This window comes from Erinaceus europaeus, chromosome 7, assembly GCF_950295315.1.
Source record: "Erinaceus europaeus chromosome 7, mEriEur2.1, whole genome shotgun sequence".
Lineage (NCBI taxonomy): Eukaryota > Metazoa > Chordata > Mammalia > Eulipotyphla > Erinaceidae > Erinaceus > Erinaceus europaeus.
The window spans coordinates 117,280,925-117,353,013 of record NC_080168.1 but is presented as its reverse complement, the minus strand read 5'-3'; positions in this window follow the sequence as shown (position 1 = coordinate 117,353,013).

Below are 72,089 nucleotides of genomic sequence, written 5' to 3'. Positions count from 1 at the left end.
GTCAGTAGATATAGATTGGGGTTCTGGGTTAGGATTTCTTAGAGAATCAAGGTGAGGAAAGTCCCTTATCTTCTTCCTATCAGTTCTGTCCTGAAGAGGCAACCTCTTTTAAAAACACCATTCAAATCATGTCCTGATTTGCTTCAATTTATATGCTCTAGTATAGGAGACTAGGCATTTTGTGTGGCGGCATTTTCTCCCTTTTAGACTTACTGTATATTTTGTTCCTATCTTTCTCAGCATCTCTTCCACATTATATTATAGATGGTGGTCTATCTGACTCTCTCCTCCAGAAGTAATTTCCTGTTGGACACAACCATATCTTACTATCTTCAATATTTAGCATCATTTCTGGTATAAGCTGGATACTATAAACTGCCTTTTGAATCATTAAATAAGTGGAAGACTAAAATGCACATTTCAAAATCCCAGTCAGTTACTGTTGAGACAAAGACTTAAGCATGCTAGTCATAATTCGGCTTTCACAACCCTAGTTATCACTTTTTTTTGTTTTGTGAGATGTATATATATTGCTTCCAGAGTTATTCCTGGACCTTGGTGTGGGCACTACAAATCCACTGCTCCTGGAGGCCATTTTTTTTTTTCCATTTTACTGGATAAAACGGAGAAATTGAGAGGTGAGGGGGAGATAGAGAAAGACACCTGCAGACCTGCTTCATTGCCTGTGAAGCGACCAGCCCTTTCCCCACCCGTTCCTTATCCCACAGGTGGGGAGCCAGGGGCTCGACCCTGGATCCTAGCTCCGGTCTTTGTGCGTTGCGCTATGTGCGTTTAACCCAGTGTGCTACAGCCCGGCCCTCTTAAGTACATTCTTTGATCATGTTATCTAGTCGTACATAGCTATAAACTCTAGTGTCATCTGCCGCTGATTCATAATTCTAAAGGAGCTCACTGAAATAAGCATAGAAAAAAATTTATGAAGTCCTCCTTACAATCCTGTCATCGAACTTCCTTGAGAGATTTCATTTCAGGAAACAGAGGCGACTCTATTTTAAATGTCCTTAATGCTTTTACTGATTTCCTTTCTTAGCCAAGAGGTGGCATCTGGCAAGCAGCAGGCCATCCCACGCCTTCTTTGCCTAAGTAAAATGTCTGACTCTCCTGAGAAGGAAGAAACATTTGGCAAGATATTACTAGTTTTAAACACCAACAGACAGAAGTGGTATGTGACTAAATCATCAGCAATGGCACTCAAAAAAAGAAAAAATCACATCAGCTTAAGGTTCATTGGGATAAACCAAATGGCCTTTATGACTATCACCATTTTTCCCCCATTCAACAATAATTTGATTCCAGCCATAGTGGCACATTAAAACCCAATCACCAGGGCAGGCGAAATAGTTCACTTGGATCCCAAGCTGCTTTGCCACGAGTACAAGGCCATCCCTGAACCACGCCCCCACCTCACTGAAGGTAGCTTTGGTGACATTCCCTTTCTCACGCTCCCTACCACTCTAGCACTCTGTGTCTAAGGAAAAAAAAAAATCCAACCTCCAGCAAATGTTTTCTCTCCCAGGTGCTCATCTTAGCCTCATAAGCACTGTAGAGTGGGGCTGATGGAAGAACACTAGCTTCCAGATTCTGTAGCAAATCAAAACTAGTCTGACGAGATAAATGAAGTTACAAGCAGGTATTTGGTGAAGCTTACATTTAAAATAAGTGCATTGCACTACAAGAGCAGGGGTGTTTAGAGTCCAAGACTAGAAATACTCAGCACATAAACAGATTCTCATGCCCAAGGTTCTGAGGTCCTAGGTTCAATTCCCTGCACCACCATAAGCCAGAGCTGAGCAGTGCTCTGGTAAAAAAAAAAAAAGAAAGAAAGAAAGAAAGAAAGGAGAAAAGAAAATAAATCCCCAGCACAAAGCCTGCAGGAGGGGTGCTTTCTTAAAATAAATATATATTTTTTAATTCTCATAAATAGGAATTAAGTTCATTTTCCCAGTAAATTCATAAAATATTCAACATAATTGCAGATAAAAATAAATACACATTACAACCAAAATGAGATAGACTAATAAAAATGACCATAAAAAATAAATATTATATGTAGCACTTTCCGAAGGGTCTCTGTGTCTGACGTTTTATCAGTATTGATTCAAATATTTTAAAAACCACTTGTCTCCTGACCGAATAACCACACTGGTGGAAGTTCATCCTGAGGGACTGATTAAAAATGTGGGTGAAAGATTAAACTCGATCTAAGAGGGCTCATTGCAGCAGTGTGAGTGGGGGAGAGGAGCTTAAAACCCATCTGCAAAGACAATGATAAGAGAATTGTTGAGTATACCATGCTGCAGTGAGACACCATGAAGCTGGTAGAGAGACACCATTAAAGGATCTCTAAGGACCCTGGGAGATGTGATTGTAAGCTGTAGTCTCTGTGACGAGACAGTTCACAGGAAATGAAGCATGGTAAGAGCATAGAGATAAAAGACAGACTATCAAATACAAACAACGTAGTTCAGAGATAGAATTATAGCTTTTGAAAACCTATTTGTGGGGGTCAGGGGTGGTGCACCCGGTTAAGTGCACATACTACAGTGTGTGAGGACTGAGGTTCAAGTCCCTTGTCCCCACTTTCAGGGGGGAAGCTTCACAATTAGTGAAGTAGAGCTACAGGTGTCACTCTGTCCCTCTCTATCTCTCCCTCCCCTCTCAATTTCTTTCTGTCTCTATCTAATATTATAAATAAATTAACTAAAAAGAAAAGAAAATATCTTTTAAATTTTTTGTTTATTTATTAATGAGAGAGATAGGAGGAGAAAGAGAAAGAGAACCTGAGACACTCTGGTATATGTGCTGCTGGGGATTGAACTCTGGACCACATGCTTGAGATTTCAGTACTTTATCCACTGTACCACCTTCCAGACCACATAAAACCTATTTTTGACTCATCTGATCCAGGACTCTCTACAATGAATATAAGTTCCTTATGTAATAAAGTCATTAAAAACAGAATATATTAGGATGCAGCTCACCTGCGTTAACATATCCCATTAAGTCAAAGCATTTAATAGCCTTTGAAAGCTACATTCCACAAATCCCCTTAAGTTAAGGAGAATGACTTAGCTGGGGCAGTTACGGAAACCATGCAAGTGACTTCTATCCTTACTATCAAAGCAAATTCCTAGGACTAAAACAGTGACTTCTCAGGCAGTCCTTGAGGGTGAGACTTGATGCTCTCTGAAGCTTTGTATTAGTCAATCCTTGCAACTAAACCCCGGAAAGCCTCTCTTAGAAAGCAACATTCCAGGAGCTAGGCGGTAGCACAGTGGGTGAGGCGCAAGGACTGTAGTAAGGCTCCCAGTTTGAGCCCCTGGCTCCCCACCTGCAGGGGGTCACTTCACAAGCAGTGAAGCAGGTCTGCAGGTGTCTATCTTTCTCTCCCCTCTCTGTCTTCCCCTCCTCTCTCCATTTCTCTCTGTCCTATCCAATAACAATGACATCAATAACAACAATAATAGTAACAACCACAACAACAATAAGAAAAACAACAAGGGCAACAAAAGGGAAAAAAAATAGCCTCGAGGAGCAGTGGATTTGTGGTGTTGGGATAGCTACACAAGAGAAAGAGATGACCCAGGAACCAAGCTTGTGGTGGCAAGGCAATTCAAATCTTTATTCATCTGAATGCCCCAGAGTCCGGCAGTAGCATACCTGGGTAAGCCATGTGGCACAAACCACAATGGCCAGTGTCAGCCTCCCGGTCTGCCTGCCTGCTTCTTCAGGCCAGAAAAGGGCAGAGACAAGTTGGAAACAGAAGTGGCTTGACAATACCATACATGGTTAGGAAAGGGGCGGAGAAAGGTGAAAGGGGGCTGGGAATGGTTAGGGACTTCCTTAGCAACTGTTGCTAGGGGTTTAACCGGTAGGATTAATAATACCCTGCGGTGAATTAGGGAGGAGACCTTAAGTCATTTGTAAGACAAAGCAGAAGACTGATATGTAGATAATAAAAGAGCGGCCATAGTATCAAGGAATGCAGGATGGAGCAGGGGGGGCTGGTTTAATGTTTTAAGGAATGCCGGGCTCCTGGAAGCAGAAAATGCAGGGTGCGTTGTGAGGCAGAGAGTCTGATTAGACGAGGCAAACTTTTGGGGTTCTCGTGTCCCTCCTGGCTCAACCTCTCCGTAGAGAGAGAGACTGACAGGATAGACGCACCCCTAAGGTCAAGCCCTGCCAGGCTCTATCACATCCTCACAATTTCCCTACACGTGGTGCAGGCACCGAGCCCCAGCAATAACCCTGGAGGCAAAATAAAATAAAGAAAGCAACATTCCTACCTCCACATTTGAAAGTCTAGAAAATTAGGTGGGGGAAATGATAGTATTTTATGCAGCCAGATGCTATACAAACTATAGCATCATGTGGAGATACAGTTTAGCGAGTACCTGTGTCTAACAGGGCCTGAGTTGACTCCTGGGGAGACCACGAGTGCTTGTTTTTGTTTTTCTTTGTATTTTTTAGCCACCAGGGTTATTGCTGGGGTTTGGTGTCTGAACAAAAGCCCATTGCTCTGGACAGTCTTTTTTTTTTTTTTCCACTTTTTTTTTGTCTTTATTTTTTGAATAGAAACAGAGAGGGAGTGAGAAAGATAGAGATTTTCAGCACTGCCTCACCACTCATGAAGCTTCCCTTATCCCCCACAGGTGGAGAACAGGGGCTTGAACCCCTGTCCTTGTGCATGGTAATATGTGTGCGCTCCTAGATGCACCACTCAACCAGCCCCAAGCCCATTATGGGCTTTGAAGTCAGGTGGAGCCTGGCTTGGATCCCAGCTCTGACTGTGTGAATTTAAACAAGGTATTTGACTTCACTTTTCAGTTTCCTTAATCTTCAAGTGAGTGCTACTTCCAGTGGCTGGAGGATTGCAATGTGTGTAAACTCCTGGTAGCATTATGCTTAGCCTTAAAGGGAAGTTCAACGGAAGGGGTAATTACTATGACAAAGATAAATATTTTGGCCACTAAATGCTGACTTCAGTGCAAAGCTACATAACTTTCACTTGTGAAGATTCAACAGGCCCTCAGTAAGTGCTTAAGCAAATCACACACCCTGAAATTGTTTATAGCTTTTGACTCATTAATCCAACTCTTTCTAATTTATTCTGTGGCAATCACTCAAACAGAGGACAGAATTGAAAGACCTATTTTTCAAAGTAGTATTTCTGATAATAGAGAAAATTCAGAAATTACCCCCCCACCACCACCACCAAGGAATAAGTAAGTAAACCATGACAGGGCAACAATATCTCATGGTCATTAAATGTGATCCTGAAATCTGTGTAACAACATGGCATCCTGATAAATAACTGTCAGCCTCAAAGAAGAAGGACTAAGGGATTATGTTTCACTGTCAAAGCGGTTTTATTAGGAGACAAGAGCAAAGAAGGCATTTAGGAAGAGTAGTCTGATGAGGAAACTCCAGCACTCTTCCACAGGTCACCTTGTAGATCTTAGAAGAACCCTTGTAACTGAAGAGTCTGTGGGTGGAAACTGGAAATTGGATATGGAGTACCTTCTCATTTGCTGGTTACGGCAAAATGGCTGAGCTGTTCTTGTGTAAGGAGTCCCTTCCCTCACTCAGAAAGGCTAAGTCAGTCTCTTCACGGGATTCGGTAGTGTTCTGAATGTGTGTGCATAAGTACTCTCCCCTCGCCTCCTGGCCTCATTTAAATAAGACTTCTGCATATTGTTTTTATATTACAGAGAGCAGAATGATGAATTATGGCTATGTGACACATTACTACCCTGAAAAATATGTAGCATATGGACAAAGACCAGCAGGGAACTTAAGAAATGAAAACAGTTGGCCTGTCAAAGGATGGAATAGTGGTTGGATTTCTTTCCTTTTTTTTTTTTTCATTTACTGTTATCATTACATTGTTTTACAATGAATAGCATTCATAAGAGAGATGTAGAGCTATTTATGTGGAACAGTTAAAACATTAAGCCATCATTTGCAAGGGGCCAGGAGGTGGCGCACCTAGTTAAGCACACACATTACACAGTGCAAGGACCAGAGCTCAAGCTCCTGGTCTCCACCTGGAGGGGGAAAGTTTCAGGAGTGGTGAAGTAGAGTGTCTTTCTGTCTCTCTCCCTCTCTCCCTCCCTCCCACTCTCAATTTCTCTCGGTCTTTATTCAGTTATATGTAAATGAATTTTTAAAAAATTAAAAAAAAAAAAAAAAGCCATCATTCTCTTTTCATGTCTCCGGCAAAAGTTCAAAGGCAATCTTCCCAAGCAAAGTTCTTCAGAAAAGGTGACAAAGATTTAATGTTCGTACAAAGAAAGGGAGCCAGGGAAGGTTTAGATTCACAGGGTTTTTTTTTTTTTTTCTCAAAAGCTGCCTCGGGTATCCATAGTCACATCAAATTATGTTGGGAGTGGATGAAGTAAGGGTCCAGAGCTGTAGCTCAGTGAGAGGGGATGAAGGAAAGTATTCACCAAAATTAGAGGAAAAGCAAAATACTGAGGATGAGGCCTCAAGGACCATCCAGTATGCCTGTGGTCGCCATCTTGCCTGACCTTCTCCTTTCTGACCGCCCTGCATAGTCTCAGACATAAACATCAAGGGGAGAAACAGAACTCAACATTCTGCTCCCCTATGCTAGCAAACACTTCCTCTTCTTAGAAACATCTTAAAGACAACTCTTTTAAGGCAGCTGGGCAGTGGTGCACCTGGTTGAGTGCACAAGGACCTGGGTTCAAGATCCCAGCACCCGCCTGCAGGGGAAAACTTCACAAGCAGTGAGGCAGTGCTGCAGGTTGGTCTCTCTCTCTCTCCTTCTCTCCACCCCTCCCTTCTCAATTTCCCTCTGTAATATCAAGTAAAATAAACACCTTTTTTTTTTCTTAAAAAAAAAAAAAGACAACTCTTGTGTATACTGGTGGTAGCCACAATTGCATTTGAGATGCCCTGCATGTTAATTCTCCCAGGAGAGTGGCCTTAGCTGCGAATGGATCCTACATTACAGATGGAGAGAGAAGAACTGAAGACTGGGTGTCAGAAACCTGAGATGCAGGCCTGGACTCCCTCCTGGCTAGCACTTTGTTCTGAGACCATCAGAGCCTCTTCTGCTTCTTTTCTGAGTGAGAGGATAGAACTAGAGCCTTGATGATCTCCAAGGATTTCTCCAGATTTAAGATTCTGTGGGACTAAATGTCTTCTGAATCCCTAAAATCCTTCTCTGGCATATCTACCTAAAGCCCAGTGACAACTTTTTATGAAGTCATTACCACAGTGACAGGAAATGTGAATCTGAATTTCATTTTCTGTTACCATTGCATTGTTTTACAGTGAACAACATTTGCAAGAGAAAAGAGATACAAAGTCCGTGTGTGGAATAGTCAAGATATTAACTCAGCGTTAATACTAGCTGCCTTGCAAACTAGAAGCATGTGGCCATAAGCATTATTACCCTCTCTTATTCTATGACTCATAAAGACCTGTTTGCTATTAGCCCATTTTCAGTTTGGATTTTTTTTTTTTTAAAGGTGCTGATTTATGACACAGTGAAGGTTCAAGTTCAAAGCCCAGTATTTAACTTCAAAGGTTGAAGCTGGAGGTGCATTTTAAAAAGGAAAAGATTGACACTGTATGATGAACAACTCACAGTCTCAGAAACCAGGACAACAGACAAGTGTTCCTGGAGAGTGAAGCTGTACCGAGTCCAGTACTGAGCAGGAAGACGACAAGTGTGCTGGAAGGGGGACCCCAAGGCAAAGAGAGATTTGGGAAAGACACTGAGGATGTGAAAGTGAGGCCCCATCCCAAAACAGACCTCAGGTGACCTCAAGTCCCCTCCTTCCCAAGGGCTCAGGGTATTTACTGATCTAATAACAGTCTCTACTGAGTTGGGTGATGATTTTAAAGAGGTCTCCCATTAATGGAAAAAAAGGAGCACACATTTGAAAAGCCTCGGTCTTTCCCCCCTTGCATTTGATTTAACAGCAGTGGAACACATTCTGTTCCGAATCAGACACTCCATTGTCCCTTTGTTCAAAGGAGGAAATTAAAGTCTAGAAAAGAAGACAAGCTCTGGTCTGCTGATGTGTTTTTATATTTGATCACAGAAAAGTCATTAAAATGCAGTTCTGTTGCCTGCAGAACTATTTACAGTTGAAGCAAAGTTAATTTACTTCCTTAACCTGGTGGTATGAGTTTATTTTTCATCTATTAAAGAACTATGTACTCTTGTATTCTGGACCAGGACTTCCCTATCAGCAGAGAATTGTGATAAACATACTTTCTATGTATAGACAAAGAAGGTGTCTAGGACAAAATGCTAAAAGAAGAGGGGTTGGTCAGTGTCACACCCAGTAGGGTGCGCATGTTACAGTGGACAAGGACCCAGGTTCAAGCCCCTGGTCCCCACAAGTGGGGGCTTGGGGGAGAGGGAGTTTCAAGAGCACAATGGCTTCCTCTCCCTCCCAATTCTTCCGTTTCTATCAAAACCAAATAAGAACATAAAATAAAGAATGTTAAAAGAAGACTCTAAAGTGCAAAAGCATATGAGTAACACAATCCCATTTACAAGAGGGGTTTCAACTAGTCCCCAGTTTCCTGGGGTCACCTTTTCCTGCAACATCCAAATAGAATGACTCATGTCTTCATTCTCCACGATGAAGTCAGCCTTCCCGTGCTAGTGAATTTCCAGTATTTCTAAGAATTCTTATAGTCCAAGGTTTTATCATTCTCTCCCTACTGAGGACATTATTTGATTTTTATCATGCTCAGCAGGTCAGTACTGTTTCAGTCTCTCTCTTAGGGTTCTGCACCTTATCTCTGCATTTTCAAAAATCCCATGAAATGGTTTTGTTTTCCTAAATAAAGAGCAGGCTCCTCCTTACACAGGGGCACACAGTACCCATAGCTTTTGAAATATGTGTTTCCATGTCTGCTTAAACTACATTCAGACCCAGAAAACAATCATCACATTGAATAGAGAGTTTAGAAAGCTCCAAGGCCATCTTGGAATGGAGGGAGGAAAAGGGAAAGGACAGATAGATACTTATATTTTATTTAGCACTTCTGAATTGTTTTGAATTGTAATCAAAATTAAAAAAGAGTAGGTTGTAAATATATTGTGCCATCTTCCATTCCTTTCCTTTAAAGACAGTTGAGCTAAAAGAATACATTATTTGAAGTGAGAAAAAGGGCCCTAGGTAGGGTTTCAGGAGATTTGGGGGTGGGGCAGGGTATGGGGATGGTATTACTCTGAGATCACAAAGAGCAGGACAGGAGAGAACTGGAGGAGGTAACTTCTATGTGGAGGTGAGGAGGAAGAAGAATACTACGACTGGGATCATGAAGCCATCCTTGTGCTATGTAAATTCTTCCTCTGGAACCTCCAGGGGGTAGGGGGAGGGTTGCTTAATAGAAGATAAATAAGAGGGCTGGTGATACAACTCACATGGCAGGGGCCCTGCCTTGCCAAGCATATGGCCCGGGCTCAAGTCCCTGCCATACCACATGGAAGTCCGATAGCACCGGACACTAGGAGACGCTTCAGTGCTATGGTCTCTCTGCTTATCGTTTCTCAGCCTGAAAACAGTTGGCCAGGAACAGTGAAACCACATGTGCACAAGATCCCTGGGAACCTCATGATGGGTATCTAGCATGTTTATTAGAGTTTCGTTCTATAACCATAAAGTATTCCAGGTGAAGACATGAGCATGAGGGTGCATTCCAAAGTAATAATCCTCTCTACGTGAGAACTGAATAACAGAGAACAGCAAGAACACCTGAGTTAAAGTGGAGCTGCCTATATCAAGTTTACTACAACCCCAAAGCAAGGCTTGAACCAAGTGATTCAGCTCTGAATTCAAAGTTCTGTTCCACTCTGGCTCTCCACATTTACCATTCAGTGACCTAAGAATCCACCCCTTTCCCAGAAAACGCATCTGGAAAGAAAATAAAAAAAGAGCTGCTCATAAATTTAGTGCCTGAAGTTTCCAGAGATAATCAGTGTCTCCTCCATGGGAGGAAGCTATCAACATTTTAGTAGGTGCTTTCACCAACTGAATGTCAAGTCTATTAAGGAGGCCCATATCATGCCATCCAAGCCTCGAGAGGCATCTATAATTAATATCCTCCCATGTGACTTACTGAGAAATAGTCGAGATTAAGTAGCCTGTACATAGTAATCAAGCATTGTTACATCTCAACTTTGAGTATGGAAGAGAAGTTGTATTTAACGATGTGAAAAGTACTTTTTAGTGCCTCAGCTTAAAGACCTGGGCTGTCAAAACAACCATTAATTTGCCCCCACTCCCCATCACTGTTTATAGTGGACCCTGTACAGATGTTTTACAAAAATGCTTCCCCTTTTATACTTTGTTGTCAGTGGCTTACATGATTTGGGCAGCACTTCCAAAGAAAGAAATGAGATGGGAATTGCCCAGAACTGGAGAAGACATCTCCTACTGTTTCCATAGCTTTATGTCCTCTATGTTAAAATATATATCCGCCTTAGGTCCAGACCAGAAATGATGCTGTTTATTTCAAGCTGTTACTGAGCCTCTAGCCTCATGTAAGAATTGACCTTCACCTTCTAGACCTCAAGCCAAAGGTGCTCAAGTGAGCAAATGCCGTCTCACCCCTACCCCTGTCAGAGTTCTAAATTTAGCCAATCACAGCTAACTTTTAAAACTTATTTGGAAGCATCATATCCCAACTAGGTCTCTCTGTGAGCAGTGCACAGTCTTGATGGGAGGGAGACAGGAAGGTAGGTGGGCACTTACTCTGTATTGACTAATAAATACTTCTACATGTACCATTTGATTACCACAGCAAGTAAGTGACAAGCTCAACTTCCTCTATCCAACCCATGTTCTTGCAATACTGTTTAAATCAATTATTATGGATAAGTTGGATATTATGGGATGCATTGGATTGACCTTCCCGTGGTGCATCCCGTGAGTACCCATTCATTGGGGAAACTGACGATCCTTCCTAGCCGACTGAATCCACATGGATCCCAGTCACTTTCAAAGCCATTAACTGGCTATGGAAGAAGGGCAAACACTAGAAGAAGAAGAAGAAGAATGGATAAGTTAAGTGATTAAGAATTTTCCTTGGTTTCATGGTGTAGTAAATATATACTCTTGTCATCACTGGACTTCATTGTTCCAGGTCAACTTTTTCAGAGAGAAAGACAGAGAGAGAGAACCACTGCACCAAAGCCTCCCCCAGTGCTATGGAGCCAGAGTGGGGCTTGAACCTGGGTCACATCCATAGTAAAGCAAGTATACTCCCAAATAAGCGATTATTCACTGGCTCAACCTAGTAATGTTAAGTAAAAGCTCTCAGAATAAATATTATTGCATTGTGCCCAAGGAGCCAGCACTAACTCAGGCCAAAAACAGGTCCTATATGCTTGCTTTAAAGAAGGCTCAACTATGACCCATTTTAATAAGGCCAGAATACACCCATATTCACCCTGGATCTCTGTGAATAAAAAAATACTAATGCAGCGTTTCCTAGAACTGCCCACAGAATTATCATATCAAGAACCACCCCGTAAAATTAAACTTCTTGCTTTCAGGTCCTTGGTTATGTTGGGACATTTGGGAGCTTATCTAATCATCGAGCTGTGTCTTCACGCCCCAGTACATTAAGTACTGACTGGGGTATAGAGTCAAAGGGGCACAGCAAGTTCATGCTCTGAGGTTTTCCTTGCTTCTCCTGCCCCCTCCCCTTTGCTATGCACGGATGAAGGTGCAGGCTTGTTGGGCCGTTTCCAGAGTGACCAGAAGTTTTAGGTTCTGGGATCAAGGAAGAGAACTGGAGCTGGACTTGCTTCTCAAAATGAGGGGTGAGGCTAGGGCTGGCCCAACAGTAAAAAAAAGAAATAGACAGTAGTAAGAGGAAGTTAAAAGAAACATTGCCACCAGTCATTACCTAGATTCTGGAGATGATACAGGGCTGACTGCACAAGCAATTGGATGAGCTCAAGCTTCCTTCTGCTTCCTTCTGTGGTTGCCCCCAAGGAATGAGGTGAACATTGTGGGAAGAGAGAACTGAGCTGATGAAATAAAGCCTTACCTTTGAGAAGCAGAGGCCATAGAAAGAGAAAAATGAATCCTCACAAGGGGAAAGGAGACATAAAATCAAATATAGACAGGTTCAATCTCTTGCATCACCATAAATCAGAGCTGAGCAGTGCTCTGGTAAAAAAAAAAAATTTAGAAAAATCAAATTATGAAGCAGGTAAGGATAACGAATGCCAAGAGAAATAGCCAACAAATTAACCTGCAGATAAATTTGACTCCAGTGAAATGAAAATATCTGAATAACAATAGGCCACTCAAAAAAAATCAAGAAATGCTGTTTACCTCTTCAGAAGAATAAGATGTGATAAAGAGAAAAAGGGTAAAATGAAGCAAGAACTGACTGGTGTTTAACCAATCTAAGGCCAGTTCAATTTTCTGTAAAATTTCCCAGTATATGGCGTTAACTAATGAGGGGTAAACATAAGAATAAGGGGGCTGGGCACACACACCGCCAAGGGCAAGGATCAGGTGTTCCAGCCCTCACTCCCCACCTGCAGGGGGTCTGCTCCACGAGCTGAGAAGCAGGTCTGCAGGTATTTTTCACTCCCTCTCTCTATCTTCCCATCTTCTCTCAGTTCCTCTCTGTCCTATCTAATAAAAATTACAGGGGGGTGGGGGAGACTGCAGAAATAAGTGGATTTGTAGTGCAGGCACCAAGCCCCAGCAATAACCCTGGTGGCAATAAAATAAATAAATAAATAAATAAATAAATAAGAAGAATGAGCTTTTCAAAAAAAAATAATGTGATACTCACATTTAAGTCTAACAGGAGTTTCAGAGGAAAAGAAAACTGGAAATAAGAGAAGCTTTATTCAAAGAGATTGTGACTAAGATTTCTCACAATTGAGAAAACATGAGTCCTCCAATTTAAAGTTCACACTGAGTGCTAAACTGCAGAAACAGAGCTAAACCAATACCTAGATGTGTGATAGTAAAACTATAGAACATCAAGATCTACAATAAAAAAGGAAAAACTATGAGAAAAAAAAGTCAGTCAACCACAAAGATAATTATACTAATAGTAAATCTCTCATTAGCAACAGTAAGTGTCAGGAAATGAGAAAATAAGGTTTCAAAGGGTTGAGAGACAGTGTCAACAGTACTTGGGATTGTTTGTATAGTTGGGATATATATATATATGCTTTTAATATATAGTTTATGTTATTTTTCATTTATTTGTTATTTATCTGAAGCTCACATTTAACCAGCTCCCTGTATTTTTCTGGAAACAGGGGTTAAAATTACACTGTTGGAATTGGGTGTGTTAAATTTTTAAGAAATAGGAATAATGAAAAAGTAAACTTACTTTAAGGTAAATTCAGATAGAAAATGCATGATTACTAATCATCAGAGTCCATCAATAACCACTCTCATTGTGTTTAATGTAGCACCAGGGAATGACTCAGGGCTTTGGCACATGCAATACCACCAAGTGGCCTCACAAGCCAATTTTCTTTATTATTATTTAGAAAGGGAAAGAGAGAGGGGAGAAGAGACAGAGAGGGAGGGGAGACATCATAGCACTAATCTACCACTCATGGAGCTCCTATGTTGTGCCAGGGCTCCAACCTGGGGCTTTTTGCTTGGTAAGCTATGCAGTCTACCAAGTGAGCTAGTTCCCAACCCCTACAAATTTATCTTTCTTTTTCTCATTGAGTCTTTATTAACTTAACATTGACTTACAATAGTAAAATTTCAAGAGTATAATTTATATATACATATATAATTTATATACAGACATATATTTTCATATGAAGCACTGTGTGCATTCATTCTTAGAGGGTGGAAAATAGAGGAAATATTGCAAACTCAGGTCTTAGTTATCCTTTTAATAAGTATTTGTTGAGTGTCTGTTGTTTAACCAGACTCAGTACTACATGCCTGAGTTTTAAAGTTCATATAAAGAGAAATTCAACGTATCTAAGAAGTCTCTCTACAATTATCTATTAATCATTTATCAGCAGATGTTAATTTCTGCCTCATCTATTGGTGATACACTTATGTTCCAACCACGTTACACAGAAGTAATGCAAAAATATCTTTCCATTTTTTTCTTAGTGTTAGTTTTCCAATCTGAAAACTAGAAGGTTTAAAAAACCCCAGAAAATTGGGACTGCTGAGTGTACCAACTGGGAGGGAAAGAAAAAGAATATGATATTATCTGAGGTATTTTTCCCTATCTGGGAAGCATCAGGGCTCACTCCTGAAATGAGAATAGGGTATACTTTTAGTTCTGAAAGTGTTAAATCTAGTCCTAATCTGTACTATAAGTTTAGAGAAATATAGTTGACTGTCTGAAATTTTCTCAAACATTTCTCCAACTTCATTTGTTATTATCTTTCAAAATTTTTTTTATTTATAAAATGGAACTATTGACAAGACTATAGAATAAGAGAGGTACATTTCCACACAATGCCCACCGCCAGAGTTCCATATTCAGTCCCTTCCCTTGATAAAAAAAGAACCCCAAAATAAAGAATACCTTACTAGCATAAGTATATCATTATAAACTTACTGTTTACGTACTAACCAAAACTGGAAAGCAATTTGGAGCTTATAGACTGCTTCTCACCCATATGATTTCATTTCTCCTCAGTAATGCTACAAGGCAAGTATTACTTGTGATCAGATGTGAAGATGGTCACTGGGTGGGTACAATTTCTCCATGTCCACATACCTCTTAAGCAACAGCTGACTCTTGAGCTTGGTTCCCCTCCTTCTGAACTACATACTTGAAGCAGTAGCAGAGATCAAGCGAATGAGAAGTAGTCATCTTGGCTTTTTGTATCTTCTGTAGAGAAATGATATTGTCGATTCAAATGATAGCCATATCTATCTATATCATGGCACTTCCAGAGTACTAATCAGTTCCGGTTTATAGGGGTATGTGGGATTGAACCTGGAATTTCGGAGCCTCAGGCAGGAGGGTCTCTCTGCATAACCATTATGCTATCTAACCCCACCATATCTAGACAATATAGTGTGTCTACATAGTGACGTGATTTTCACATTCCATCATGAAAATCACTTCAAAATGTAGTGACTTGAAGTGGCAACACAAGAGTTATTGTCCCACCACTTTTGTGGGCCAGAAGCAAAGGTCAGTTGGCACCTCCTATACCTGAACCAAGATGATGGGACAAATGGCATCTTAGCCCACTACACGCATCAAGGTCCTTTAGTCCCTCCCCCCAAAAACTGAGTTGCGTCTTCCCATAATCTTCCTTCCCCACTCTTCTTTACTTGAAAGTTCAGGCACGGCATTTTCTCCAACAGATAAGAACCAGCAAAGATAATTTGTTCTGTGGTTTAGAACTTTCTCCCCCAATGAGAGAACGAAGTTAGATCCATTTGACTCTTACAAGATAAGCAGAAATGTCAGTTCAGAGCAATGATAAAGTAAAATTTACTGTTTGGTCGCAGCTCCCATAAACACAATTGAGAGGCGTACTCTAGAAGACCACAAATAGAATTCAGTTTCTTCTGTTTTCTATTTGGAGCCTGGTATATCTCCTAACTAATTACATTTACATGATCTGTTTGTTAATTGTTTAGAAGCAGCTGGTCCAAAATAAATGGAGACAATGATAGTAATTTGCATATGTTTTTATTATAATTATAGATCTAGACACAAGTTTGAGTCGTTAGAATGTAGAGCAGTTATATAAGACCATGCTTTACAGAATGTGCTCATGGAAAGTAAGGTATGTTGGCATATTGACACAATGGATTTGTTCAACTGCCTAGACTCATAAACTTAGCCAGAGTTCTCAACATTCCATTATGGGGGAAAAAGAAATAAACTACTAGAAGACATGGACAACTGACTTATTCAAAACAAAACAAAAGTTCATTCTGGAAGCAGCACACGTTCAATTTCAATCTGCTGCAATTAAAGAGAAGCACTCAAACCTGCAAATCAAAAAAAAAAAAAAAAGCTCAATTTTAATCAGTCTAAGGATAGATGAGGCATGTTTACAGGATTTCAGCATCTGAGGAAACAAAGGGTCCTCTGGTGTTCACTTACCCAGAGAAATCAATTAATCTTCATAACCTTAGCAGTGCAGTGATGCAAGTGAGTTGGGATTCGTTTGCTCTTAAAGGAGAGCGTACCTTACTGTTATTGGTAATGACAGCTACCACTTATTAAATATGGGCACATGCATTAGTGTATTATATAAATTATTGAATCTTCACAGGGACTCTTTGGATGAGTTTCTTGGGGCTGTCTGAATAAAATGCCACAGACTGGGTGGCCTAAACGACAGAAATGTATTGTCTCACATTGCTGAGGGCTGGAAGTCTGAGATCACGGTATCAGCACAGCTGGTTCCCTCAGAGGGCAGTGAGGGGAGGGCCTGTTCCAGACCTCTCTCTTCCATGTTCTGTGTCCCAATTTCCTCTTCTTAGAAGGAAACCTGTCATAGTAGATCCATCCCTCATTTTCCCTTAGTCATTTCTTTAAAGACTATCTCCACATTGGATACAGGGAGGTTAGGACAGTAACGTATGAATTTTTTCAGAGAGGATACAATTCAACATTGCGGTAGCATTAGAGATAGGTATTCCCCACTTTACAGCTGAGGAAATAAGTCCAGAAAACTGATATTTATCCAAAGTTCTCAGTTGTTGTTGGTAGAACAGGACAACCCCAGATCTGTTGACTTCTAAAATCTAGCCATTAACCATGATTCCGTTGGCCTCAATCGCAGTCAGAAGGGAGAGATGGGGAGGTGTCTCAGTGGGGGAGCCTTGCATGTGGTGTTACAACAGTGACAGCAATAAGGAGAATTCCATGGCCTGTGAGCTGGTGCTCTGCTTTCTCTTCCTCTCTGGTATCTCTAGCTGTAGCTTTCTCACACTCTCATAAAGAAATAAAACAAAATTTGGGGCCATGGAAGTGATTCAGTGGTAACGCACATGTGTGAGACCCTGGATTCTATCTCCAGGACCACATGAAAAAGGTAGTAATAGTCACAAAGGACTTGTCCCATCTGTGTCTTCACCCAGTTTCAGGTCCGCACACTACACACCAGCCATTCCTCTCACACTGGCCTCCCGTTGCCCATGTCCTCAGCTCCCCAAGGTGCAGTCACTGAGTACTTTCCTCATACCATTTCACCTCTTGAGCATCCATGAGTAAAGCACCACTAGATTTTTTTTCCACCACTGGGGCCTCATCTATGTACTGTTTCTCCACCTCAGGCTGACTCTTCTTTACTCATTCACAGGAAGAGACAGAGGGAGAAAGGGACTGATACTACAGAGCTTCCCTGTTGTCATGACACCCAGTGTGGTGCTGAAGTTCAAACCTGGGCAGAGTGCAAAGCAGGCATGAGCTCTCTCTCTCTCTCTCTCACCTTTCTACTTTGAATCACACTTACATTTATCTCACCAAGATTCTCTAGGCCTTCCAAGGTCTTAGTCCACCAGTCAAGAAATTAAGCCAAGGTAATGAACTCAGATGATTGAAGAGCTCTCCACAGTAATGTGCTTGCTCACTACACACATACCCCTCTCAGATCACCTACTTCATGAGCTTTTCCTAACCCTCTGGATGAAAGACTGGACTCTCTCTTATGCCCAGACTCTCTCTTATGTTTATATATCCTGGACTCTCTCTTATGTTTATATATCCTTCTTCACCAGACTGTGAGGTAGAAACTGTGTTTTATTCATCTCTAAACCTCAGTGTTTAGCATTTTGCTCAGTACTTACTGGTAAGCATTTACTAAGTGCTGAACAAATGAATGAATGAATGAATGAATGATCTACCCTACACACCAAAGTACTTTCCCATAAGCAATCAGAAGATGCAAAGAATTATCATACTGGGTACTGTAGCATGAGGTTTTCTCATTTGGTGTGCCTTCTTGAAGGTTCTTTGATTATTTAAATCAAAGAGTGAGTGATTTCCTTAGGGAAGACATGCACAGATATTCAGAGAGATGACTGCCTGAGGAGTTTAATAAGGGGCGAAGTAAGGAGGCGGATACAGAAAGATCAAAAGACTGGAGGAACCTTTCCTCTTTAACAGCTCTTCAGAGGAGCTGCACCGGTTGCCATAGTGACAGCAGTAATTTGTGGTACTTCTTCCAGCTTCCTACCTGCTGGTGAAGAGGAACTAAGAGCCACAACCTCTTAGCCCAGCAGGGAGTTCTCCAATCATCTCTGGAGAATGGACGCGGGATCAGGCTCAAGAACCAGCTGTCTGGGCTGAACCGGCAGGGGTGGTGAAGAAAAGAAGCTGGGGGGGGGGGGGGGTCGGGCGGGACCACACCTCGGCCAGGAGGTGATCGCTAATGCGTGGGCACAAGTAACATTGGAATAAAGGACGAAGTTGCCACCGTGGGCAGGTAACTAATCACAGCAACAGCAGTAGTTCTCAGGGCTGATTACCTAGACATCCTCGGGCTTGATTGATTTTCTGTGACCTCCTGACTGCAAAATCGGGAGCCTCAGACAATAAAGGCAATTTTCAAAGGACAGCTGCTTCCTCCAGCGGGGGCCCTGCACAGCATTATTTACTGCCGCCGGCTAATGACTTGTCCTTCTCAACAGAGCCCGAGAATGTTTTCCTAAGCAAGAAGTGTGAAGACTGCCTGATCTGTGAACAGGAGATCCTGTGTGAGATTGTCGCTACAGTGTGTGATTAGAAGTCTTTCTAATCAAATCAGCAGCTTTACTGTCAGATTTACCCCCTTTCTGCAGTGGGTAACGACAGAAACACTCTCTCCTTTTTCTTCTAGGTTCTTCTTTCTGCTCGTTTTGAGTCTTGACCATAACTCAAATCAACAGTATCTTTCTCCCCACAAGGAAAGGAAAGAACTAGGGGTAATCCTAAATCATATTTCATATATTCACAAATCAGTTTCAGTGGCAAAGGCATAAAGAAAATTGAATTTGGGAGTCGGGCGGTAGCGCAGCCGTTTAAGTGCATGTGGCACAAAGCTCAAGGACCGGTGTAAGGGTCCCGGTTCAAGCCCACTGCTCCCCACCTGCAGGGGAGTCACTTCACCGGCGGTGAAGCAAGTCTGCAGGTGTCTGTCTTTCTCTCCCCCTCTCTGTCTTCCCCTCCTCTCCATTTCTCTCTGTCCTGTCCAACAACGACGGCATCAATAACTGCAATAAAAAAACAAGGGCAACAAAAAGGAATAAATAAATTAATTAATAAATAGAAAAGAAATTTTGAATTCAGAAAATAAAGTAGTCGGGTTAATTTTTTTTGATAGAAAAGAGAAATATCTTTTTCTGTTAACACCAAAGGGAAAATTTATCCAAACAGTTCCTAGAGCTGATCGTGCAGTTCATTGAGGAACAAAACACCAGAAACATGTAATTTCATGGCAACTCCCAGCAACTCAGCCTCTCATTATCAGCAACCAGCCAAACAATTTGCTTTGCAACCCCGCTGCTGGCATTTAGTCTTTGTCTTTCTCACATCTGGTGCTCCAAGTATGAGGCGTTTAATAAACATGTTTCTACGTCAATCATTTATTTCTGGCACTACTTTGGCTTCTTTTTACACCAAACTTCATTCATGGGGAGGAAACACGCTAATTGTCTTGCTGTTAAGTGACCTTTCTTACTATGTTGTTATGAGTTTTTCCAAAGCAGGCAAAGAACATGGCTTTAGAAATCCAGCCTGCTAGAAGCTGTCACAAGAGAAGCAGCAAAGGAGGGACGGAGGGAGGGAGATTCACCTTGTCGTTCCTTCATGGATTCCCGGACTCAAAACATCAGGAAATCACGCTGATGTATTCATGTCCTCTAGATGACAATGTGTATGCATTAAGGTAAGAAAAATCAAATAGGGCTGATCTGATTAAGCTTATGAAATTTTTATGTAGAAATAAAAAACAAACGGCCAGATAGTAATGCCAGATAGATACACCGAACAACCTGAGATAATTTATTTAATATGTCTCCTCAAGCAGAGATTCACTCATTTTACAAAATCTAGATGGATTGCCTTTGCATAAGAATGTCATCCATAGGGAAACTAAAAGCAGGACCTGACCAAATTGTAAGTAGGGCACCAAAGTAAAAACCCTGTGGTGAGGGGTAGACATGCAGCTTCCTGGGCCAGTGGGGGGTGGGAGTGGATGGGAGGGATGGGTCACAGTCTTTTGGTGGTGGGAATGGTGTTTATGTACACTCCTAGCAAAATGTAGACATATAAATCACTAGTTAATTAATATGAGAGGGGGAAAATCAATTGTATGTCTCAAAGTTTTTCAAAACACAAACTGAATCTTTTTAATATATAGGCTGTGTATTTGATATGCAGACTCTTCAAAAGCCTAGACCAAGTAGATCAGAAGCATCTAATAGCACAGCTATATACAAGATACTAGGTACTGTACAGCAAACCCTAACAAAAGGACTTTTCAAAGTTAACCCAATTACCAAATAATGTGATGATAACATTAACCATCAATTGTCTTTTTGAGCCCTAAGACAGCAGGAACCTCACATCTCCACTATAGAGCCCCTACTTCCCCCAGTCCTGGAACCCTTGGATAGGGCCCACTTTCCTGTATGCCTCTCCCAATCCATATCAAATAATATTGCATCTGCCGATCACAACCTAACCAATGCAACGATTGCCACCTCAAAATGCTTCACTTCATACTGTGTCCAGAGACTTCACATGTGGAATGACAACCCTTCAGCTTCATTACTCGGGTGAGACCTTTCCTTTCATAGTACACTCTAATTTCATCTCAGGTGGTTCACTTTCTAACAAAGTCCCAAAACCTAGATATACACCAGTTTCTGTGAGAGAGAGCATATCTTCACATGTATCTATAAACTACTGCAAAATATATACCTGAAAGCAGAAGTACACTAGAGTTTGCAGTGAGTACCTCCCTAACACTTCCTCTCCACTATTCCGAGCTTTGGGTCCATGATTGCTCAACAATTTGTTTGGCTTTGTATGTTAACTCTCTTTTCAGTCACCAGGTTCCAGATGCCATCAGGATGCTGGCCAGGCTTCCCTGGATTGAAGACCCCACCAATGTGTCCTGGAGCTCAGCTTCCCCAGAGACACACCCTACTAGGAAAAGAGAGAGGCAGACTGGGAGTATGGACCGACCAGTCAATGCCCATGTTCAGCAGGGATGCAATTACAGAAGCCAGACCTTCTACCTTCTGCAACCCACAATGACCCTGGGTCCATGCTCCCAAGGGATGGAGAATGGGAAAGCTATCAGGGGAGGGGGTGGGATATGGAGATTGGGTGGTGGGAATTGTGTGGAGTTGTACCCCTCCTACCCTATGGTTTTGTTAATTAATCCTTTCTTAAATAAAAAAAATTTTAAAAAAGGATTTCTGTACATTCAGAAAAAAAAAAAAAAGAATGTCATCCATGCATTTGTGTAGCTATTACTGACTTCTTGAAGTGAGAGGTTATTCTTCAAAGGAGAACGTGTCAAGGTGGAAGACAGGTAGGTGGATTCAGTGGTACAGTGTGGCAGACAGACACCTAGACCAGGAATAAGAGTCTATTTATTCTCCTCCCAGCTCTTCCTATCCACAAACTCTGTCATGTAACCTGAGTCTGTGCCACTTAGCTATTGCCAGAGAACAAGCCCCCCAAACACTTGGTGACTTAAAACAATAACCACTTGTGATTTCTCACCTAGCTATGCTCATCCAGGAGAGGCTCAGCTGACCTCATCCTCAGCTACTTGGGGCTGAGGGTCCAAGGCAATGTCAGCAATGACATATTGGTTTCACTCCATGAAATTTATCTCATCCTTGAGCAGGCTAGGCCAGGAGTATTCTCATAGTGGTGGTGGAGACCTAGGAGAGGTAAAGGAAGAGAGTGGGGAAGAAGAGAGAGGAAAAGAGAAAGGATGAAGAAGGGGGTGGGGCTCTCATCTAACCATGCTCAAAGCCCTGGGTTTGATTGATCAAAGCCCTGATACCACATGGGAGCTCCGTGGAGTGGTACTGTGGTATCTCTTCTTTCTCTCTCTCTCTCTATTGGGGGATTAATGGTTTACAGCTGGAAGCAAAATACAGTAGTTTGTAAATGTGTGACATTTTTCAGTTTTCCACATAGCACTCTAATGCCCACCTAAGTCCTTCCTCCGTCATCATGTTCCAGGACCTGAACCTTCCCCACCACTCTAGAGTCTTTTACTTTGGTGCAGTACACCAACTCCAGTTCAAGTACTGCTCTGTGTTTTCAATTCTGTTCTTATTTTTCAACTTCTGTCAATGAGTGGGATCATCCCATATGCATCCTTCTTCTCTTTCTAGCTTGTTGTTAAAATTCGGATGCTCTAGCTGGCCGGGCTAGCTTCACGGGCGGGTAACAGAGACGACCAGAAACATACGGCTGGGCAGGGAAGCTGTATTTCTTTATTCAGGAACAACGATTCATAAACTAAACCAAACTAATCACCAAACAGAACTCTGCTGCCTCTTTGCCCCGCAACGGTGCCAAGCACTCTCGAACTCTGCAACTCTCCAACTCTGGAACTCTGGAACCCTCTCGGGGTTCCTTGGGGCGGGGCCAAGCAGGCCCGCGAAATTAGCAGGAGTGATCCAATTTTCTTGGCGGGGGAGAGCTAGAACAACCCAATGTAAAGCATACAACAATTCCCCCTTTTCTTTTTAATTAGATGACTACAGTATCAAGGGTGTGGGGTGAACAGAAACCTATATCATTTTTAAAAAAATAAACTGGCACAAACATGGAGAAACATGTAAGCAAGTAACAAGAACCAGTGTGCTGCCAAGGGAAGGCCTGAGGGGGCCGGCCATTTTTTGCTTCTGTGGGCAAAACTTTATCTGCTTAAAAAAAAACATTTCTTGCCTCTGGGGGGCGTACTTGTCTCGATGGACATTTGCATGGGGGTGGGGAATGGCCTAGAGTCCCAAAGGCAGCTGGCTGCAATACTTACTATGAAACAAAACTTATTAGCATAACCATAGCACAATCTAACGTTTCTAATAGAGAAGGAATTTGAGACTTTTACATATCAACAACGTCTTTTTAACTTTTGTTACACCCATTTAAGATGGAGATGTAACCTAGGTGTGTGCAGGAAAGGAAACCTCAGGCATGAGAATAATTAGCATAGCCATTGTGTAATCTACCATTTCTAATAGAGAAGGTAATGGAGAGTTTTACATATCAACAAGTCTATTTAACCTTTTGTTATACTCATTCAAGATGGAGGCACACCCTAGGTGTGCGCAGGTCTTGTTTAGACCAACTTAGTTAAAATATATTGTTTGTTAACTAATTTTTACCTCAGACTTTAAATGTAAGTTAATTTTATCTTTATGAGAATTACGTTGAAAACCTTTTTCATTTAACTTTGACTAGTAAGAATTTAGCCTTAAAGTTACTGTTTACCAAACTTTAAACATACACATAAACATGGTCATTAATGTACAAGGAGAGAAACCTTTGTTACGAAGACATGTCATTTCAAACACGAATTTAGATATGTACTGTCTTAGTTGTTGGGGGGGTGCATTGTCCAGTGGTGGTCTCTTGGGCAGCTTCACTTCTAGGAATTGCAGGTTGCGATCTCTGTACAAATCTCTGCGTACTCCAGCTTGTCTGTCTTCAGACCGGAGCTGAGGATCTCTGCCAGGATGTCCAGTTCCAGCAGGGAGCCCGGGGGTCCGGGAGGTCCGGGATCATTCCAGAATTCATAGCATGAGGGCAGGCAGGCCAGCCTTGTAGAAGGCGCGGGCCGAGGTGCCCAGGGGTAGCGGCCATGATAGGCCACCGCAGCCCTGCCCCATGGCCCTGTCATGTCTGCTGCCCTGCTCGCAGTGGCCGAACAGCATGGAGGGATCACACGTCCAGTGCCCTGCGCCACGCGGTGGAGAGCCGGCTCCTGTGGGCTGGCCTGCATGCTGGCATTGGGCTCCTGTGTGGTGGCATCAGGCTCTAGCGTGTTGGCATCGGGCTCCTGCGTGCTGGTGTCAGCCTCTTGTGTGGTGGCGTCGGGCTCCTGTGTGCTGGTGTCAGCCTCCTGCGGGCTGCGGGGCTGTGGGGCTGAGGGCGCGGTGCGCGGGGTTGTCTGGGCGCAGCTGGCTGGCTGGCTGTTTAACCAGGTGGAAACAGCAGCTCCGCGCCTCGCTTCCCGCCTGCTGGCTATTCCCGCTGGCTGTTCTGAGTTCGCCCGAGCGAGTGGAAAGCACAGAGTGGTCCAGAGATAAATGTTCCAGAAATAGCAAAACAGTCTCGTGAAGAAAGAGCAGAGGCCTTTGGAGATCTCTTCACAAACAGAAGAGAAGGCCATAGTACATAGGTAGCCAAATTGTCTTCACTTATCTGAGAGATGCGCAGGTCAGGTCCATGTGGGCGCCATTTGTTGTTAAAATTCGGATGCTCTAGCTGGCCGGACTAGCTTCACGGGCGGGTAACAGAGACAACCAGAAACATACGGCTGGGCAGGAAGCTGTATTTCTTTATTCAGGAACATTGATTCATAAACTAAACCAAACTAATCACCAAACAGAACTCTGCTGCCTCTTTGCCCCGCGACGGCGCCAAGCACTCTCGAACTCTGCAACTCTCCAACTCTCGAACTCTGGAACTCTGGAACCCTCTCGGGGTTCCTTGGGGCGGGGCCAAGCAGGCCCGCGAAATTAACAGGACTGATCCAAATTTCTTGGCGGGGGAGAGCTAGAACAACCCAATGTAAAGCATACAACACTAGCTGATCTCACATGGCATGATTTCTTTAAGCTCCATCCAAGATGAGGTAAAGAAGGTGAATTCACCATTTGTAATCACTAAATTTCATTGTGTATATATACTCTCCTCTCTGTCTCTTCCTCTCTCTAAGTAAAAACTGAAAAGTTTTGGACCCAGGAGACCACTTCAGTGGTATCCCAAAATGTGATAAATGCAATTTACAAAATGTAATTGTTTAGCATTGTATTTGAGTGAGGGAGGGAAAGCAAAAGAACATAATTTCTTTGACATCTGTCTTAAGCAATAGCCCTCTAACACATCTAACAGGTGTTGTTGGCCTGCTTTTTTCAAAATCTTGCCCTGAGTACTAAGTGAGATAACCTCTGTATAGAATTTGTGAATCATGAAATGTCATAAAATAGATATCCTAAGACATTCACTGATGCTATGTACAGTATTGGTGCTGCCCATCACAAAGTACACAGACCTAGCTATACCTTCACTAGAGATAAAGCCAGTAATGACACTGGGGGTGATGGAGCATATTTCATGTACTTATGCCCCTTGCCTTGTCTCACAAACCTCTAAGGTGCTTTGCTACAAGAAGGCATACACAAAACAGCATATAACCAACAGCATCAATAAATGAGAACTAGGGAAAACACAGAATTGGTAGTAGAGAGTCAAGACTCAAGATTAGGGGTAGTAAGGGAGGCATCATCCTAATAAGCCGGGAAATTATCAGGATCATATTTAAGTCTTATAATTGACTCTATATTTGCTAAAACAAAAAGAAAACAGGTGTTTCCCACAGTATGATATACAGGTAATTTAGTTTGGTAGAAGGATTCCCAGCACACATACCCTCCCCTGTTGGGAAAATGTGCCGATGTGGTTGAGCTTGGCAGGGCTCATAAACCACCCTATTTCCATGCTAGTATGGCCTGTCCCTTTGTTATCTACACACCAGTCTTCTGCTTTGTCTTACAAATGACTAAAGGTCTCCTTCCTAAATCCCCACAGGGTATTGCTAATTCCAGCCAGTTGAATCCCTAACAACAGTTGCTAGGGAGGTTCTACCTTTCCAACCCCTCCCATTTTTCTCCGCCCCTCTCCTAACTATTTATGGATTGTGAAGCCACTTCCGGGGCAGGCTTCTTTCTTCCAGTCCAGGGAGGAGAAAGGGGGGAGCATGCAGGAGGAGGCTAACACTGGCCATTGCAGTTTTTGGCTCCATGTGGTTTTAACCAGGTGCCTACATGCCTGACTCTGGGGCACCCACATGAATAAAGATTTATATTGCTACCACCACAAACTTGGTTCCTGGGTTATCTCTCCCTCCCACGACACTAGCCCGACACTCCCCAATCTGTATAAAATAGGCTGAAGTCCCCCAGCAAGTGCCAGTATGATGCACTCCCTGTCCTGAGTCTCCTCTTGCTCCACAGACAGCTGGGGGGGGGGGGTGTCACACAGGTGACCAGGAAACACTCCTGGCTCTCACTTATGGTGCAGAGAACTCAGTCACAGGCTAGTAGCAACAATATTAAAAAAATAAATAATTTAAAAAAATAAATAAATAATTTTAAAAAGCATGGTTCACAGACAAGATAAAGAACAAGTGATTTGGACTTTCCCATCCACGTCTCTTTTATTTATTTTTTAAAATTAAGTTGTAAAAGTCAATAGAGCAGCCTAGGAAATGAAAAAGTTTCATTCACAAACAGGGATTAAACAGTTCCAAGTTTAATCCCCAGCATCCCATGTATCAGAGTGATGCTCTGGTTCTCTCATGTGAATAAATAAATACTTTAAAAGAATGTCAGTAGAGACATCAATATTAATTATCTAGACATATGGGTGATGAATAGGTAAGGCAGACTTGTGAAATGTTTGTGCAAGTTCCTGGAGTTTGGGAAGTGCCTTTCACCTGAGAAATCCTTTTAGAAGCTGTACCAAGAAAGTCCTAGGGTGGGGGGAGATAGCCTAATAGTTATACAAAGAAGCTCTTGTTCCTGAGGCTCCAAGGCCCCAGGTTCAATCCCCTCATACCACCATAAGCCAGAGCCTGTGCACTGGTGTGTGTGTGTGTGTGTGTGTGTGTGTGTGTGTGTGTGTGTGTGTAAGGCTGCTATGCAGAAAGGGAACACTGGAAGTTCTATTTCTGTGCAATAGCAAGGAAGAATTCAAGCTTTAGTGATATTTAAGTGTTTGCCTTAGCACAGGCACCTCAGCTGCTTGGTCAGCTTGCCAGGTATTTGTGTCTCCTCAGCTTCCATGTTTCTCCTGAGGGTAGAAAAACAGCACATATTGTCCATTTTCACCAAACACCAACATGTCATCGCTCAGATATGTCTGAGGAGACGCTGGAACACAGCACCTTGTAAACTGACTCTCATAAATGAGAGGGTTTTAATGATAATATCAGTGGCCGGGAGGTAGGTCAGTGGTAGAGCAGAGAACATGCATTTGTGAGCTTCCAAACTCAATCCCCAGAACCACATATGCCAGAGAACTAGACACTCTAGTTCTCTCTCATTAAATAATAACATAAATCTCTTTTAAAATAAAGACAATAAGGGTGGGGGGATAGTATAATGGTTATGCAAAGAAAATTGTCCTGCCTGAGGCTCCCAAGTCCCAGGTTTGATCCCCTGTACCACCATAAACCAGAACTGATCAGGGAAGATTGTTCAGCCTGTTAGTGTACAGGACTGCATGTCTGAGAGACTACAAGTTTAATTTTTTTCTCTCTCTCTCTTTTGTTTTTGTCTCCAAAGTTATCGCTGGGATTTGGTGTTGGCACTATGAATCCACTGCACCTGGAGGATATTTTATTGAATAGGACAGAGAGAAAGTGAGAGGAAAGGGGAAGATAGGGAGAGAGAAAGAAAGGCACCTGCATATTTGCTTCACTGCTTGTGAAGCGACACCCCCTGCTCCCCATAGGTGGGGAGAGAGCCTTGAACTGGGATCTTTGTGTGCGTCCTTGTGCACAGTACTACTCTGCTGACTCAACCTGGTATGCCACCGCTTGCCCCCCGCAAATTTAATCTCCAGCACCAATTTATGCCAGAATTAAGCAGTCTGGTCTCTCTCTCTCAATAAAAAAAAAATAACCTTTGAAAAATGAAAACAATACTAATAATAAGCTAAAGCAAACAAAAAAGAAAATGACAGAGCCTGATTCTTAAAACATATAAGCTTCTGTTAATTGCTTCCCGGCTGAATATGGGTGTTGATTGGTAGATCCATACTCCCAGCCTGCCTCTCTCTTTCCCTAGTAGGGTGGGGCTCTGGGGAAGTGGAGCTCCAGGACACATTGGTGGGGTTGTCTGTCCAGGTAAGTCTGGTTGGCATCATGCTAGCATCTGGAACCTGGTGGCTGAAAAGAGAGTTAACATATAAAGCCAAACAAATTGTTGAGCAGTCATGGACCTAAAGGCTGGAATAGTGCAGATGAAGTGTTGGGGGGGGGTCTTCCATTTTGTAGATAGCTAGTAGGTATATTTTAGTTATATTTTGCTGTGCAGATGTCCCCCAAAGCTCTGCCGCTCTACACAGAGATATACGGTACTTTCAGGTGCTTTCCCCAACCAATCCTGTCCCAACACATCACTCATGGGTGTTGACCTAAAAAAGCCCTCCTACTCTCTCCCCCCTCTCTCCCTCTCTTGCCTGGTGGTTTCTTGTTGTTGTTGTTGTTGTTGTTGTTGTTGTTGTTGTTCTTCTTCTTCTTCTTCTTCTTCTTCTTCTTCTTCTTCTTCTTCTTCTTCTTCCTCTAGCGTTTGCCTTCTTCCGTAGCCAGTCAACAGCGTCAGGTTGAGCCTGATGTAAAGTTTCGAGACCTCCTTTGAATCTGGGGAGGTGGCAGTCGTTGACTATGTGGGTCATAGTCTGTCTGGAGCCGCAGGGGTAGTTCGGGTCGTCTCTGGCTCCCCAGCGATGGAACATAGCGGCGCACCGGCCATGGCCTGTTCCATAGCGATTGAGGAGGGCACAATCATAACGTGCTAGGTCAAAGCCGGGTTGACGCTTGCAGGGGTCTGTGATGAGGTGTTTGTTCTTGACCTCAGCTGACTGCCAACTCTGTTTCCAAGAGTCTGGAACAGAGAAGTTCAGTGTAGGCATAGGGGGCCAGATTGGATGACGAGATGTCAAGCATTGGACAGGGTGGGCGAAGATATCCGCGTATACTGGCAGGTCCGGTCGAGCGTAGACGTGGGAAATGAACTTAGATGATGCCGCATCCCGACGAATATCTGGCGGGGCGATGTGGCTAAGAACTGGCAGCCATGGAACCGGGGTGGAACGGATGGTTCCAGAAATTATCCTCATGGAGGAATATAATTTGCAATCGACCAAGTGGACATGGGGGCTACGGAACCATCCTGGGGCACAGTATTCTGCAGTGGAATAGCATAATGCCAGAGAGGATGATCGCAGTGTGGAAGCGCTCGCGCCCCATGAGGAGCTGGCCAGTCTTGCAATGATGTGATTCCTCGCGCCCACCTTTGCTGCAGTTTTTATGAGATGTTTGTGAAATGACAGTGCGATCGAGAGTAACGCCAAGATAGACTGGCTGGGCTTCATGCCGGATTCTCGTACCGCCAAGCTGCACATTAAGCTCACGCAAGGCCGAGGCATGGTGTAGACGGAAAACAGATGATACCGTTTTTGCAGTGCTAGGGATTAGTCGCCATTTTTTACAGTAATCAGATATCAGAGACATGTCTTTCGTGAGTGTTTCCTTGAGGATGTCGAACTTTGATGCCTGAGTTGCACAGCAGATGTCATCGGCGTAGATGAACTTCCTTGAAGAAGTTTCTGGGAGGTCATTGATGTAAATATTAAATAGCGTAGGAGCCAGAACAGAGCCCTGGGGGAGGCCACTTGAGACAGGTCTCCATCTGCTAGACTTGTCACCCAGATGCACCCGGAATCTTCTGTTTTGGAAAAGAAACGATATAGTGTTGGCCACCCATGGAGGCAGGCATCTTGAGATCTTGACTAGGAGACCACGGTGCCAGACCGTGTCATAGGCTGCTGTGAGATCAACAAAGACAGCACCTGTCTTTAAATTCTTCTGGAATCCATTTTCAATGTAAGTTGAGAGGGCCAGGGCTTGTTCGCAGGTAGATCTTCCTGGGCGGAAACCAGCTTGGGCGGGTGATAGGAATTTCTCTGTAAGATGAGAAATACGTGACAGAAGCAGCCTCTCAAGGAGTTTGTAACACACGGAGAGGAGAGAAATTGGTCTATAGCTGGCGGCCAGTGTTGGGTCTTTCTTTGGTTTCAAAACCGCTATAATCTTCACACGACGCCAAACTTTGGGCATAGTCTCAGATTCCAAGATGTGGGACAGGAATGAAGCGAGCCACTTCTTTGCCGCGGGACCCAGGTTAAGAATGAGTTCTGGGGTGATGTTATCATAGCCAGCAGCTGTTCCTGGTTTAACCCTCTTCAAAGCGTCTTCCAGTTCAGACAGTGTAAAGGGAGAGAGTTTTGGAGATGGACAAGATAACCGGAAGTGGGATGACCATTCATGGGAAATTTCTCTTTTCCAGACTGGGTCGATCTTAGCACGTCCACTGAGTTTGGAGATACAGGAGGATGGGAGACTGGAGGGGGTTGGCTACCAGCACCCAGTCTGTGAAGAAGCTTCCAGGCCTTCCCACTTGAGTGGGTGAAGTTCAGACTTTCCGTGAGTTGTTGCCAGTGGGCTTGGCGTGCTGCATCCAGGGAGGCAATGAGATGGTCAGCCACATCTGGGTCGCCCGACTCATCATACTGCTTTAGTAGTCGCTCGCATTCAGCATCAAGATAAGGCGTATAGTTAGCACGTCTCCCACGAGGAATGGCTTGGGAAGCTGCTTTGAAGATGGCTTGGCGGAAGCGCCTGTAGGAATCTTCAGAGGGGATAGAGTTCATTGGAATTGCAGGAATAGATTTGTTGGTAAGATCACTGAACAGACGCCAGTTTGCTTTCCGAAAGTTCCATCTTAGTTTCTCCGAGCACAGAATCAGTGGGAGCTGGAGACCAATGTGGATGATAGCTGGGCGGTGATGACTGTGCGGGAAGATCTTGAGAACTTGCCTGGTGGTGCTGTAGCGGGAATGGCCATTTTTGGCTGACTCCACGTGGCCCGAACTGCTGCATTCCCACCCCAACCCTGAGGTCCCTGAGCGAATAAAGGATTGTATTCCCTTGCTGCTCCAAATCTCCTTTTTCTGTGTCCCGCCGCCGCAGCAGCAAGCGGCAATATTTCAAAGGGCCTGTAGTTATACTAGTTTTGTTTTTTTCCTCTGAACACAATGACCTTAGGTCCATCCTCTCAGAGGGATAAAGAATAGGAAAGTTATCAGGGGAGGGGATGGGATATGGAGATCTGGGGGTGGGAATTGTGTGGAGTTGTACCCTTCTTATCCTATGGTTTTGTTAATGTCTCCTTTTTTAAATAAATTAAAAAATTAAAAAAAAACCATATAAGCTTCCCATCAGGTATATTATGAGGTAAAACAAGAATCTGATCACTTCTGACAGCAAGTTAACCCTCAAGTTTAAAACTAATAAAAATGTCTCTGGATAGGGTTCCAGATGCTAGCATAGTGCCGACCAGACTTCCCTGGACAAACAACCCCACCAATGTGTCCTGAAGCTCCACTTCCCCAGAGCCCTGCTTCACTAGGGAAATAGAGGCACAGGCTGAGAGTATGGATGGACCTGTCAACGCCCATGTTCAGCGGGGAAGCAATTACAGAAGTCAGACCTTCCACCTTCTGCATCCCACAATGACCTTGGGTCCATACTCCCAGAGGGATAAAGAATAGGGAAGCTATCAGGGGAGGGGATGGGATACGGAGTTCTGGTGGTGGGAATTGTGTGGAGTACCCCTCTTATCCTATGGCTTTGTCAATGCTTCCTTTTTATTATTAAAAAAAAGTAAAAATAAATTTAAAAAAACATCATCGAGAACTTTAAAAAATTGCCATTTAAAATATGGACTTAAGCCAGGAAATAGCTCATTGTACTACAGCATAAGATTTACATGCTTTCATTTAGCTACTACAAAGAGACACTGAGGGGGCCAGGTGGTGGCACATATGGTTGAGGGCACACGTTACAATGCACAAGGACCTGGGTTCAAGCCCTGGGCCCCCACCTGTAGGAGGAAAGCTTCACAGGTGGTGGAGCAGTGCTGCAGGTGTCTCTCTATCTCTCTCACTATTACCACCCCTTCCACTAAATTTCTGGTTGTTTCTATCCAGTAACTTAATTAATTAATTGAAAATAAAAGAGAAAGCGTGGGTACAAAGGTCCTAGTCCAAAGACATTGGTGTTATGTTTCTAGATTAAATATGCTATTTTCTAGGAGTCTTTGGTAGATAATATGTATTTGTTAGGTTAATGAGGTTCCTTCCTATTTCCAGTTGGTTGAGGATTCTTATTATAGAATAATTTGAAACACATCAGTCCAACTAAGAAATATATTAAAGAGTCATGTCTCCCTCCCTTCACCCACTGATGTGCTACATTGCAGTGAATAAACTGACTTTCAAATGTCAAGAAAAAAAAAATCATATCTTAAGGTCCCAGGTTCTATCCCTGGCACCACTGCAAACCAGAGTTGAGTTGTGCTCTGCTCTCTCTCTCTCTCTGTGTGTGTGTGTGTGTGTCTTTCTCTGTCTCTCTCTCTGCTTTTCTGTCTCTGGCAAGGAAATAAATAAATAAATAAACAACCAAACAAACATTAACTTACCTCACTTCTGATCATTGAGGACCTTGTTATGAATTTGTGATTTAAAAATTTTTTTTTAAATTTATTTTCCCTTTTGTTGCCCTTGTTGTTTTTCTTTGTTGTTGTAATTATTGTTGTTGTTACTGATGTTGTCATTGTTAGATAGGACAGAGAGAAATGGAGAGAGGAGGGGAAAACAGAAGGGGGAGAGACAGATAGACACCTGCAGACCTGCTTCACTGCTTGTGAAGCGACTCCCCTGTAGGTGGGGAGCCAGGAGCTCGAACTGGGATCCGTTTGCTGGTCCTTGTGCTTTGCCCCACTTGCACTTAACCCACTGCACTACCACCCGACTCCCTGAATCTGTGATTTTTATGTTAGCTAGTAAGCACAGGACCTCATCACGTTTATCAAGATATTCTTAAAACAAAGCAGCCAGAAATCTCATTGTCATAATTGAGTGGTATTATACTATTAAATAAATAAAATAAGAAAAAGTCACTCTCATCTTCCATGAGTATGTGATCATTTTAAGCTGCTATTTTTAAAATATCTTTATTGGGGGATTAATGTTTCACAGTCAACAGTTAATACAATAGTTTGTACAGACATTTCCCAGTTTTTCACACAACAGCACAATCCCCTCCTAGATCCTCTGCCACCGTGTTTCAGGACCTGAACCCTCCCCGCCTCACCCACCCCAGAGTCTTTTACTTTGGTGTAATACACCAATTAAATTGCTATTTTATGTTTACTTTCTAATACAGACAACTCATACAACTGCACGTGTATATCGCTTATAAATAAATCTATACAGATGGGGAGAGCATGCTGACACAGCTTTTCATTAATGAAGTATATAATTAAAGCAGTTGGGTTACCATTGCTTTAAATAACTAAAAAAAAAATTAGCTGGTTGAACTGAATTATTAAACTGAGAATCACTACACTTGGAGAACACCTACACAATAATTACTCTAATTGTAAAATAGTTTATCTAAGACAAGTCTCTGTTCATGATCTGATCATAGGATTCATCTGATCACAGAGGCCATTACTAGATTGGTGCATTAATACCAGCTAGTGTACAGGAAGAACCCCACCCAAGACTGATAGATAGGCATCCAGATTCATCAAAGTCCGTTCCATCCATGCAGGTCAAATTCAAGCCCTAGCAACACAGGTGAGTTGTACAACACTGGGAAGGTTCCCATACTGCCCCCCCCCCTTTCTGTGTTTGTCTCTCTCTGACTCTGTCTGGAATCTAAAAATGAAAACGTCAGCATGGGAGTGTTTTGCTCATATATAATGCTAATGAGGGTGGAGGGACAGGTGGTAGTCCACCAAGCAGAGCAAGCTCCCAGTCTCCACATGCAGTTCTACAGGTGTCTGTCTTTCTTCCTCCCTCTCTATCTCCCCCGTCCTCTCAATCTCTCTCTGTCCTATCAAATAAAAGAAAGGGAAAAAATGGCCACCAGGAGTAGTGGAATTGTGCAGGTATCCAAGTCCCAACTATAACTCTAGTGGCAGTAATAATAATAATAATCTCCAAAGATTTCCCTTTCTCCTCCCAGCACATGAAGACACTGCAATATGGTACCAGTAACAAACCAGAAAGAAGGAATTTACTTGATCGTTCCATGCTGGCAGCTAGATCTTAGACTTCCCAGTCTCCAGAAATGTAAGAAATAAATGCCCACCTGGTAGCTGGCATTTTGTTCTAGCGTCTGAGCAGACTAAAACATCTATGAGGAAGTTTACTACAGTTACTAAACTGATAAAAACTACATTTCTCAGTCAGACACATTTTTGGACTATTTCTAATGGCAAAAGGTGTTCACTTGCCATTTTATTTAATTTAAACAATGAGAAATCGTACCAGGTATCTGCTAAAAGGCACGTATACATCTCTATATTTGAAACACATTCCCTAGAGGTAAGGAAAAGTGATTAAAAAAATAGAATCATCCAGAAACTATCAAGTACTTAGAGGAAAATATTGGCAGAACTCCTCTTGTCCATCTAAATTTTAAAGGCACCTTCAATGAAACAAATCTAATTACACACACACACACACACACACAAAGTTGAACAATAAATACATAGCAGAACTTGAAATGGGTCTGGTGTATTGCACCAAAGTAAAGGATTCTGGGGTGGGGGTGCAGGGCTCAGGTCCTGGAACATGATAACAGAGAAGGACCTAGAGGAGGGTTGAATTGTTATGTGGAAAACTCAGAAATGTGAACAGGGGTAGATGGCGTAATGGTTATGCAGAGACTCTTATTCCTGAGACTCCAAAGTCTCAGATGCGTGGTGAATTCACCTTCTTTATCCTATCTTGGATGGAGCTTGAAGATATTATGTTAAGTGAGATAAGTCAGAAACCAAAGGATGACTATGGGATGATCTCACTCATAGGCAGAAGTTGAAAAACAAGATCAGAAGAGACAACTCTGAGCAGAACTTGGACTGGAGCTGGTGTGCTGCACCAAAGGAAAAGACTCTGAGGTGGCAGGGGGAGGGGTTCAGGTCCTGGAATATGATGGCAGAGGAGGACCTAGTGGGGGTTGCTGCTCTATGTGGAAATGTTATGCATGTACAAACCATTGTATTTTACTGTTGACTGTAGACCATTAATCCCCCAATAAAGAAAATTTTTTTTTTTAAATCGAATCATGAGGTAAGAGGGTAATGAGGCAACAAAGGAGTGAGGTGGAGAGAAAGACAGTGTCAAACCTTGGGGACCTTTGCTGTCAATTTTACTCAGGGTGAAAGGGGAAGTCATTGCAGGGATTAAAGCAACAGAGGAATGGTTTGATCTGATTTAACATTTCACAATTAACTGGGGGGAGTCTGAAGGCATACAGCAGTTAGGACAAGACTATAGGAATCTTCTACATGTAAAAGGACACTGTGGCTGAAATCAGAATGACAGTGGTAGTGGTGAGAAGTGATTAGATTTTAATAAACAATGAGGTTTGCTGAAGGAAAGAAAAAGAAGTGGGGGCTGGGCGGTATGCACCAGGTTAAGGGCACATAGTGCAAAGCACAGACACCCGGCTCTAGGATCCTGGATAGAGCCCCGGGCTCCCCACCTGCAGGGGGGTCGCTTCACAAGCAGGGAAGCAGGTCTGCAGGTGTCTATCTTTCTCTCCCCCTCTGTGTTCCCCTCCTCTCTCCATTTTTCTCTGTCCTATCCAACAATAATAACAGCAATAACAACAATAATAACAGCAACAACAAAGGGGGAAAATGGCCTCCAGGTGCAGTGAATTCATAGTGCAGGCACTGAGCCTCAGTGATAATCCTGGAAGAAGAAAAAGAAAAAAAGAAAGAAAGAAAGAAAGAAAGAGAGAAAATTAGGAGGTGGATAGCATAATGGTTATGCAAAGAGACACTCTTGCCTGAGACTCTGAAGTCCCAGGTTTAATCCAGGGCACCACCATAAGCCAGAGCTAAGTAGTGCTCTGGTAAACAAAAGATAAATAAATAAATAAATAAATAAATAAATAAATAGTTAAACATGATCCGGAATTTTTTCAGCAAATGAAAAGCTAGGACTATCATTAACTGATGGGTAGGTCTGGGGGAGTAGGTTGGGGATTGTGGGGGGAGGAGGGGTTAGAAGTTCATTTATGGACATATTGGGCTTGAGAGGCCTATTGTACTCCAAGGGAAAATGATGGGCAACACCGAAAGTATACAAGCCATGAATTCAGGTGAAAAGTCCAGGCTGTGGGTATAAATTTAGAAAAGTCATCAGGTTGATGATCTCACTGCCACAAGACAAGATGAGATCACCAGTCAACGTAGATGAAAAATGAAAGAGACTCGTGCCCCAGGGCCCCAGGTCATCCTAGTATTTGAGATCACAAAACCAAGAAGTCAGCAAAGGAGACTGAAAAGGAGGAGAGACGTATCTGCAACGTTTAATAAATTGCACATGAGCACGGTACCATCATGAATCGGGGTAAAGCCAAACAGCCTGTTGAAGGTCAGGTTCCAGGCAGGCACGAGCACCCAGTATTTAATCTTGTTCAGTTGCATCCACTGCCAGGGTGAAGTCACATCCAGAAACCCAAGAGCTCCTCAGGTTGGTCAATCATTATATCACAAACTTTCCACCAATCAGAACTGCGCTGACTCGTTTACGTAAACAGACCTAGGGGCACCCCTTTCTCCCTCACACGCATACATAAGCTTATTTCTATTGAGTGTTTAGGTTCAAGGGTCGGTGCCCTTAAGTGTAGTTATGAAGCCCTCACCATTGACTTCAAGTTCTAGGTCAACGTGAATAAAAGGAAAAAATCAGGAGGATGTGGGGCCTCAGCTGAGGGGGGTAGCCCCGTGCAGCGCTTGACAATGCAAGAAAGAGGTCGTCATGCGGTTGGGAAGAATGGCCTCAAAGAAGCTGTGGGTGTAGTTCCCGCGACCTAAGCCAGCTGAAGAAATAAGTGTAGGGAGAGAGTAGAGACCTAAATGTAAAATAAATAAATGAATTGTTATCAGGGAGTTTTCTGTAAGAGGAAGAAGGAAAAGGATGCCTTTTAATTTGTTTGGTTTTGCTTTAAAAAGAAGAGGCAGCAACATTGCTTATCTGCAGGTGGAAATGCTTTATTTTATAGAAATCAAAACAGACGGGGAATTGCAGAGAAGAACTGAGTCCTCAAAGGGATGAGAGGAGATGGGGTCCTAGTCGTATTAGCAGTAATGAAAATAATCATAGCTGGTGTCCAGTGAAAGCTTACTCCGGGCCAGGAGCGCCCATCTCATTTACTCCTCACAGGAACGCTATGAAGTGGAAATACTCATAGCTCCGGAAACGATGGTCCACAAGATTTATCCAGCTGGTCAAGGTCAGAGGCTGTGAGGATTAAGTGAGATTTCTTTTGTCTTCGATTTTAGTTGATTTACAGGATTGTTGTCGCCATGAGGGTACATTTCCTCACTTCCCCAAGAGAGGCGTCAGTGGTACATTTCACTCTACCAAACCATCATCATCCTTCTCTACCTCAGGGACTCACACCTCCAGCCTCCCCTTACTGTGCCTCCCTGCCCGCCTCTGCATCCCCAGCTCGGCTGTGCCCTTCACTTTGTCTCTCAGACCCCATCTGTAAGTGAGGTCAGCTGGTCCTCATCCTCCTTCTGGCTGATTTCTGATTCCGATTCCAGATCTCTTGTCCTCAGGTGGCATCTCCTCGTTTTATTTTTGCGTTGATGTGCACACAGGGAGGGCTCTGTTCACGGGAGGAAGCCAGCAGGTTCACCTCCATTCCTTTTCCAGGGTGGGGAAAGGAACTGAAGGCTCAGGGACCGGATGCACTTGGTGTGTCACAGAAAAGGCAGGTAAATGCCAAGGGGTGGAACCAAGGAGAGATCCAAGGAGAGTCGGGTTCCAGCGAAAAGCAGCTTGAGGTGAATCCAGAAGGAATGGGGCAGACGACAGAAGTCACAGTCTTGCCAAGATAGGGGTGGGAGGGACTGGATTTCATCCTGGTCTGTTCGGCTTTTTAGCAGTGGGACTCTGATAAAACAAAATATTACTTGGGAAGTCTAGTAAACAGCACAGCCTCAGGGCAGAGCCAAAATTCACAGTTGGTAATTCACGGTCCCTCACTGCCAGTCAGGGACCAGCAGCAGTAAAGCTTTTGAGAGAGCTAGAGAGCAGAGGCAGAAAAAGAAATAGAAAGCAAGAGAAATTGCTATAAACTGATTGTTTCCTTTTTTATTGTTGTAGTTATTATTATTATTGTCATCGTTGTTAGCTAGGACAAAGAGAAATGGAAAGAGAAGGGGAAGACAGAGAAAGGGAGAGAAAGATAGACACCTGCAGAAAGACCTGCTTCACCACCTGTGAAGCAACTCCCCTGCAGGTGGGGAGCCAGGGGCTCGAACCCGGAACCTTACTCAGGTCCTTGTGCTTCAGGCCACATGCGCTTAACCCACTGCTCTACTGCCCGAACCCAATTGTGTTTCCTTCTTGATCATTCAGGCAAGAGGTAATTATGACTAGCATACAAGTCCCCTCACCCCCGCCCAGCCATTCTGATAAACACTCACAAATGAAAACACTACTCTGAGTAAACAGATGCTAAAATGACTTTTTAGCCCCTCCTGCCCAGGGTGCCATTGAGCAAACCGGAACTTCAGTGTCTTTCATATCCCTGGAAATGCTGTCTGGGCGGAAAAGGGCAGTCTTTCCAGACAAGCGGCCGTTTTCTTTCCTTGCTCCTAGCTCATTATGCCACTGAAGTCTCCTGCCCTCCACCAAAGTCTGCAGTTCTTAAGACCGTTAGAGACAGACTGCCCCCTCTTCATGTAGTGTTCAATACATGTTGTATCACCTAAACTGCATTCTTCTTTTTTTCTTCTTCCTCTTCCTCCTCCTCCTCTTTTTCTTCCTCATCTACTGCCCCTCCTCCTCCTCCTTTCTCTCCCTCCTCCTTCTTTTCAATCAAAGGTCAATATTACTTTATTGAGGAGTGTCGATTTACAGGACTCTTGCGGTCCTGAGGATACTCTTCCACATTTCCCCGAGACAGCTGTCTGTACATTTCACCCTCCACCAAACCACCATGCATTCTGTTCCACTACTGGGACTTAGCCTCCCCACCCTCCCTGAAGGGCTCCTGCCTTCCCCAAATCTGCCGTGATAGACAACGGAAAGAAAAGTCTTCATCTGGCTACTGATTTTGACCAAATGCAGTGATGGGAATTCCCACAATCAGTCTAATCACTGTCAGAAACCACCACCTCACCTTTCAGAAGCTTGACGAATCCAACACAACCAACCAACTTTCATAGAGTCCCATCTGCTCAAATGCCTCTCTACATCGCAAATTTTACAACACATTTGGCCACATAGTCCTGGGTTACTTAAGGTCATCGGATATGTTATTTTTAAACCTATAGGTCTATTTTTGATCTCTAGACTGCTGCCCGCAGAGGAACTGCTTTGGCAGTAACTAAACTGTCTTCTTTAATCATTTATCTTGGCGTTACTCTCGATCGCACCCTGTCATTTCACGAACATCTCATAAAAACTGCAGCAAAGGTGGGCGCGAGGAATAACATCATTGCAAGACTGGCCAGCTCCTCATGGGGCGCGAGCGCTTCCACACTACGATCATCCTCTCTGGCATTATGCTATTCCACTGCAGAATACTGTGCCCCAGTATGGTTCCGTAGCCCCCATGTCCACTTGGTCGATTCCAAATTATATTCCTCCATGAGGATCATTTCTGGAACCATCCGTTCCACCCCGGTCCCATGGCTGCCAGTTCTTAGCAACATCGCCCCGCCAGATATTCGTCGGGATGCGGCATCATCTAAGTTCATTTCCCATGTCTACGCTCGACCGGACCTGCCAATATACGCGGATATCTTCGCCCACCCTGTCCAACGCTTGACATCTCGTCATCCAATCTGGTCCCCTATGCCTACACTGAACTTCTCTGTTCCAGACTCTTGGAAACAGAGTTGGCAGTCAGCTGAGGTCAAGAACAAACACCTCATCACAGACCCCTGCAAGCGTCAACCCGGCTTTGACCTAGCACGTTATGATTGGGCCCTCCTCAATCGCTATGGAACAGGCCATGGCCAGTGTGCCGCTATGTTCCATCGCTGGGGAGCCAGAGACGACCCGAACTGCCCCTGTGGCTACAGACAGACTATGACCCACATAGTCAACGACTGCCACCTCTCCAGATTCAAAGGAGGTCTTTGAACTTTACATCAGGCTCAACCTGACGCTGTTGACTGGCTATGGAAGAAGGGCAAACGCTAGAAGAAAGATTTCAAACACAGGGCTCAGGAGAGAGTTCTTGTCCTCCTCCTTCATTTCATCCTCCTCTCTTGCATTTTTCTTTTTTCCTTTTTTTTTTTTTTTTTGCATTTTGCTTTTTCTTGAGTCTTTTCCTACCTTGATTTTTAAATGTTAGCAAGGCATCTGCTACCTGCCAAAGAACACACTGCCCTCTGCTGTCAGTATCTCTACTACACAGTGAGGATTGGGAGCTGTGGAATAGCTGAAGTCTCAGTCTGGCACAGTAAAGTGCTCACTGGAGTTTGACTACTGAACCACAGTGACATATGAGATGATACATAGGATTTTTTTTTCAAGTCATGAGTTTCAGATACCAACATTAACTGAGAAGTAAACAAACTTGGGATTTCAGGTGACTTTGTTAAGGAATCCAACTGATAACTCTAACCTAAGAAAGACTCAAAGTTGGAAACAGTTTTCAGATTGGTCCGAGAGAATTGTTCCAACCCAAATTGTCCTGGAGTGGATATTTTATATATTCTCTATACATGAGGTGAGGCTATGGTAAAAATTCATTAGGAATCCTATAAAGTAGAATGAGTCAGACAATATTCCATTTAGCCTAATGTTACCTATATGCCTGATCCAGCTTTCTAGCCCTTTTTCCAGCCATGACAGCATCTCCCCAGACAAAAACTTGAGTCCATCTGCATATCAGAGGTTAAGCTCAGGATAAAACTATTATAGTCATGGGCCGTTTGGAATATAACTAAAATAGGCCTACTAGCTATCTCCAAAATGGAGACCCCAAATTTTCCTCTGCAATATTCCAGCCTCTAGCTAGGTTCATGATTATTCAAAAATTTGTTTGGCTTTATATGTTAATTCTTTTTTCAGTTACCAGGTTCCAGACGCTACCATGATGCCAACCAGACCTTCCTGGGCAGACAACTCCACCAATATGTCCTGGAGCCCCGCTTCCCCAGATCCCTGCCCCACCAGGGAAAGAGAGAGAGACAGGCTGGGAGTATGGATTGACCTGCCAACACCCATGTTCAGCAGGGAAGCAATGACAGAAACCAGACCTTCCACCTTCTGCATCCCACAATGACCCTGGGTCCATACTCCCAGAGGGTTAAAGAATAGGAAAGCTATCAGGAGATGGGATGGGATACGGAGTTCTGGTGGTGGGAATCACATGGGGTTGTACTCCTCTTATCTTATGTTTCTTGTCAGTGTTTCCTTTCATAAATAAACATTAAAAAAAGACAAATAAGCAAGGTCATTTAAAACATTTGTTTTTCAGGGAGTCGGGCGGTAGCACAGTGAGTTAAGTATAGATGGTACAAAGCACAAGGACCATAAAGCATAAGGATCCCAGTTTGAGCCACTGGCTCCCCACCTGCAGGGGAGTCACTTCACAGGCCGTGAAGCAGGTCTGCAGGTGTCTATCTTTCTCATCCCTCTCTGTCTTCCCCTCCTCTCTCCATTTCTCTCTGTCCTATCCAACAACAACAACAACATCAATAACAATAATAACTACAACAAAACAACAAGGGAAACAAAAGGAAATAAATAAAATCTTTAAGAAAACATTTATTTTTCTATCTATCTTGTTGACTTGTTCTTTTGTGAACTGGGCATCTGGCATCATAAACCAAACATTCTTTGCATGCTGTGACGATTGATCATATCTTGACAACTATCATGGCTCAGGTTCACAGAGTCAGGAGGTTTGGGGTACAGACTCTTCACTGAACCAGACCAACTATGTTCTGTCTTGTGTCCAAAAAAGGTGGTGGTCTCGGGCTGGTTTCTTTAACAATTCAGCACTAACTTCTTTTTCTTTCTTTCTTTTTCCACAAAAAATAAACAGAGTGTGTTTTCCAGTGGTTTATAGTCACTGGTGGCTGATTTTGACATCGTCCAACCCAAGCTTCTAACCAGTTGCACTGCCTGGCTCTATGGAATAATAATGGCTTAAATATTCCTAGCAATGAGCCTGTGGCTCTGCAAAGCTGGGAGTCACTACAGGAGCTGAGATTATGTTTCAGAGCTATCTCAGAGCTGTGTGGTGCATTGTGTCTGCCATATTGGCAGGAACATCTATGCCCCACTGGAGATGTCAGACTAAAGACCCACAGAGATGTGAAGAAGGGACTTCAACAACTGCATAGGGCGGAGAGACACAGATGAAATGGTACTGTGATCTTTTAATGTCATTGTGTGTGGCCATAATTTGGTTACTAAAAAAATGGAATGGAATACAGCAAGTTTGCAGCAATGGGAAACTGATTAAATACATGCTATTCTTTGAAGAAAAAAAAAATAGGAGCAGACATGTAAGAACTATGGTGATTATTTTTGGGAGGTGGGAAGGTGGGGACACTGAACTTTGGTGGTGGTTGTCGTGTGGACCTTACAACTTTGTAACCTACTATTAATCACAAATTTAAAAAATTACATATAAAGGATAAAAAAAAAATACATATATTCCGTCCTGTTCGTTGATCCGCCATGTAAGGAAGAAGGTAGATAATATGCAGACTAACATGGAAAAAGTCCATGATGGATCTACTTTCTACTGAGCCAGCAAATTACAGAAGACGATCTGTGTCCAAGTTGACTTTTTCAAGTAAATGTTTTGTGTCGATGGGGGAAGCAGATAAAACATTTGAAATGTGCGTGACAAATCCACAGGATTGCCAAGCTATTGCTTGGTGATAGACCAGGCTACTGCTGCTGATGAAATCCGGGGAATGAGACTGGAGTAGGAATGGCAGGCTTTCCTTTCATATTTTTTTCATACATTCAGATTGCATGACTTTTTTTTTTTATGAAGCATAAGCATCATAAAAGTAGTCAGTCACGGGAGTCGGGCGGTAGCACAGCACAGCTGGTTAAATGCAGGTGGTGCAAAGCACAAGGACCGGCGTGGCGTAAGGATTCCATTTCGAGCCCCCGGCTCCCCACCTGCAGGGGAGTCGCTTCACCAGCAGTGAAGCAGGTCTGCAGGTGTCTGTCTTTCTCTCCCTTTCTCTGTCTTCCCCTCCTCTCTCCATTTTTCTGTCCTATCCAACAACAACAATAATAACTACAACAATAAAACAACAAGGGTAACAAAAGGGAGTAAACAAGTATTTTTTTTTAAAAAGTAGTCATGGAATGGGTTACCAACCGTGGGTGGTACCTCCCTATTAATCAACATATGAATGAATATTCTGCCGCTGGGAGCTGAAGCGATAGCCCTTGGGCGAGTCAGATGGCTACATTTATCACCACCTCTCTCCCAGCCAGCTGTGTGCTGATAGGCAAAGTCACTCTCCTTTCTGGACCTCCAGCAAAGTTCCCTTAAAGGTTCCTTTCCTAAGCTTGGCACTCCAAGAGGAGAAATGAACTTTGTGTAGGTGCCCACTTTCAAATCTTATTCAACAGAACCTAAATACCAGGTTTCCCCAGTGAAAGGAGAAAATGAATTCAGCGATCTACATTTAAATCTATTGGAAAGGGGGCCAGGCAGTAGCTCAGTAGGTTAAGCAGGGTTCGAGTCCCCGGCTCCCCACCTGCAAGCAGTAAAGCAGGTCTGCAGGTGTCTATCTTTCTCTCACCTATCTCTCTTCCCTTCCTCTCTCAATTTCTCTCTGTCCTATCCAACAACAGCAACAGCAATAATAATAATAATAATAACAACAAGGGCAACAAAAATGGGGAAAATGGCCTTCAGGAGCAATGGATTCATAGTGCAGGCACAGAGCCCAGTGATAAGCCGTGGGGGAGGGGGGGAAGAAAAACAAAAACAAAAGAAAAGAAAAAGAAAAATCTATTGGACTTTATGCCCAGTGCCAATTTTCTAGTAAGCAACCCACACTCATTTGCCTGAGAGACTGGACTTTTTGTCAGTACTCTGATTCTGTGCACAGTTCACCAAAAGTTACCAGGAGCCACAAACTGCTTTTACCCACAGCGTGCTATGCTGCTTATATTTATAGACTTTTTGTCTTCTGGAAAAAAAAATATGGAACTATCACAGCATTTATTATAAGAGGAGATCTAGCCAGCCATTAAGTCAAAGAAACTTTATGACAAAATAATGGTTAGAAAGAAGGATAAAAGTAGAACCTGAACTGAAGTTGGTGTATTGCACCAACGTAAAAGACTCTGGGTGGGTGGGGTTGGGGGGAGAATCCAGGTCCAAAAAGGATGCCAGAGGACCTAGTGGGGGCTGTATTGTTATATGGAAAACTGGGAAATGTTATGCATATACAAACTATTGTATTTATTGTCAAATGTAAAACATTAATTCTCCAATAAAGAAGTTAAAAAAAAAAAAGAAAGAGGGACAGAATGATTTATTTTGGACCTAACTAAACATTTGAATATTAGAGTGAGTAATGCATCAATGCCACAAGAGTGCATGTAAATGTAAGAAGCCAGGAAATTGGTTCTATTGCAGTAATGTTTTATTAATAAGTAAATTTTATTTCAAACCAGTTTAAGAGATTGTGTTTATCAGGCACAGGGAGCTTCAGTGCTATGTCGGTCAGACTAGATGTCCTTTCTTAAGTAATCTGACCATCACACAAAGAAATATGGCCTAGAGGGAGGGGGTCGGGCGGTGGCGCAGTGGATTAAGCGCATGTGGCGCAAAGCACAGGGACCGGCCTAAGGATCCAGTTCGAGCTCCCTGCTCCCCACCTGCAGGGGAGTCGCTTCACAGGCGGTGAAGCAGGTCTGCAGGTGTCTATCTTTCTTTTCCCCTCTCTGTCTTCCCCTCCTCTCTCCATTTCTCTCTGTCCTATCCAACAATGAACAACATCAACAATGGCAATAATAATAACCACAACAAGGCTACAACAAAAAGGGGGGAAAATGGCCTCCAGGAGCGGTGGATTCATGGTGCAGGCACCGAGCCCAGTAATAACCCTGGAGGAAAAAAAAAAAAAAAAAGAAAGAAAGAAATATGGCCTAGAGCACAGACACAGTGAATTGTAACACAGGGTCTCCATGAGTCTCCACCCAGACAGTAGGTGCAGCTCAAGAAGCACAAAGCATGAATGGATTCAAACGTTCTCTTCTCTAATTCTGAAGCCCATCAAAAAGTAGTGCTTTCTTCAAACCAGAGTGGTCTTGACCCATTGTGGCTGCACAGGTGCAGGCCAACTGACCCGCTGGTTCAAACCTTTCAAGAACATGGAGCTTTTAGATTTTGCCAGTGAATAACATTCCAGAAAAGTTGAGTAAACTGTTCAAGATGACTCAGTTTGCTAATAGCAGAACTCAGTCCCTGAGACTCTCATGCCTGAAGCTTTGAAGTCCCAGGTTCAATGCCCGGCACTGTGGGGAAAGGGCCCACTGTCTGCCCAAACTATTATTTCCATGAGAGTCTGAGCAGGTTGACCCTGAGTTTTCTCCCTCCTAAGGGGAAGAGACGTTAGGCAGGTCCCTCCTGACCTCATGAACTTATGATGGATGGGCTTTTCTGGACGGGCACCTTCCTATACGATGCTTCCTATGCTCCCCCAAACGTTTCGAAAAAAGGCCATGAATTACTGTGTGTGGCCAGCCTGAAACGCACCGCAAATATCCTGGCTTTGTGCAAATTGTTCCCTTTCCCCCTGCCCTGTGGTGCTTAGAATTTACCCTTAGAGAAAAAAGCCTACCTAGGCATTGCAAGCTCATGACCGGACCTTATATGGTAACTTTCCAGTTGTGATCAAATATTTGGTAGGTCAAGATGCAACTATGCATTGTGTACGGGTTAATGGCTATCTCAACCTTCTTTCTGAACCTTGTGTATATCTACTTGCATGTATCCCTTAATAAGAGAGTCATCCTAGAGGCTTCCCCCGAAGCTGGTCATGTGTGCTTCCTTCCTCTCCACGCACGTCACCATCATCACCAGAGCCCCCCCCAGGACCCCTAGGGGCTGCCTCAGTCTCCCCTACCAGTGGCCAGGGAGGAGGAGGACTGGCACAACCCTCACAGCACCACCATACACCAGAGCTGAGTAGTGCTCAGGTAGAAAATAAATAAATAAATAGCTATATATACATATATACATATATATATATATAGTTATTGATGAATGCGAGGGAAATTGAATAATTAATGGTAATGAGTGAATAATAGGAATCCTAAGAAAAAGAGAAATATACTCTGTGTATGTGCACATGCACATTTCACATATTTATTTTTTTTGCTTGGTGTGTTTGCTTGCTTATTTTTTTCCTATGAAAACAAAGAGCAGTTAAAGGAGAACTCAGCTATCTTTGGGGAATTTTCTTGGGATAGAAGGGAAATGAAAGACCTTGTTATTTTCAAAACACTGACATGCCAAAGAATTTTAGAGTAAAAGAGGAGATCCATAAAATGCATTTCCCAAAGGCAAATATATAGACTTATTGGGAGGAAGCAAAGTTGTCAGATTCAACAGCGAATGTTCTGTGAGTGAAATGCACCTGAGCAAAGAGGGAGAGGGGAAGGAAATTGGGAGCAGTGGTCACAAGGCAGAATCTGGAGTCTAGAGGAAGGAGTTCAAGACTACAGAGTAGTCAATGCTCACAGCATTCTCCAAAAAAGAAAGGTGGGGGGGGGGGGGGAGACAGAACATCTTCTGGGTAACATTTTGATAGTGGTCAAAGGTTATTCTCAGAACACAGAAGAGCCTTCCAGTGGCTCTCAGAGCAGAATTCACTTCCCCTAGTGTGGGACAAAAATCCTGCATTCCGATGAGCTTCGTGAGAAGAGAAGAAACAAAATGTACTTAAGAACAAAGCTCAATGACTATCTGATACAATAGGCCCTTGAGGAAGTTTCTAGAAAAAAAAAAAAAAAAAGCATCTTGTGCCTTCCTGTGAGGTGATGCTGTTCCTGATGCCTCAGGGCTTTCCTGAAACTCCACGACCAAAGGTAAACTCTACTGGTCACATTCTGATTCAATTAGACAAAAAAAACAACTGTGGCCATTATTCCTCACTAAAACTTAAAGTGTCAAACTCCAAAGAAAGATGATGAGAGGTGAGAACTGGGAAGATTTGCTGTCTAGACACAGGAAGCTACAGGTGGGAAGGAAAGACTGATGCAACCAGACTGGCCTCTTGAAGCTCTTCTCCCTGACAGGGTATCCCTCCACAGCGCCTGGAGCATAGGGAGAATTTCCCTCACAAGCTTGGAGTCACATCGCTTCCCCTCTAGCCCCAGCTCCTGTCTCCCAAGTGTCTCAACTTCATTCCTCTCAGGAGATACATGATGGGAGTCGTCTCAGCACTGAAGGCGGTGCCACAGTGAGTTAGTTGGTCCTCCAACTCAAGACTTTCTGGAAGAATGAAAATCAAGATACAGAATATGACCAAATAAAAGGATGTGTGTTTTACTCCTCTTGAAATAAGAACAAAGCTGCAACAATACATGGAAATATCCACAAAATTAACAGAAACAGAACTGAATCACAAACAAGCTTGCATAGTAAGAGACAAAAACTTAGTTCCATATAATAGGGACATAGAACCCCCTCCTCCAAGAAGAAAAAAATTACCTAAATGCCATAACCGCTGCAATAACAGGGAGGAAGTCATTGCTGCAGTATTCCTGAAGACCATGGTAGCCTACTCAGTGTAGCAGCACTATTGGACAAAGCCATATTGAAATTCAATTTCTGGACCGGGGAATAGCATAATGGTTACGCAAATGATTTTCATGCCTAGGGCTCTGAGGTCTTAGGTTCAATCCCAGGCACTACAATAAATTAGAGCTGAGTAGTGCTCTGGTGTCTCACTGAATTTCTCCGTTCCAGTCTCTTGGAAACAGAGTTGGCAGTCAGCTGAGGTCAAGAACAAACACCTCATCACAGACCCCTGCAAGCGTCAACCCGGCTTTGACCTACCACGTTATGATTGGGCCCTCCTCAATCGCTATCGAACAGGCCATGGCCGGTGCGCCGCTATGTTCCATCGCTGGGGAGCCAGAGACGACCCGAACTGCCCCTGCGGCTCCAGACAGACTATGACCCACATAGTCAACGACTGCCACCTCTCCAGATTCAAAGGAGGTCTTGAAACTTTACATCAGGCTCAACCTGACGCTGTTGACTGGCTACAGAAGAAGGGCAAACGCTAGAAGAAGAAATTGTATCTTTCTGTATCTCTCTTGTGAAGTTTTTTTTTTTTTCTTAACTCCCATAGTAATGGACCCTGGAGACACATCAAGGAAGGAGCACTCCCTTGTTGGCTCACAACCTGACTGTATTCATTCCTCACCAACTGTGGTACACCTGAAGCTCAAATTTCTGGTCACTGCCCAGGTGGTTGAAGCCTCAGTGAAGTATTTATGACTGCAAACCCCTATGCAGGGTCAGGGAGATAGCATAGTGGTTATGTTAAGGACTTTCGCCTCTGATACTTTGAGGACCCAGGTTTGATTCCCCAACACCGTCACAAGTCAGAGTTGAGCAATACTTTCGTAAAATAAACACGCATACTATTTACTCTCCAAGCCTGCTTAAATAACAGATCCCAGTGCAGGTCCTCATGCGACATCAAACTTAACGGATAGACAGAAGAAGTTACCTATACTGATGGACCAAAGCAACAACTTAAAGAAAACTCTAAATTCAACAGGGGTATATAAACTTTCAAGAGAAGATATTAAAGCTATGGTTCTAAGGATGCCTACCAAAATGAGAAATTCAATGGAAGAAAACTTCAGCAAAGTCAGAGAAAGTATGAAATAACCCATAACAAAAATCACAGAGATAGAGTAAAATCACTGAGCTTGAGGAAGAAAAATGAGAGAGAGAGACAGACAGACAGACAGACAGACAGACAGAGGTAAACACCAACAGAAAACATTAACTCAAGGTCAAAGGGATGAACTGTGAATTGGGTAGAGGAAACGAGCAAGAAAAAAAAAAGGAGAACAAGAAGATGAAGAGGAAGGAGGAGGAGGAGGGGGAGAAGGAGAAGGAGCTAAAATAAATGAAGATAACATAAGAGAGTTGTGGGACAACATTAAGAACAACAACATTTACATTACATAGAAGCTAGAAGGAAATAGAAAAAGATAGAATTCTTATAGAAGTATTAGCTCAGAATTTCCTCAAACTGAAGAAAAAGATGCAGGGTGGGAGCTTCCCTGGTAAAACACATGTTACCCTCCATGAGGACCCAGGTTCAAGCTCTGGCCTGCGGGGGAAGGGGAGGGGGGGAGCTTCATAAGCAGTGATTCACTGCTACAAGTGTCTCTCCTCACTTTTTACCAATCTCTCTTTCTAACCCTTGCTATCTCTCATACTCAGTTAAAAAAAAATAAAAAGGCCATTGGAAGTTGTGGAGTCTTACTGGCCCTGAACTCCAGTGATAGTGCTCATGGCAAAAAAAATTAACTAGGTCTTAAGATCCAGGAAGTACTAAGAGTTCCAGACAAAATAAGTCTAAACCAAAGTGCACCAAGGCACGAGGTCATACAAATGGCAAAGACAAAAGACTTAAGGCAGCAAGAGAAAAGCAGAGAATCACTTATAAGGGAACTCCCATAAAACTACCAGCTTATTTTTCAACAGAAACTCTAAAGGGCAGAAGGAACTTACAGGCTATATTCAATGTTCTGAATGGGATAAGACGCTCGCCTAAATAATGCTCCATCTAGCTAGGTTCTCAATCATGTTTGAAAGAGTGATAGGACAGCTAAAGGAATTCGCTACCACCAAGCCAGCTTTATTAGAACTACTAAAGAGACATATAAAAGACAAGCACTGAATGACTGAACCTCTGTCAGGTACATGATAAACAAAACAAAGGAACAAGTGAAATCAAATGAAAACAAGTCTTTGGACTTGGACGGCAGAATGAAGGTTACCAAGGAGGATGGGACAGGGGAGAGTGGGTTTCAAGAGTGAATGGCATCCAACAGGCTGTAGTGGGGGGAGATTGGTACTTGGGTGTGTGTGGTTCAGAAGTGTGAAATTCTACCTTTTTTTTTTTTTTTTGCCTCCAGGGTTATTGCTGGGGCTTGGTGCCTGCACTATGAATCCACTACTCCTAGAGGCCATTTTTTCCCTTTTGTTGCAGTTGTTGTTTGTCGGTGCTGTTGTTACTATCGTTGTTGTCATTGCTGGATAGGACAGAGAGAAACCGAGAGAGGAGGGGGAGATAGGAGGAGAGAAAGATAGACACCTGCAGACCGGCCTCACCATCTGTGAAGCGACTCCCCTGCAGGTGGGGAGCCGGGGGCTCAAACCGGGATCCTTCCACCGGTCCTTGTGCTTTGTGCCACGTGTGCCTTACCCACTGCACTACCGCCTGGCCCCCGAAATTCTACTTCTAAAGCATTTACAGTTTTTTCTACCAAGGTTACCTCAAAAACAAATAAAATGATCACTTTTAAAACATGTATTATCTTACTTAGTCTTTATCATAACCCAATGAAGAAAGCAAAGCTTAGTATGTTTCCTGAATTTTCTTTTTCTTTTTTAATTTTTTTTTTTTTTTAGTATTTTTACTATTGGATAGACACAGGCAGAAATTGAAAGGGTAGGAAGACATAGAGAGGGAGAGAGACAGAGGACAGAGAGACACCTGCAGCACTGCTTCATCGCTTGCAAAGCTTTTCCCCTACAGGTGGGGACTAGGGGCTGGAGCCTGGATCCTTGTACACTGTAACATGGTGAGCTACCACCTGGCCGCTGTCTTAATTTTTCTACTTGCTCATGAGTATCATGAGGAGAGTGCCTATGTTCAAAAAAGAATGTGTCACGTGGAGAATGCTGTGTAGGGAAGCAGAGTGACTCACAGTCAGACTAGACCGATGGTAGGTGACACCACAGATCCTCACAGAATGTCTGGGAGAAGTTGGAAAAGTCCCCAGTTTACCCAGAAGGCGACAGGGGCAGGTCCACATTAAGATGGGTCTGCGGTCTTCCAGGGGAGTTGCTGAAGGGGGAGTCCAACCCCCACCCAGTGTGGACCTCTCCTTACGCCTCTCAGCAGCCTCCCATACCGTTCTGGCACTTGCTGGCCAGATCCCCAAACTGGCACGTGTGCTTATTTTATTTAACATATGCAACAACATGGTGCTAATTTTTTTTCTCGTACTAGAGCTTCAAGACTTTCACATGAAATGCTCAGATGCTTACTTTCCAGTCCTTGTGTTGCTAGTGACATCTGTGTACTGAGAACAGTAGGGAACACTTCATCCATCCTTACAATTTTTCACTTCTGGGTCAGAGAGACCTAAGTTAGAAGAAAAAGAAAAATCTATAAAGTGGGATGAAGATTAAAGTTCTCAGAGTGTTTTCCTCCAAAAGTAGAAAACCGCTTTCTCATTTATTTTAACCAGTCCAGGTAACAAGCTGTGCCCCAGGCCAGCTGTTCGAGTCACTACAACATAATGATACTACAGACAGTCCCCGGGGGCTCTTCATTGTGTTCCTGTAAAGCTGACACTTGGGTTCTTTCAAATAATGGCTTCATTTCTTATCACCATAACAGAATTAGCTAAATGCATCTCAAGACTATGACACTACGTTCTCAGAATTAGCTGTGAGTCAGGGAGAGACTGCCCTGGAGCTGCTCCATTTACTTGATATTAGGAAGGGAAAATCATGTATAATAAGGCTTGCCTTGGTTGTATTTGGTTTTGTAAAATGTTGAGACTCAAAGCTTTAGCAATCAAAGGAAAAAAAATAGAAAATCATGATTCGGGGGAATGGAGTAATAGAAGAATTTTAATGGTAGAATTCTGAACTTTGCCTTTGAGACTTAAAATAACATTCTGAAATATATTTGGGGTGGGGTTATTAGATCATGCTCTCTCTATTTCTATCATTTATTTTATAATTACTAGCTGACAGTCTTATGAGAGAAATTTATCTCTTGAACTGCTCCTTCTGGACAGGTAAAGCAAATAACTTTTTATTACTGTATTCCTTTGCAAAGTATGGAGGTGGAAAATGGTATTGTGTTTGTTTAGTCATTGATTTTTCTCTCTCCTGAGTATTATTTTATATGCTTACAGATTTTAGGTATTCGGTGTGTTTCATTCCACTGAAGTCATTGTTTTTGAAGCTTAAATTACCCCATATTTGATCAATAAGAACCCCTTCAAGTCAGTTCTCTTTCTAGCACAGCAATTCGTCCCAGCCTCACCTTGTACACCCACTTATCCAGATTCAGAATCATCATTTTCTCACTACATATCTTGTTAAAAATTTAAAAAGGGGCCAGATGGTTGTGCACCTGGTTGAGTGCACATATTACAATGCACAAGGACCCAGGTTCAATCCCCTGGTTCCCACCTGCAGGGGGAAAGCTTCACAAGCAGTGAAGTGGGGTTGCAGGTGTCTCTCTGTCTCTCTTTCCCTATCACCCCCTTCCCTCTCAATTTCTACCTGTCTCTGTCCAATAAATAAATAAGGATAATTTAAAAAAATACTAAGGAAGTGGCTTAGCAAGCATACATACCTCATATGCCTGAGGTCCTGAGTTCAATCCCTAGAACCACATAAAATTTTTTAAGATTTGCCTGTTCAAAATGAATCAAGCTTGCATGCAAAAAGTGCATGAGTCTTAATTCCACCTGTCTCCTTCATTAAAATTTTTTTTAGATTTATTTACCTAAGGAAAGAAAAGATTAGAGCACTGTGGCAACATAAACTGTTCTGAGGATCAAGTCCAGAGCCCTTAACATACAGTCACTGCATTCTATGCTGAGTCCTTGCCCAGCCACTGCCATTGTAATTTTTTTTAAAAAAAGAGATTAGGTCTTTCTCCTCCTCTTTTTCTTTTCATTTTTTTCCCCTTCCTTCATCACTCAATCATAAAGCTCTTGAGCAGGTCAGAGTAAAGTAGGTGACTATGGCAGCAAAGAAAAGTACATGCTCTGGACCAAAGCTGGGGGGGGGGGGGGCGGGCAATAAGTCAAACAGGGTGAGCAGAAGGCCCACAAGCTGCAGCTGATAGAGTCAGAACCTGAGCAGGAGCCGGCGGTAGCACAGCGGGTTAAGCGCACGTGGCCCAAAGCACAAGGACCCGCGGAAGGATCCTGGTTCCAGCCTCTGGCTCCCCACCTGTAGCGGAGTCGCTTCACAGGTGGTGAAGCAGGTATACTGGTGTCTATCTTTCTCTCCCCCTCTCTGTCTTCCCCTCCTCTCTCCATTTCTCTCTGCCCTATCCAACAATGAAGACATCAACAACAACAACAACAAAAATACAACAAGGGCAACAAAAGGGAAAATAAATAAAAATAAAAAAAAAAAAGAACTAGAACCCGCGCAGGATGAGGAAGGAATCCGCCTAGCAGGGCCACCTGTGCGAGCATCTGGAGACCCCTTTAGGTGAGAGTTTTCATACAGTGGTTCCACCGGATGCGAGTATCAGAGAGCGGGTGGAGTAAAGAGAGCATCTGTAAGGGGTGACACACAGAGGCTGTGGTGGGAGGCTGGTTACATGCAGGGTGACTGAGCAAACAAGGGACTATGGAGGTAAAGGGGAAGCTTTACTGCCTTTTCAGAGAAGGACAGTCAAATATTAGAAAGGGATAATCGAAAGCCTTTAGTTGAAAAGAGTCCTGAGTATTAGCTAGATAAGAACAAAAGATATGACGTGAACTCAGATAGGCATAGAAAAACATGCATACAAACTTATATACATACTAGAAAACACACGTAATTCACCTGTCCATCGAGACAGCCCAAGACCAGTGACGAAACAGTAGAGAGCACAGCTAGCACATAGATCTTGGCTTCTAAGCAGCATTCTCTACTGAAAGAAACCAGGAATCCTTGGAGAAGTGGCTAATTCCAGGACCAGGGAAAGGAAAATCAAATATTAGAGCATCTTGTACCAGAAAGCAAGAAAATACACAGAGAATAATGAGGTTGGCTAAAAGACACATTGATTTCAGTTTGAAGAGGCTTTCACTAGTCAAATATGGGGTGTTTTAAGATCCAGAATAAACGGGAGCTGGTAGTGCAGCGGGTTAAGCGCACGTGGAGCAAAGCACAAGGACCGGTTAGGATCCCAGTTCAATTCCCCGGCTCCCCACCTGCAGGGGAGTCGCTTCACAGGCGGTGAAGCAGGTCAGCAGGCATCTCTCTGTCTCTCTTCCTCTCTATCACCCCTTCTCTCTCAATTTCTCTCTGCTTCTCCCCAATAACAAATTTTTAAAAAATATTCAAAATAAACAATTACAGTAATCTATGGGCAGAATAGCAAATCATACTATCATTAATCAAAAGTTTGTAGAGAAACAGAATATGGAGATGCCTGTCAACTCCTGAAATGAAAATTAATCTTTTCGTTACAAAGGAGAAAGAATAGGTAGGGCAGTTCCCCTCAATTAAGTGAGCAAGTCTGACCCCAGCAGAACAGCTTAAAATTATGCAGCATCTGATAAGATATAAAGAGAAAACAACATTTTTTGAGGCTATCCCTTCCCCAAAGACAGAACTCTTTAATTTAATCGTGAGGAGACATCAGACAAACCCATATGGATGGATATTTCTCAATAATATTAAAAAATATTCAGAAGGATAAGAAATGCATGAAAGACCAAGAAGCTATTCCTGGATCTAGGAGACAAAAGAAACCTCAAGTGCCTGATTGTCAGCAAGATCCTTTTACTCTAAAAGACACTCACAAGGAAAATGATACAACATGGATGGGGTCCAGAGATTTGACTGTAGTCATTTGATTTAGTCATGTCTCCATGTTAATCCCCTGATTTGATAAGTATATATTCTGTATCAAAGAAATATCTCCTAATCTCTCTTTTTGGAGGGTGTGTGTGTGGGGGGGTAAATCAGGGGTAAAGAAAGCACCATCTCAGCAATTTATTCAAAATTTAAACTTTTGCACTAGACTTGCAGCTTTTCTTTCACTCTAAGGTAATTTTAAAATAGAGTTACCTTTTATTTTTTTACATAGGTTATAAAAATTCCTGATTTTCGTGATTTCTTAGTTGATTGGCTTCTTCCAATGGTCGGGTGAGCAGATTTAAGAAAGAAAGGAAAATAAAAAACACCATACATTTTTCTTTCCTCCCTTCTTACACACAAAAACAGTATACTGTGTGTTCTTTTGCATCCTGGTTCTTGTTGCACTCAACAATATATGCAGGTGACACTCTGCGTCACTATGTGGACATCTTCCTCGTTCTTTGTAATGAAGACAGAGTGCTCTCTGAGGTAGCTGCCTCATGACCTATCCTCCAGTCTCTACAGATGTTAATTTGAGTTCTCTTCATTCTTTTTTTATAGTACAAGAGAAAGAGGAGGAAAAAAAAAAAAAGAAGAAGAAGAATGGTGAGAGGAAGGGGAAGGAGGAGGGAAGGTGACAAACACCAGTGAATAATGTGTACATGTGTTATTTTTGTACTTATGCAGGTAAGTATGTTTAGAATACATCCCTAGGTATGAAATTTCTAGGTCAAGAATAAATTCTCCATTACTATTCTATAATTTATTGCTGAATTCCTTTTCTTAATACCAATTTGCATTCCTACCACCAGCAAATGAAAGGGCCAATTTCTTGCACATCCTTACAAACAGAATGGGTCTGGGTTTTTGCCAATTGGATGAGTGACTTACATGTATTTTATTCTGAGTGTGGCTGAAAGTTTTTTTCATAGGTCTAAAAGTCACATGATTTTTTTATTCTAGAATGTTTGTCTTAATTATATACTTTTTCACTGAGTACCTCAGTATAGGAAACAAATGCAATGATTACAAACTTTAAATCCTGAATTCCATGAACATCTTTTACACACAGAATCAGCAGCTAGAAATGTATGTAGGTTCCAAGTTAGCTAGCAAATATAGGTAGATTATAAGTCTGAGGAGGCGGGGAACATGTGTGGTCAGTTAAGTCAAAAGTGAATCATATCTGTGGAAAAAAAGGCATGTGGCAAAGTCACAGAATTTTTAAGCCCAGGAGATCAGTTAAGTTGCCACAGTGAATCTGATAGGGGTCAGGTTTTAGTATGACTTTGTTAACCTTTGTGGTTTGTGTAGTTGAGATATGAAGCTAATAAAGATTGTGTCTGCTTCTTGGCTTTCATTGAATTTTAGACCATCTAGGGAAAAGTCATTAAACTTGCTCAAGTGTCAGTCCCACAACAAAACCTTAACTTCATCAAGCTCTCCTTACATGCCCTCCAGCATGGGTATAAACCTCTACTAGCACTTATCAAATTAAACTTGTTTGCTTAAATGACTGTTTCTTTTTTAAAAAATCAATTTATTTATTTATTATTGGATAGAGACAGAAAAATGAGAAGGGAAGGGGAGGTAGAGAGGGATAGAGACAGAGAGACACCTGCAGTCCTGCTTCACCACTTGTGAAGCTTTCCCCCTGCAGGTGGGGACCAGGGGTTTGAACCTGGGTCCTTACACACTGTAATGTGAGCATTTAACCAGCTGCATCACCACCTGGCCCTTTTAAATGACTGTTACCTGGTTTTTGATCCTTGGAAGATAAAGCCCTCTGCTTTATTCATTTTTAGATCCCCAGGATCAAGCCTAGTTTCTAACATATGGTAGATATTTAGTAGGTGTGAGCTTGAGTAAATGAATGAGCAATTGATAAAAAAAAAAAAAAAAGGTGTTGAATCATTCTCAAATCTAGTACATCGTTTCTCTATAGAAACACACAGAGAACTCCCCCCCCCCCTTCTTGATCATGTTGAACTTTAAAAGACCGTTTATTTGGGGCTTTTATTTCTGCCAAGTTTTAGTCATCTTCACTAAGAAAGTAGGTTGTCTCCAGAGTTTCTGATCCCTTTCCTTCACTTGTGGGAAGAGCAACTCAGATCCTTTTACAGGAACATGCCAGGGAACTGATCAGAGGGAAGAGCCCCAACCTGAACCCCTGCCTTAGGGGATCATCCAGCACATCTCTAGAACATCTGGAGGAGATCATCCAGCACATCTGTTGTTAAAATTCGGAAGGCTCTGGTCGGGCCGGCTAGCTTCACGGTGGTGAACAGAGACGCGGAGACAACGGCTGGGCAGGGCAGCTGTATTTCTTTATTCAGGAGGAACTATTCATAAACTAAGACAAACTAATCACCAAACAGAACTCTGCTGTCTCTTTGCGGCGGCGCAAGCACTCTTTCTTTTACTCTGGAACTCAGGAACCCTCTCCCTTACTCTCGAACTCAGAAACTCTCGCACCCTCGCACTCTCGAACTCCGGAACTCAGGAACTCTGTCACTGGGGAACTCAGGAACTCTCGGACTCCGGAACCCTCTCCCAGGGTCCCTTGGGGCGGGGCCAAGCAGGCCCGCGAAATTAACAGGACTCATCCAATTCTCTTGGAGGGGGAGGGCTAGAACAAGCCAATGCAAAGCATACGACACACATCTCTAGAACATCTGGAGGGAGTAGAGTTGTTGTGAGTGGCACTTCTAGCAGCTCACTTCATCTTTGAAGTTTTCATTACAGGCAGTTAGAACACAGTCATTTGAATCCAGGTCATAACCAGAATGCTCCACCTTCACAATCCTCTTTTTTTTTTTTTCCTCTAAAGAGGGATAGTTTTAAGCAGAAAGCAATTGCTACAAATACCTTACAAGACCAAAGTTGCCTTTTAGTGTCTCCTTGCAGTTGTAGAGAGATAGTTTAAAACTCTTAAAAGCAGTCATGTTTCTATCACAAAGATTTACCAGTGGTCTGGGAGGTGGCGCAGTGATAAAGTTTTGGATTCTCATGTGTGAGGTCCTGAGTTTGATCCCTGGCAGCACTTGTGTCAGAGTGATGTCTGGTTCTTTCTCTCTCTTCCTATTTTTCTCAGTAATAAATAATGCTGGGATAGCCTGAGAGTACTTCTTCCCGAGCTAGTGCTCTCTGGGTTGGAGAAAACTCAACTGGAGCCAATCTAGGCTGCTGCGTGGGAGAGGGATCAGGAACTCCTGCCGCACTAACTTCGCAGGAGATACACTCTGGAACTCTCGGAGCCGGAAAGCAATTTCCAAGTGTCTTTAATCAGAAGAGCAGCTGTTTTTATATTCTCCAAGTAGTGTTGTTAAAATTTCGGAGGAAATTTTAACAACAAAGTAGGGTGGAAACAGGATGTGATATAGAGATGGTGGAGCAAAAAGTGACTGGTGAAAATCAGAGTGTGACAAGGAGAGGATCAGGGTGTGACAAGGAGAGGGGGTGGAGCAGGTGAGAATTCTACCACTAAACCACCAATGCCCTGGAGGGAGTGTGGTGCTTTATGTAAATATAAAAGTGATTTATGTAAATAGACCAAAGCTTTGAATGGGATTAAATCTATCCCTATATAGGCATATGGTTAAGCAGAAGCCAGGGGGAGCTGGCATACTATCCAACAAAATAATAAAAGAAAGATATTTACCATAAAATTCTATGCTAACAACAGACTTTCATGCCTGAAGCTCAGAGGTCCCAGGTTCAATCCTTAGTACTATCATAAGCCAGAGCTGAGCAGCACTCTGTGGTAGAGAGAGCGAGAGAGTGAAAGAGGGGTGGTGGGGAGAGAGGTGTGCTAAGAATGCCAGGAGTAGGGCCGAGTGATGACACACCCAGCTTACTGCACACATTACCATGTGTAGGGACCCAGGTTCAGGCCCTGGTCTCCACCTATGGGTGGGTGTGGGGAGGGGGCTTCGCAAGTGGTAAAGCAATGCTGCAGGTCTCTCTCCCCCTACTGCTCCCTCCTGTCTCAACTTCTCTCTGTCCACAATGCTGCAGGTCTCTCTCTCCCTCTACTGCTCCCTCCTGTCTCAACTTCTCTCTGTCCGCAATGCTGCAGGTCTCTCTCCCTCTGCTGCTCCCTCCTGTCTCAACTTCTCTCTGTCCACAATGCTGCAGGTCTCTCTCCCTCTGCTGCTCCCTCCTGTCTCAACTTCTCTCTGTCCACAATGCTGCAGGTCTCTCTCCCTCTGCTGCTCCCTCCTGTCTCAACTTCTCTCTGTCCGCAATGCTGCAGGTCTCTCTCTCCCTCTACTGCTCCCTCCTGTCTCAACTTCTCTCTGTCCGCAATGCTGCAGGTCTCTCTCCCTCTGCTGCTCCCTCCTGTCTCAACTTCTCTCTGTCCACAATGCTGCAGGTCTCTCTCCCTCTGCTGCTCCCTCCTGTCTCAACTTCTCTCTGTCCACAATGCTGCAGGTCTCTCTCCCTCTACTGCTCCCTCCTGTCTCAACTTCTCTCTGTCCGCAATGCTGCAGGTCTCTCTCCCTCTGCTGCTCCCTCCTGTCTCAACTTCTCTCTGTCCGCAATGCTGCAGGTCTCTCTCCCTCTGCTGCTCCCTCCTGTCTCAACATCTCTCTGTCCACAATGCTGCAGGTCTCTCTCCCTCTGCTGCTCCCTCCTGTCTCAACATCTCTCTGTCCACAATGCTGCAGGTCTCTCTCCCTCTGCTGCTCCCTCCTGTCTCAACTTCTCTCTGTCCACAATGCTGCAGGTCTCTCTCCCCCTCTACTGCTCCCTCCTGTCTCAACTCTCTGTCCGCAATGCTGCAGGTCTCTCTCCCTCTACAGCTCCCTCCTGTCTCAACTTCTCTCTGTCCACAATGCTGCAGGTCTCTCTCCCCCTCTACTGCTCCCTCCTGTCTCAACTTCTCTCTGTCCACAATGCTGCAGGTCTCTCTCCCTCTGCTGTTCCCTCCTGTCTCAACTTCTCTCTGTCCGCAATGCTGCAGGTCTCTCTCCCCCTCTGCTGCTCCCTCCTGTCTCAACTTCTCTCTGTCCGCAATGCTGCAGGTCTCTCTCCCTCTGCTGCTCCCTCCTGTCTCAACTTCTCTCTGTCCGCAATGCTGCAGGTCTCTCTCCCCCTCTACTGCTCCCTCCTGTCTCAACTTCTCTCTGTCCTATCAAATAAAGTTAAAAATACAAGAAAAACACCATGAGTACAGCTACAAAACTCTTATCAGAGGGTGGGTAAGTTTAGTCCCAACATACGGAAGTGAATTTTTTGCCATTTTTTAAAAATGTTTGATTAATAGTGGGTGACAAGATTGTAAGCTCCCAGGGTAAAGTACTATACCACATACATCACCAAGTTCTGTGTCCCCACTCTCCCAAAGATAGCCATCTCAGTTCTCACAAAGTCTTAGACACAGCTTGTTGAGTTTCTTCTTTTCAAAGTTGTTGGCTTATTTGTTTGCAAGTTCATGTGCATTAGTCACCTAGATTCCATTTATGAGTGGAACCACTTTAGATGTCTTTCATCTCTTATTTCATTAAGCATCATCACCTCCAGTTCCACCCATTTGACCCCAAAGAAAAAACTTCCTTTTTTATTGCAGAGTAGTATTCCATGGAGTACATATCCCGTGATTTCATTATCCAGTCATCTGTCAGGCATTTAGGCTGCTTCCACTCTGGCTAATCTCTGCAACGCAGCTATGAATACAGGGGTGCATGTGTCCCTTCTAATTAGTGTTTGAGCCTCCTTTCAATAAATGTCTGGGAGTGGCACGGCTGAATCACAAGCTGATTTCATTTTCATTTGTTTAAGGACTCTCCCACATAGAGGTTAATACTTCAATATTCTCTTCTTAATTGCGCACATATATGTGCTCTTCTATTAGAAGAGTTTTTAAAAATTCTGAACTATTCACAGCTATTCAATTTTTAAAATATTTGTTCAAAGTCAAGGACACTAGCTGAAATACCACTTTGATCATGAAGAAAGAAAGTTAAACGTGACAAGGTGAGAAGGAAGGAGAAGGTGGGGTGGGTCTGGCTCTAGTCTGAAGCAGAGCCAACAGAAGGCTCTAGGTAGAATTCCATTTCTGAAACTGATTACAAAGCCCGATTGAGTTCTAAAGCATAAGATGGAAATGAACTTTAATGGCTCTAAGCTGGTGTCCAGACTCACACATCAAGTAAACTTGTAGACTGGGTGAGTGAGAGCATCATTTCAAATCCTAATTGATGGTAACAAAAGGTACCATCTCAAGGATCTATGAACCAGACACCTGAGGTGACATTTTTCTCATTTCAGGGTCCCCACTGAGCTATTTGGGACATGTGAGATGAGATTGGAGATGTTACTCATATATTTACTAGATCACAAATCATAATCTAAGATTGACCCAGACAAAGTGGAACAGACAACATTCACTCTGCTCATATTTCAAAAAAAAAAAAAAGAAAAGAAAAAAACAAATCCCTGAGAAGTACCAAGAGACTTATTCATCAGGTCACATAGCCTTTGAGGTGGCAGGACTCAGAAGCAGAGCTGCAGGACTCTGCCTTTGTCTAAACCACTGGAAACAGTGGGAAAGGGGGGAAGGGTAGAAGATGGAAGCAGAGAGGAGAAGGAGGTGTGAGGAAGTTAAAGGTTACATCAATCAGTCCACAAGAGACCATTCTCCTCAAATTCCAAGTCACGTAGAACAGCCAACAGATGTTTACTCATGACACACTTTCTGACTAGGTATTATGCTTAATGAAATAAATCAGATGGGGGGGGGGGAAGCAAACACCGTGTGGTTTCACTCATTTGTTCTACATAAACAAAACAAAAAAATAAAACAAACGTAAAATTTGTAGCATATAAGGTCTAGTCAGTGCTCGCCAAAACAGAAAGGGGGGAGGCGCTGAGGTACTAGACAAAAAGAGATCGAGAACGGAACTGGACCTTTAGTAGTGGATTTAATGTATGCCATACAGATGTTGGCTAACCCCTGGAGCCTGTATAATGTGATGGTGTAATGTTATGTCAGTAAAAGCACACACAGAAAGGAAATTTTCCAGAAGGAAGAGATAACGGGCAAAGAGCAAACTGAAGCAGGCTTGTGGGTGCTTGGGTAATATAATCCAAAGCTGTGCGCTGGGAAACCAACAACAAAGGCAAGAGATTTGGAAAAGGACCCTGAATTTTGAGCTATAGGAAACTTATGGAAGGGAAGAAATGGAGGCTTTTAACAGAAAGAATTCTTTTCTCAACCTCCAAGATGATTTCCTAGTCCAGTTAATGATATCAAAAACAATGTTCTTTTTTAATTAGTGATTTAATATTGATTTACAAAATTACATGTCAACAGGTATATAATTCCATACTGTTCCCACCACCAGAGTTCTGAATCTCCACTAATCTCCACTCCCTCCATTGCAAGCCACAGCAGTTCTCCTAAGGTTGTAGACATGGATTAACTATCATCTCTACAACTATCTCTCTACATTTGTACATAATTGCCCCCATTTTCTTCCAGGTCCCATTCTCTCTTCCCCTCCAAGCCACAAACAACCCTACTACCACATCCAAATTGAATATTGAATGGATTTCTGTAATAAAACTTCTACACTAAGAAATGTTTGTCATTGATTGATTAAGAAAATATTTTACTTCCAAGGGATATATTGTTTAAAAGCAGTTACTTTTAAAGACAAGTTTCAACTGTTTATTTTTAGTCGCTCAGTTGTCTTGATTGCATCTGAAGAAATATGAAATGAAAAGAACTGACAAGTACTTCAAGTGAAAGAAAAAAAAAGTTTAAAAAGACCAGTCCCTTCCAAAGGGCACCTTGTATGTCAGTTCAGACTCTTTGGCTTGATTGGTGAGAATCTGTTTATCACCTTTCAAGTGCTATAAACACAGTCACTTCTCCACTCCACACCTCAACACAGCAGTTGAGGAAAGGGCATAATTATTTCAGCAATTAAACCTACCAAATATTATACATACACACACACACACACACACACACACACACACACACACACATATTGTAGCAACACAGGGATTGGAGAATAAAAGCTAAAGATGACAAAGAGAAAGTCAAAGAGAGAGAGAGACAGCCTAGCAATAAATCTACCACCCGTGTGGGGTACATTTATAGGATTATAGAGAAGAGGGGCTGGAGAGAAAGGATGACTCTGTGTTTATCTGAAGGCTGCAGGGACCCCCACTTACTCACTTATCAGTCCACTTTCCCATCAAATCTCTAAGGGCACTGAAAAGTCAACATTGATAATATATGAGATTCAGCTAAACTAATATCCATATTTTAAACAAGCTCAGACACAGTTTAAAACTGATGCTGATGAGTGGGGGAGAAAGTGTAATGGTTATGCAGACAGACTTTCATGCTTGAGGCTCTCAGGGCTCAGGTTCAATACCCCCGAACCACCAAAGGGCCCTAGGTCAGATCGATGGAGTTAACATTTGATTCTTTTTACTCTCTGTGATCAAAGACTTAGGAGACTTGGGCCAGGAAAGCCAGCTCCCTGTGTACTGAAGCTCTGACCTAAATTGGGTCTTTCATTTACAAAATAGGAGTTTTCACCTCGGGCTCAGATCCATCTGAGGATGCACTGAACCAGTTTGTTTATGAAGGATGCTTCTGCCTCTGGTGAAATGGAAAAAACTCCTTCCGAGTTTGTAGTATGGGTAGAGATCTGGAAAGCCTTTTTTTGACTCATCAAACCTGTTCACAAAGGCATTGCCTCTGTCATAACATATTCAAGAGAATTTGTACTTTTTTTTTGCCTACAGGGTTATCACTGGGATTCGTGCCAGCACTACAAATCCTCTGCTCCTGGTGGCCACTTTTTCCATTTAGTTAGGACAGAGAGAAATTGAGAGGAGAGGGGGAAGATCGAGAGGAAGAGAGAAAGACAGACACCTGCAGACATGCTTTACTTACAGCTTGTGAAGCAACCCCCCTGCAGGTAGGAAGTGGGGGCTCGAACCTGGATTCTTGCATGGTCCTTGCACTTTGCACTGTATGCACTTAACCGGGTATGCCACAGCCTGCCCCTCTCCGCAAAAATTTGTAAATATCTTCACTATATTAAGTTTGAAAACATCTGTGTCCTGATAACCAGCTGGAAGTAAGGTTTTGCCCTGGTAGTACTTAGCACTCAATGATTTGTCCTCAACTGGTTCATTTTCAAGTCTCCTCCATTCACTTTGGTTATAGCACTTAATATTTACTGCCCTGCAGTGGTATCTAAGTGTTTATGAAGCCTTATAATGGTCCATGCTCAGGGAGAAGCATTTTGCTTTCTGAACGCACTTAAGCCTTATAAGGGTGCTAGGAGGCCCATATCATTAGTGTCCCATCTCATGGCTCTCAAGAACACACTCTATTAAGTAGAATAATTAAAGCCTGAATTTGTCTTGCTCCATAAGTCCTAGCCACCAGAACACTATACTATACACAAATATTTTTGGATGGGTATGTTTGGTTCCTTTGGATATATACCTATGTTCATAGCAGCCACAGTTTGTAATAGCCAAAACCTGGAAGCAACCCAGGTGTCCAACAACAGATGAGTGGCTGAGCAAGTCATGGTCTATATACACAGTGGAATGCTACTCAGCTGTTAAAAATGGTGCTCTCACTGTTTTCAGCCCGTCTTGGATGGAGCTTGAAAAAATCATGTTGAGTGAAATAAGTCAGAAACAGAAGGATGACTATGGGATGATCTCACTCTCAGGCCGAAGTTGAAAAACAAGATCAGAAGAGCAAACACTAAGCAGCACTTGAACTGTAGTTGGTGTGCTGCACCAGAGTAAAAGACTCTGGGGTGGATGAGGGGGAGAGGAAAAAACAAAACCGCTATGCTCGGAGTGCATGGGACCACAGACCCAAAATCATTTCTGTCATTATAATGGTGAGACTCAGAACATGCTCCCTAGAAAGCACTTTGATTCCCAGGCCTTGATGTGCAGTGACAAGCCTGGAGTCTCATGGCCTTGGGACTTGCTGAAGGCTGCATCTTGCTGGTGCAGAACCTCAGAAACGGGCTGCCCCAGAAAGCTCTGACTGGGTCCGGGTTCTCTCTGCTCCCATCACCTATCGCTTGGTTCCCTTCCTGGGAAGACAGAACTCGCTCTTCTTTCCTTCCTCCCTCCCTCCCTCCCTCCCTCCCTTCCTTCCTTCCTCCCTCCCTCCCTTCCTTCCTTCCTTCCTTCCTTCCTTCCTTCCTCTCTTTCTCTTATCTTTGAGAAATCACACTGCCCCCCCCCTTCAGTTTTTAGCCAGGAATCTGGTTTTCAGAATCAATTCCCTATTCCTTGAGGTTAAGGCTTTTGAAAACAAGTCAAGAAAATGTTTGTTGGGGGCGGGGCAGGTGGTGGTGCACCTGGTTAAGTGCATGTATTACCATGCACAAGGACCCAGGTTCAAGCCCCTGGTTTCCACCTGCAGAGAGGAAGCTTCACGAGCAGGGCTGCAGATGTCTCTCTTTTGCCCTCTCTATCTCCCCTCATCTCAATTTTTCTCTTTTCAATCAAAATAAAATAAAGTTTAAAAAATAAAAAAAAAAACATTAAAAAAGAAAAAGAAAGAAAATGCTTGCTGGTACCAGGCTGTGGTGCACATTACCATGCACAGAGACCTAGGCTCAAACTGCCAGGTTCAAGCCCCCAGTCCTCACTTGAAGCAGGGAAGTTTTATTATTGGTCAAGCAGTGCCTGCAGGTGTCTCTCTCTCCATCTTGATCACTCCCCTACCCTCTCAATTCCTGTCTTTCTCTAGCAAAAGAAGGAGGAGGAGGAAGAGAGAGGAGAAGAAGAAAAAGAAATAAAAGACAGGGTGTTGCTGAGGAGTTATTCTGATGCAGTCTCCACCCCCAGGTTTTTCTATGCCCCGCTAAATCCTAGAGTGCCCCCTTTCAACCAATCCTGGCCCTACACGTCACCCCTGGTTGTCGCCCAATAAAAAGCCCCTTCACCCCTCCCCTCTCTCTCTCTGGGCTCTCTGAGGTCTTGCTCCCTGCTCTCCCCCCGTGGTCGGCCATTGCCTGCTGGCTCCACGTGGTCTGAAGCAAACCTCCCCCCCCTCCTATAATAGAGATTTGTGTACCCCTTTGCTCTGGACGTCCTGCTCTCTTCTCCGTGGTGCAGCCCGACACCAGACCTCCGCAACAACATCTGGCGCTCAACGTGTCCCGCACTCACGCCCAGCCTGAGGTCCAGAAAAGCCGCCCAGACACAGGTAAGTGGCATCCGCCCGCCTCTGTGGCCCTGCGTTTCCTTCCACCATGGGATTTTTTCCGTTTTATGAGGAGGTGTCCCAGACATTTTATCCTTCTCTCCTGAGACAGGCTTTCGATCTCAGAGACACTTTAATTTTTGCTACACCATGGGTTCTCATGGCTATATTTACTATTTTCAGGATATGTACAAGGCCTCCTGACAAAAGGTTAAGTGACCTTGAGGCTGAGATACAGGAGTTAAAGGATATTTGCTTAGGACTTAAACACCCTAAGCAATCTGCAGTCAGCCCCAAAACCGCTGCCTCCGGAGACACGTGTTCGGTTTCTCCTGCGGCAGCTTCCGCTTCCACGACCCCTCCCCCCACTGCCCCTGAAGACACGTGTTTGGCCACTCCTTTGACCCCTGCCCCAGCTGTCCCCACAGACACGTGTTTGGCCGCTCCTTTGACCCCTCCCCCAGCTGTCCCCACAGACACGTGTTCGGCTCCTTCTGCAGACAAGTGTTCGGTCCCTTCTGTGGCAGACACGTGTTCAGTTCCTTTTGCTTCTCTGGCCCCGCCCCCTGCTTCCCCTGAGGCTTCCGGTTCTCTAGCCCCTGCCCCTGCCATCCCGGTTTCAGCTCCGCCTGCAGCTTCTACGTTTCTGAACCCCGCCCCTGCCCCTGCCACCACGGTTTCAGCTCTGCCTGCAGCTTCCGTTTTCCTGACCCCGCCCCCGGCCCCTGCTGCCGCGGTTTCAGCTCCGCCTGAGGCTTCCTCGTCCCTGACCCCGCCCCCTGCTGATACGTCACCATTAAGGGACCTAGTGGCTGAGATACAAGAGCTAAAGGATATTTTTTCAGCATTTAAGGATTTTAAACCATGTGCAGTCCACCCCGGAAGCTCCGTCCCCGTAGATATGCGTTTAGTCTCCCCTGCAGCCACTACAGCAGTTTCTACAGAACTTTCCACTTCTGTAGCTCCCTCTCCCGCGCCATCGGACCAAATCCACACATTCCCAGTAAACTTGGCCCCTTCTAAACAAAACCCTCAGCCGTGGCAGCCATATTCTTCTAAAGGACTTGGAACACTCAGACAAGCAGTCAGGGAGGACGGAATGCATTCTCCATGGACCAAGTCCGTCTTGAGAAGCTTTTACCAGCATTTAAATACACCACAAGACTGGAAAGATCTGGCTCGTGCTGCACTCCCAGGCCCACTCTATCTTCAGTGGCAGGCATGTTTCCGCGATGAGTGCTCTAGGCAATCGCAGGAAAATAGTAACAGGTAGAATGGAATTCTGATGCTTTGTTTGGAGCAGGAGCTTATGAATCTGGAGCTCAGGAGGCAGAAACCAGGTTTCCAACCGGTTATTTTGAACAGGTACGCATCTGTGCAACACAAGCATGGGAAAGGGTGACCACACCTGATGTAGATCCATCAGCTCCCATTAACTCTTTTCACCAAGGCTCTGATGAGTCATTGGCGAGCTTCATCTCAAGGGTGAAGAGAAGCTTAGAGAGAAAGGTTTATAATCCTGATGTCCACAAACTACTCCTGCACTCTATTGTCTGGGAAGGCATGAAACCACAATTCCGTCAGGTATGCCTTAATCTTAAACACCTACACCCAGATAATTGGATTCTAGCGACACAGGAACTTACATCAGGCAATTATGGGGCACCCGCTACGACGCAGGTCTATGCAGTTGCCCCACGTAAGCAAAATGGGGCCTGCTTTCAGTGCGGTCGCCAAGGACATTGGCGTAACCAATGTCCTCATAAGTTGCGACCACGCCTCCAGTCAGGGAAACCACGCCTCCAGCCAGAGCAACCCCGCTTTCAGTCAGGGAGCCAGAGACCACGTACTGTTTGTCCAAAATGTCGTAAGGGGTTTCATTGGAAGAGAGATTGTTGGTCCCAATTTCATAAAGATGGTTCGCCCCTGAATGGTACAAATTCGGGGCCTGAGATTTTGTGGACCACTCCTGTTTTAGAACAAGGTCACTCTTCTATGACAGAAAAGATTGGCAATATTCCTTTTACATTTTTGATTGACACGGGGGCAGCAAAGACGATTTTAAGGCAAGAAGAGGTTCCCCAAGATTGGGAACTCATCCCTGGACCCAGTTTACATGGAATAGGAGGGATGACGAGAGCATTTTGCACACGAGACTCGCTTATGTGGGAAGACCCAGAAGGTTCTACCGGACACTTCCGCCCTTTGGTAGCTAATATTAGCACCAATTTACTGGGCAGGGATCTTCTGGAATGTCTTAATGTTAGGATATCCACAGACGCCTCTGCAGAGCGTAAAACTCATTCCCGCGATACCAGGTCTATTCAGCACCCCCAATACTAAATGCCACTGTTCGTAGCCAAACACCCCGCTTAAGCTGGCTTTCTAATGAGCCTGTCTGGGTGGAATAGTGGCCTTTACCTAGGGATAAGCTAAAAATTTTAAAAGAGCTCATCCGAGAGCAGTTGTCCTTGGGACACATTCGTCATTCTCGAAGCCCATGGAATACTCCTGTCTTTGTGATTAAAAAGCGTTCAGGAAAATGGCGCCTCCTTCAAGATCTCCGTGCAGTAAATAAAACCATGCAGGTCTGGGGCTCCCCCCAAAGGGGTTTGCCTCTTGCTTCTGCAATTCCCACGGGAATTCCAATCATAGCTATTGATATACAGGATTGTTTTTTCTCTATCCCCTTGCATCCGCGAGATTGTAAACATTTTGCCTTCTCTGTTCCGTCTATTAATAATGCCAGCCCTGCTGATAGATTTGAATGGGTGGTGCTGCCCCAGGGTATGGCCAGTAGTCCTACAATTTGGCAGGAGGCTATTAAATCTGCCCTTGTCCCATATATTCATAAGGGCCTTAATATTTTTCATTATACAGATGATATTTTAATATGGGGAAAATCAGATACAGATCTCTATGCCTTACGTGATTTTCTCATTCCTGCATTAAAGAAAAGCGGCCTTAATGTAGCCCCTGAGAAGATACAGCTAATCCCTCCAATATCTTTCCTAGGTTCAGAGATTTCTCTAACGCAAATTCGTCCCTTAAAACCTAATGTTACCTTCCCTTCTAACCTTACTCTTGCTTCTTTACAAAGTTTTCTAGGAATTTTAAATTGGCTTAGGCAGTATCTCTATCTGCCCACAAGCTGCCTCCAACCACTGTTTGACCTGTTGAAAGGAAACAAACAGCCCTCTTCAAAACGTAAGTTAACTCCTGAGGCCTCCTTGGCACTGGAAAGGGTTAACCAGGCCCTCCAGGACATGCAACTTGTTCGATTCTCCCCCTCCTCTCCGGTAAACCTTCTAATCTTCAACTCCACCCCCACAGTAGTAGGGGCACTGTGGCAAGACCATGGGGTTCTCGAATGGCTTCACACGCCAGTAGGAGGAGCTCCAAGACTCCTCACTGAGATAGATGCGTTAGCATTCATGGTTCGCCAAGGGAGAAATAGGTCTGTGCAGGTCTTAGGGAAAGAATCGGATTTAATCATTCTGCCCTTTTCTCTCACAGATACAGAGTGGCTTATACGCCATCATTCCCGCTTTGCCATAAGCTTCGTGGGGTTTCCAGGACAAATAGATAACCATTTTCCTTCTAATAAATTGATAGCTTCTTTACCTCTTCTGCCTCTACTAGCACCTAAACTTTTCTCTCGGGATCCCATTCCCTCTGCTCCTACAATCTTTACTGATGGCAGAAAAAGGGGAGCTGCTGCCCTTATATATTACCCAGACAAACAATCTCCTAAACCTCTCTTTACTGAGCTTCCTGATAATTCCCCTCAGTACAAAGAACTTTATGCTGTTTTTCTTGCACTAAAAGCTGTACCAGAATCCTTCAACCTTTTTTCTGACAGTGTGTATACTGTTAACTTACTTCCATGGCTTGCTCATTCGTATGTGAAAATTGATGACAACCCACTTTCCCCTCTCTTGATTCAAATCGCCTCTATGCTCTGTTCTCGAACCCAACCACTGTATATTCAACACCTTCGTTCCCACAGCCCTCTTCCTGGTTCCCTGTCCGAAGGGAATGCCGCAGTTGACCGCCTTGCCTCCACAGGAACTTTCTCAGTCTCTGTCTCTGATCCTGCTAATTTTCACTCTCTAACCCATGTTAATCTTAAAGGCCTTCAAGCTCGATTCCCTGATGTTCCTGTATCACAGTTAAAACATATCCTCACTACATGCTCTTCTTGTGCAAGTCTCATAAAGACACCTGCTATCCAGACCCTTGGGGTTAACCCCCGAGGTTTAAAAGCTAATGCTATTTGGCAAATTGATGTCACCCACATACCAAACTTTGGCAAACAAAAATATGTGTTTGTCTCAATTGATACCTTTTCTAAATTTATGTGGGCTACAGCTCAGACAGGAGAAAGTGCTAAAAAGCTTGTAAGCCATATGCTCTCTTGTTTTTCCGTTATGGGGGTCCCGTTATTTTTGAAAACAGACAATGCACCTATGTTTACAAGCAAACAATTTAAAGATTTTTGTTCCCTCTGGAATATTACTCATACCACGGGCATTCCCTACAATCCACAGGGACAAGGCATTGTCGAGAGGGCCCATCAAACTCTGAAGGCTCAACTAAATAAAGATAAAGGAGGAACATATCCCCCCAATATCCAGCTAGCAAAAGCCTTAACTACGTTAAATCTCTTTAATATTTACAATAACTCGGCCTTACCCCCTATTATTCTTCACTGGCAAACACCATCTACCCTCCCATCTATTAAGGTCAAATGGAGAGACCCATTCGATAAATTTTGGAAAGGGCCTGACCCATTATTGACCATGGGAAGGGGTTTCGCATGCATTTTCCCTCAAAATTTCTCTAAACCTGTCTGGGTTCCTGCCTGCCATGTCCAACAATACCCGCAGGATGGCACTGTTATTCCTGAAGAACAAGAAATACTACAAGAGGACCAGATGCAGGATACATCCCAGGACCCGTAATACGAGATGGCAGAACCTACAAAATCTGGCTCACAGAGACCTCTCTCCTACCCTTTCCCTGTATGTCTTATGTTATAACTGGCCAGTTGTTTTTGTGAGTGAGTGTGTTGAATGACAAAAAAAAAAAAAAAATTTTTTTTTTTTTGCATGACCCATCTGCTTGGAGTACTCTAAAAGGTAATTGGCCTTATATAAAAATGCTGGACGCAGCCAAAGTTTCTGGAGACGTCCAGAAACATTCCAAAATTTTTTTCTTTCTCCCTCTTTTGAATTTTATATATAGTTTTGGTATATATGTAAGTGTTTAGTCTTAAACTGTGTGACTAATGACAGATTTAAAATTGTTTTTAAATAATGTGTTTTTATAACAAAAGTTCTTTTTCCTCCAGTTTGTTATAACTAAATGTTTATGGGTATGTCTCAAGTTTGGTAACACTAACTTAACGGTCAGAAGTGTAACCCTACAGCTACACTTTTACCAGACAAGGTAAAAATTAATTGTTAAGGTAACTTACTATTTAGGTAAAAGTCTAAATGTTCAACGTGACTATTCATTCCCAAAACTAAACTATATAAATTTTATATACAGGACACCTTTGAAGGGCCCCCAAAGGTGCCCTGTAAACTATCTTGTGGAAATTAATCCACAACAGATCTGGCATCAATCTGGCACTGTAAACGTTAAAATCATTGTCACGAATATGCGTTAACTCTCTAAGCAATTTGAGTCTGTTTAAAATACATATTTTAGCTAAAATTGGTCTCAAGATCCTGCGGTAGAGGCTGCTACAGGAGGTCACATTAGATGACCTTTAAATAAAATCATAAAGAGATTCTAAACCAATTATAATCATCGAGGTATCAACTATAACAAACCTATAACTTGTTACAAGTTCAAATTAACCACGAGAAGCAGATTGTTTGTGTTTCTTTCACAGGAATCCCGGAAAAACCATCT